The following is a 72,089-nucleotide window of genomic DNA, read 5'->3' on the forward strand; positions in this document are numbered from 1 at the left end:
TGCTAATTACAATAATGCACTTATCACAAGATAATGCATATACATATATACATCACAACAACAGTATAACGGGTAGAAAACTTGCATGAGTGCTCCGAGGTAGACTTAAGCTTAGAGTGGGTCCGGTAACCTATGAACAACAACATAAGAAGGAATTAATCCCCGGTCGCTTAAGAAACTAGACTTTAACCAATTAGACCCCTAACGTTCGCTTTCGCGCTTAACGATTCACTTAAGTCGCTCGAGTACCCTCGGCTCCACCATTTTTAATAAATTAACCATTAAGAGTTTTAAGGCGATTCTTTCGCGAGTACCCTACCAACTGCCTAATCCACTTTACATAATTGTTTCATACTCCAATTAGTCATTTAAGGGCCTTAACCAAGGTTTCAAAGTAAGGCGAGGGGTAATGGTTCGTTCGCGAAATGACGTTACTTAAAACGGTCATTTCTCCTAAACCGTACATCGGAACCAAGTGATCCACATATCAAAACGAAGCTTACGACACGCTCTAGCTAAGCATGGCAATGTTACAGATTCTTTATTGAGTTTTCTATCCTGAACACTAAGAACAAGAAGTTGAATAAAAATGGGCATTACGACGGCTATATTTACGAGTTTTCCAAGTTTCTCACTACACCAAAACCTCACCAAACAACCCACAATCATTAACACATCAAAACCTCAACTAAATAATACTATACCAGTCTTTATTCTTCAGATTCTTCATCTCAACCAACCACAATCAAGTTTTATTAACTATAACAGGATTCATTCACCAAATCACTCCAAATCCAAATCAAACTACTAATAATCAAAGGTCATGCTTCTCATTTAGAAAACCAACCATCAAAATCACTAATAATCAAAGTAAAGGATAGGGTTTGAAGTTTATACCTTCCTTGGGAGGTGTTAAGTTGCTAGGAAGCCTTAGGGAGCCTCCTACAAGCTTGATATTTCCAAAGAAATCAAGAACACAAAGTTAGGCTTTGAAGTTTCTAAAAGTCCAATTGAAAGAACTGTAAAAATGAGAGTCTTAACATGCTTATTTGGATGAGACTTGTGAAAAAGAGTTGTAGGCCATCTCAATACCTTTCCAACGAGCTATAGAACACAACATTTGAGTGAGAAATGAAGGAGATACATCAGTTTTAATGTACTGGTTCTGTTTTGGCCGAGAGCAATAGAAATGGGGGAGGAAGATGAGAGCTTGTGTTGACTTGAACTTGTGGTGGAAATGAAATGATTTTAGGATATTTACTTGACTAGTTGTTTTGTTTAAATTAGTGGAAAGTGACATAAGCCTGGTGATGTCATCAAGCTTACAAAATCCTTGCCACTTGTCTCATCCTTATGGTGGAAGCATCTTTTTAAGTTTAATTCTTATATTAAGATGTTAACTAAGTGCATTAATCTTGCACTGATTGACCCTTCCCCTTGCCTCTTGCATTACTTAGTCGTTTAATTATTTTACGACTCGTTTATTGTTCATTCTCGTTGATCGTTTGAGGGATCATATCCGGGATCTCATTACTTGGGTTCCCCTAAACCTTTCTCAATATTTCATATTCCTTTTATGGTCCTCTCTTATAATCCTTGAATTTAAATCCTTTTAATCATGTTACCTTATACTCAATTCTTTCGGTATCTGGTGGATTTTCGGGAAAAATCAAAGTGTTCGAATTTGGATTCTGACGATCTTTACATACACTTATATACCATATGGAGTACTAATAAGATCTCAGAATATCAATAAAAGAACTCCTACATAGTGTGGTATGAAAAGTTTTCTTAATCAGCATAATCAACAAAATCACTATTCATCAGTGTTTCAAAAATTCCAAAAATTGGGGTTATTACACTTACTGCAGTCCTTTAAATCTTGGCAAGCTTAATAGTAGCATAGTATGACTTACAAAAAACAGAAATATTGTTAGATATATTTGATAATGTCATGTCTAATGTGTTTCATGTTTAGTTTTCAGATCTTAACAAACAGGAAATATCAGTACTTACTAAAATCAGCACTTATTGGAAGTCAGAACTTAAGGATATCAGTACTTAAATTATCAGGAGATAATTATCAGAAGATGGATATCAGAACTTAAGTGCGGGGGGATGAACAGTTAAAGAAAGCTGATTGAAAGGAAAGAAGATCAAGACTAAATAAAAAAGAGATATGCATGGAGAAGAATTCTCTGAAGAATAGAATACTTGGAAGAAAAGATATCTGATTGATATATTTTAGGAAGTAGAATTATATTCCATATCAATTAGAACTTATTTTGTAACTGTGTAGTATATAAAGACAGATATAGGGTTTACACTATATGCGTTATTATTATCGAGAATAATATTCATTGTAACCCTAGCAGCTCTCGTGATAATTTGTTCATCATTAAGAGATGATAGTTCCATATTGTAACAGAGTTTAATAAAGTTTGTTTTCTGTTACTTGTGTTCTTTAATTCGATTTGATTGTGCTAAACACTGTATTCAACCCCCTTCTACAGTGTGTGTGACCTAACAAGTGGTATCAGAGCAGATCTGTTAACACACAAACAGTTTAAGATCCAAAAACAATCATGTCTGAAGCAGAAACTCCAACCAAGCCCACCAAAACTGAAGAACCTCCAAAAACTCAAATCCATAGTTGATATGAGGCTATTAGAGTTCCCATACTGAAACCATCTGAATATCCCATATGAAAGGTGAGGATGACTATGCTTCTGGAAGCTACAGATCCAGAATATCTTGACAGAATCAATGAAGGACCTCACAAGCCAACCAAACTCGCTGTTGTAGTTGCAGGTGAAGCAGCAAAGTCTGTACCAAAGGAGAAGAGTGATTACGCTGCTGAAGATATCGCATCAATTGCCAAGGATGCTAAGGTACGACACTTGCTACATAGTGCCATTGATAATGTAATGTCAAACAGGGTAATTAACTGCAAGACTGTAAAGGAGATATAGAATGCCTTGGAGACAAGATGCCAGGGAACTGATTTAATTAATAAGAACAAGAAGACTATACACTCACTCAAGAGTATGAACACTTTGACTCAAAGTCTAATGAGTCATTGACTGATTTATATGACAGATTTGTCAAACTCTTGAATGATTTGTCACTAGTTGATAAGGAATATGATCTTGAAGATTCAAACCTTAAATTCCTGTTAGCTCTTCCTGAAAGTTGGGATTTGAAGGCCACAATTATAAGAGACAACTATAATCTTGAAGAAACAACTCTTAATGAAATTTATGGGATGCTCAAGACTCATGAACTTGATGGAAAAAAGAAGCAAGAGGAAATGAGGAAAGTCAAGGACAATTGCTCTTAAGGCTGAGGAAGAATCTCCCAAAGCACCTAACTGAATGAAAGGCAAGGGAAAAGCGCTCATCACGAAGTCTGATACTGAGTCATCAAGTTCTGATAGTGATGATGACTCAGAAACTGAAAGCTTGCCTAAGATGGATGCTGATGAAGAGATGATGAAGCTGTGTGCTCTTATGGTGAAAGGAATCATAAGGATTGCATACAGGAAATTCAGGAAGGGAAAGAAGTTTTCCAGGAGAGGAGCAAGTTCTGATAAGAAGAGTTTCAGAAAATCTAAAGGCAAAGGAGGAAAGTCTGACATAGGAGATTACTCAAATGGCAAATGCTACAACCGTGGTGAGAAAGGCTACATATCTCCTGATTTCAAGAAAGTGAAGAGTGACAAAGGCAAGGCACTAGTCACAAAGCAGAAAAATTGGACAGACACTTCAGATTCTGAAGATGAGGAAAACTATGCCTTAATGGCAAATGCTGATAGCAGTTCTGATGCTGCTGAGTTAAAGGTACCTCAAACTACTTATGCCTTTCATACTGATGATATTAATGAGTTGAGAATATATCTTAAAACCATGTTCATTAGCTATAGAGATCAAACTTTAACAAGTGAAAGATTAACTTCTGAAAATCTTGCTTGTAAAAAGAGGAATGATTATTTAGAAAAAGAGTTAGTCATGTTCCATCAAACTCAGAAAGATAGAGATGATGCTTTCTATGTTAGGGATGATGAAGTACTTAAAATGAATGAATCTCTAAAAACTGAGTTAGAAAAGGAAAGAGAGATAATCAGGACTTGGACTAACTCTGGTAGAGCAACTCAGGATATATTAAATAGTGGAAACTGGAAAGAGGGCTTAGGTTATGGAGATGATAAGAATGATAAGGGAACTGTAGAAATTGAGCCTATAGTTGTTAAAGAAAAGCCAAAGATAAAACCTGTTAAGTTTGTAGATGTAAAGTCTGATACTGAGAAATCAGAAGTTAAAGAGGAAATAACTTCTGACAAACTAAAATAGGAAAAGTCAACTGAAGTTAACATAGGCTTAATGACTAAGAATCAGCGTAAGTACAAGCTGAAAGATGTTAAGAATGTAAACAAGGTAAAGTCACCTAGAAAAAATAGGAATGGAAAGGAAGGTGTGAATAAAAACAATGATTATAAGCCTGTTCCTAATGCTCCTAGAAAAACATGTCATAACTATGAAAGTTCTAACCATCTGGCTTCTTTTTGCAGGAAGAATAAGAACATAAACTCCTTACCTTCAAAGTCAGGAGTTAAGAGTCAGTCTGTTAGATATAGGCCACAAAATCCTTGTTTTCATTATGGTAGTTTATGGCATTCCATTTATACTTGTAAGGAATATCATAGTTTGTACAATGATTATTATCAAATAAAACCTTCTTTAAAGAAAGTTAGCATTGTTCCTTCTAGTGTAAGTTCTGATTCAAAGTCTGATAGTGTAAATTCTGATAAGAAAAATATTAACATAAACTCTGATGTAAAATCCACTGCAAATGTTAACAAACTTAATAAGGCCAAAGGATCCAAGCAAGTCTGGGTCCTTAAAACTAATCAATAGTGGTCTTTGTGATTGCAAGGCAACAGGAAAAACATCCTAGTTCTGGACAGTGGATGTTCATGACATATGACTGGAAATAAAGCCCTGCTATCAGACTTTATGGAGAAAGCTGGCCCAGATGTTTCTTATGGAGATGGCAACATGGGAAAAACTCTGGGATATGGCAATATTAATCTGGGGAATGTCATCATTGAAAAAGTAGCTCTAGTCTCAGGACTTAAACACAATTTGCTGAGTGTTAGTCAAATCTGTGACAAAGGTTATTATGTGGATTTCTTTGAAGAACACTGTGAAGTTGTAAGCAAATCTACAGGCAAAGTTGTTCTGAAAGGATACAGGCATGGTAACATTTATGAAGCTAAGCTTTCAACAAGTACTGATGGTTCTGCAATTCGTCTGTTAAGTAGAGCATCAATTGAAGAAAACTGGAATTGGCAAAAGAAACTCACTCATTTAAATTTCAACAATATAAATGAACTAGTCAAGAAAGATCTTGTGAGAGGACTGCCAAAATCAGTATTTGATCCTGATGGACTTTGTGATTCCTGTCAAAAGGCAAAATAAAGAAAATCTTCATTCAAAAGCAAAACTGAATCTTCAATTTTTAAGCCTTATCACCTACTACATGTTGATCTATTTGGTCTAGTAAATGTCATGTCTATTGCAAAGAAGAAATATGCTATGGTCATAGTGGATGAGTTCACCAGATACACATGAGTGTATTTCTTGCACACAAAAAGTGAAACTGCATCTATTTTGATTGATCATCTCAAGCAACTGGATAAATTGGTCAAAGATTCTGTGAAGATTATAAGAAGTGATAATGGCACTGAGTTCAAGAATTTGATCATGGAAGAGTTCTGCAAAGACCATGGAATAAAGCAGGAATTTTCTGCTCCTGGAACTCCACAGTAAAATGGAGTTGTTGAAAGAAAGAATAGAACTCTTATTGAAGTTGCACGAACTATGCTTGATGAAGCAAAGCTACCAACCTATTTTTGGGCTGAAGCTGTGCAGACTGCTTATTTTACTAAGAATGCAACACTCATTAACAAGCATGGAAAGACACCATATGAGATGGTGAAGAAAAAGAAGCCAAATCTGAAGTATTTTCATGTATTTGGATGCAAGTATTTTGTTCTTAAGACTCATCCTGAACAGCTATTCAAATTTGATCTAAAAGCTGATGAAGGAATTTTTGTTGGATATCTACTTTCCATAAAAGCCTTCAGAGTCTACAACTTAAGAATAAGGGTTGTCATGGAATCTATCAATGTCTCCTTTGATGATAAGAAAATTACTGGACTTGAAGATTTCAATGATCATGATCAGCTGAGATTTGAAAACGAAGTTTTAAATTCTGATTCTGTAAATCCTGACAGTCTAAATCCTGATACTGCAAACTCTGATGGATTAAACTCTGATGTTATTGAAACTGTGGTGACTACGGCAAAGGCAGATGCACCTGTGCAAGGGGAGCATACTAAAGATATAACCACATCTCAAGAAGCATCAGAACCTATAACTGGCTCTTCAAGTTCTGATTCATCAAGTTCTGATGAGCCAAGTTCTGATAATTATGGAAACTCGAATTCTGAAGGATCCAACTTAGAGAGCATAATTTCAGGGGGAGCATCAGAAAATGTTGATGAAGACAGCATGGATCATGGGGGAGCATCCAGTTCTAGAGAAAACCTTCCATCTGCAAGGAAGTGGACTAAAGCACATACACCTGACTTAATTATTGAAAATCCTGATGCAGGTGTCAGAACTAGAACAGCTACATCAAATGCATGTCTTTATCATTCTTTTCTCTCTCAGACTGAACCAAAGAAAGTGGAAGACGCTCTTCAAGATGCTGATTGGGTGCAAGCAATGCAGGAAGAGTTAAATGAATTTGAAAGAAATAAAGTATGGACCCTGGTGCCAAGATCAAAGAACAGGTCAGTTATTGGTACAAAATGGGTATTCAGAAACAAAACTGACAGTGATGGCATAATTACAAGGAATAAAGCAAGGCTGGTTGCAAAAGGATATTCTCAACAGGAGGGAGTTGATTATGATAACATTTGCACCAGTTGCTAGATTGGAAGCCATAAGGATATTTTGGCTTATATTGCTCACAAACAGTTTACAGTCTTTCAAATGGATGCAGAAAGTGCTTTTCTCAATGGAGAATTGGAGGAAGAAGTGTATGTTGAACAACCTCCAAGTTTTGTAGACTCAAAATTTCCTAATCATGTCTACAGACTTGACAAAGCACTTTATGGCCTTAAGCAAGCTACAAGAGCATGGTATGAAACTTTAGCTCAGTTTCTTCTGGAAAGTAGATTTAACAGAGGGACTATTGACAAAACATTGTTTTATCTCAACCATGGAAAGGACTTACTTTTGGTGCAGATATATGTTGATGATATCATTTTTGGTTCTACACATGACAAACTTTATAAAAGGTTTGCCAAGCTCATGCAGTCAAGATATCAAATGAGTATGATGGGGGAACTTAGCTATTTTCTGGGCCTTCAAGTCAAACAGAATGAAGAAGGCGCTTTTATTTGTCAATCCAAGTATACCAGAAATCTGTTGAAGAAATTTGGAATGCAAGACTGTTCAAGTGCATCCACTCCCATGGCCACTGCAACAAAATTGGATAAGGATACTGGTAAATTAGTAGATATTACTGATTACAGAGGTATGATTGGCTCAGTACTCTATCTTACTGCAAGTAGACCTGATATCATGAATGCTACCTGTCTTTGTGCAAGATTTCAAGCAGATCCAAGAGAACCTCACTTAACAGCTGTGAAAAGAATTTTCAAGTACCTTAAGGGTACAGCTGATCTGGGATTGTGGTATCCTAGAGAATCAGACTTTAAGCTAATAGGTTACTCAGATGCAGATTTTGCAGGATGCAAAATTGACAGGAAAAGCACAAGTGGAAGCTGCCAATTTCTTGGAGACAGATTGGTTTCTTGGTTTAACAAAAAACAAAAGTCAATTTCGACATCAACTGCAGAAGCAGAATACATTGCTGTAGGAAGCTGTTGTGCACAGATTCTTTGGATGAAGAATCAGTTACTGGATTATGGGTTAACATACTTTAAAATTCCTATTTACTGTGATAACCAAAGTGCTATTGTTATGACAGGTAATCCAGTTCAACACTCAATGACAAAGCACATCAGCATTAGGTACCACTTCATAAGGGAACATGTGGATGAAGGTACAGTGATATTGCACTTTGTTTCAACAGATCAACAACTAACAGATATCTTCACAAAATCACTGTGTGAAGCTACTTTTACAAGATTGGTAAATGAACTTGGAATGGTTTCATGTTCTTTCTCTAAGTCTGCTTAGTTTATGTTCTGTTTCATCAGATTTTATGATCAGTATTTACAGATATTACAATCTTTGTGTATTATGTGCTTAATTTGAAAATTGCTTAAGTGCTGATTGTTATCTGATGTGAATTTCTAAACTCTGATAGTGATATGAATGTTTATGTGACTATTCACTCAAATGAGGATAACTGTGCTAGATGCTGACCTAGTAATCTCTGATATACTAAAGGTCCCATGTATGAAGTAATTATTTATGTGGAAATCTATTAACACAAGCAAATTCTGATATTGAGCTTAGTTAAGATTACTTTGTCTATCTTATTACTAAGTCAAAAACTAGAATAATGCTTCTTATCTGTTAAGTTCTGATGTTAGTAAATCTGGTGGATGTACTAAGTGCTGATAAGCCTCACTTATCAAAAGAAAAAGAAAAGAAATAAAAATCAGGTACTCCTTTGAGATATAGAGTAAAAATGTGGAAGGGAAGACCCAAGTGCATTGATGGTATTAAGTAATATGCATCAGAAAAACAAAATAAATATTTTCTTGGTGACTTTTCACACTCTATGATTACTGGAGAAATACTCTGATAATAGCATAAATTCTGATAAGCAGTCGTGACTCACTTACACTGAGAAGCCACTATAGCAAGGAATTTCAAAAGATGCATAAAATGAGCACAAAACAGTTGAGGTGGACTCATGCATGAACTCATTCTATAGTAGACTTCAGAATAATGACGGATTTTGAGCAAAGTTCTTAGTTATGCCTTATTTCTAAGATGTACTGAAGTGAATCAGACTTTAATCTTTATCTGATATTTAGCTTATTGCACACACATACACTCCATATGAATGATGAAAATTATTGTGGTGATAAATGTTGTTTTAGATGAACAGGTTAAGTGTCAGTTGCATAAATTATGAGGACAAGTTATGATGGAAGTTCTGATGATTAAGTTCCGAAGAAACAAAATCAGAATTTGTGTGAAGAATTACAGGAATAAAACATTCACTTTTCGAGTTAAGGAGTCATGTTCTGATGACTGTTAAGTTCTGATATAATTCTAAGTTCTAATATTAAATCTTGATTCTTTACTTGACTTATTTGTGGTTCAATCTGAAACAGTCATTTCTTTAATCAGAATATGTTTGAGTGAGATATAAACAGTCACATAATTTGGGTTAGTGGTACTCGTATATGCACAGTAATTTTTACTTTTTTCGTGTGCTCATTAGCTCCTGTTTTAAGCTTCCAATGGCTGTTATTATTACTCATCAGTCTAGGGAGATGATGTATAATTACTTTTACCTGTACCTATTCAATATTCCTTGCGTCTCTTGGTATTCTATTGGTTATATAAACCAACACCTCATTCCAGCCAACACATCTTTCATTTTCTCTCAAACTCACTCTTTTTACATACTCATCAAAAACATGGTTCATTTCAACTTGCTCCTGAACTATGATACTTTTAATATCGAGTTGAGCTGTGATGATTGGCGACAGGAGTGGCATGTAACTGTCATTCCTGAGGAAATCTGGGACTCAGTTCCACAAGAGGTTCACACAGACCTCTTATTCTTTTCTATAGACTATCATCTTCATTGTGATCGTCTGAAAGAGAAAAGGAGAGAAGCTCTCCGTCAACAAGAACGGATCATCCGTCTTGCAGTGCTTTTCGTTAGCAGCAGAGGGAGTTAGGCTTCTTAGCTCAGGACTAAGGTTTTGATGTTAAGATTCGTAGCTTAGGACTGTCTTGCAACTTTTTCATGTAATAGCTAAATTTCATCGAATGTATTTGCTTGATATATTAATGAAATTTTATCTGTTTTGCAAGATTTTGTCTCTGAGTTGTTACATATTCTGATGAACTTCTAAATCCTGATACTAACCATATTCTGATGACCTTTTAACTACTGATAATAATCAAGTTCTGATGCTGACGTGGCAGTACTTATTTACTTGGTTTATTTTTGGTCATTATCGCAACAGTCATATTTTTTTAATATTGGTTTTTGAGAGATAAAGCAGTAATAATTCCTTGATTAATGGGATTACTTGGTAAGTGGAACGGTTTTTCTCTTTGAAAAACTGATTGTGATAAGTAATAATTGCTTATTTACCGTGCCCATTACTTTTTGCCTTAACTAATGCATGTCTGACAGGTGTCAAGGTCTGTTCCACTACTTTTAACTGCTGTCACGTGGGGTGTCTAAGCAAAAGAGATAAAAGATTTTCAAATCTTTTATTTTCATTTTTACTCAACTCTCTCTCTTTTCTTATTCTCTCTCACATCTACTGACAGTTTTCTTTACAGACATTTTCTCAAACACCTTACAGGCAACCTTATTTCTCACTTATTTCTCATGGCACCTAAGAATTTAATTGTTGATGGAGCCAAGTTTGTACCTAACAACTATGCTGAAATATTGAACAAGGCTGAAGCTCCATCTGATTTGCACTTTGTGCAAGATTTTTTAGCAAATAGTGAGATTGGGTATGCTTTGACCCAACCTTAAACTATTTCAAGCCAACAAGTTCTGACGTTCTGGAGGATTGGGCATTTTGATGATGGTGGTGCTACTGGTACTCCGAGCATCGTTTTTGAAGTGAATGATGTTGAGCATGTGGTTACTCTTGGAACAGTTCGTAAAGCTCTTCACTTACCAGAAGGCTGTACTTTTTCAACAGTGGAGGACCCTGTTCTAGAGCAGCTCATGGCCAATTTGGGTTATGAGAAAAGTTTGGGCAAGCTTGGACAGTTGAAAATGGCAAATATTAGGAAGGAATGGAGTTTTTTCTTCGATTGTATCACTAAGGCATTCGCCAATAAGTGCTCCAACTTTGATGCCATTCCAATAATGAGTCAGCAAATCAGGTATGCTCTTATTCATCAAACTCACTTTGATTTTACAAGAGTTGTGCTAGGTTTCATAGGGGATAGGATGACAAAAGATAGGAATGTAGTGTACTTTGCTAGATTCTGTCAGCTTATATATAATTTCTGTTGTGCTGATGAACCCCAATCTACCACTGATTTAATTCCACCCTTTAAGCTTGCAAAAAGGGCTTTTAATGATTTGTTAAATACTAACATCAAGAAGCAAGTGGTTAGACCCTTACAGATACCTCAGTCTGTAAAACAGCTTCTTGTAAATACTGATCCTCAAATCTACACCTCTGTTTACCCTGATGTTCAACCCACCAGCACATCCCAGCCACCACAACAATCATCAGGACATACCACTTCTCAACCTCAACCTACTCAACCCTCCATCAGAACATATTTCAAACCATCACAGCCATCAGCACATCCTGTGAGGCCTTCATCTTCCAAATCTAAGAGGACAAAAACTGTACCTCAGACACAACAGAAGAGAAGGAGGATTGTTATGAGGGATGAGTCAGATAGTGAGGAACAGGTTCCAGTGTCAGAATCTGTTGTTGTACAAGCTGAGAAGGTCTCTTCTACGAAGAATACTGGAATTGAGAGTTCTAAGCTTCTCAAAAGGCTTAGAAGGATGTATTCTAATGAAACTCCCAAAGTCTCTCCACCTTCAAAGAGATACAAGAAAGAAAGAGCTCACAGGAACAGGGCTAAGTCAGTTTCATAGGATGAGGAAGCAGCAGCTAAGGAAGGAGATCAGGAATCTTTGATCTCAAAAGAGCCGTTTGTTGAAGCTACTGCATCTACACCTCCATTGTCACCAATTCTGGAAACTGCTAAAGAAGGAGTATCTACACTGCCCGTGTCTCCTGTAAATGATCCAGTACATACTGAAAACCTAGGTACAAGTGCTGAAATTGAACTTGACAACTTGGTCGTGCCTGAGGTTCTGTACTTGGAAGCTCCACAAACTCAAGTCACTCCACCAACAACATTAATTCCTGATGCTGATTTTAATCCAGAAATGCCTACAACACCTTCTCTGCATCTAGATACTGATGATCAGAAGATGTTGATCAGAACTTAGTTGGAGATCAGCACATAGAGGATGATGTTGAAGTCTCAATAGCCTCTCATACTGTTCTTTTATCAGAGGATGCTGACTCTGTAAGTTCTGATGCTGATAATGTTGAACTTACTGGTGACGCTGCTATAAATATAGATACTGATGCAGCTGGTCCATCTGGACATGCACCTCAACAAGCTCCTTCAAAAGCTGTTCTTGTTAAAAAGTTTATTAGAGGAGATACACCAGTACCTTGGAGTGAAACTTCTAGAGGACATGAGTGGACTAAAGAATGGAACTCAGTTAGTTTTGTTCCTTCTGAAAAGATTCTTGCTGATCACTTGGCAAAAGCTGATGAGATGCTAGTCAATGATGATTTCAAGATACAGCTAAGGGTTACTGCACTTAGTACAAGGCACCTTCAAGGTCAACAATCTGTAGCTTAGGCCAAGGTGGACAAGATTCAAGAATCCTTAAATCAGCAAGATACAGTTGTCAAGCTAGACAAGAAAAGATTTTTCCAGCCTAACTTTGATAGAATTGCCAACATTGAGAAAACTCAAGAGAAGCAACAGGTTCAGCTTGATGATATTCTTAAGAATCAAGCTTCTCAGCAATCTCAACTTAATGAGATCCAATCCTCAGTGGAATTGCTTCTCTCTCTTCTTTTACCTGCTGATGCCAAAAAGGGGGAGAAAGTAATTAAGTCCAAATGCAAATCTATTAAGACACTGAAGGGAAAGGATGATGGGAAAGATGACCAGGGAAACTCTGGAATGGGTGGAGGTCATGGTCAAGGTAAAGGTTTTTTCATCAAGTAGAACTGGAACTACAAGTCAAAGAACAAGTTCTGATACTGGGAAAATAATAACTTCTGATACTGGTAAAAGGCTAAGTTCTGATGAACATCTGGAACTTGATGAAGAAATTTCAAGACAGTTATTTCTGAAAGAAAATCCAGGAATGGACTTTGAGAGTCTAAAGGAAGAAGAAGCTAGACTTAAGTTAGAAAAAGTCAACTCTAAATCCGAAGCTTCTGTTGTTGAAAAGAAACTTTCTAAGGCTAAAGGCATTGTGATAAAAGAAAGGACAAATCATGTGGCAATCAAGGCCAAATCACAAATGGAGATAGATCCAAGGTCCAAGGGCAAAGAAAAAGTTGGTGAACCTGTAAAGGTTTATGTGCCTGCTATGGATGAAGAAATATTTGTTGAAGATACTAATTTTACTCTGATTTCAAAGAAGATTTCCCAAACAACCCCTGACATGGCTCAAGTTGTTCAGAGTCAAGATATAGTAAGTTCTGATATGACACTGAAGCAAGCAACCTCTGACATAGCTCAAGTTGGCTTGATATCAGAAGATGAATTAAAAGGTAAATTAACCCCTAACATTGCTCATGTTAAACCTACTACAAGTCTCCTACCAGGATTCACTAAAGCCAAACAAACTCAACCTTTGAAGACTGCAACAAGTGGTTTTGAAGCAAGGGTTGTTACAGGAAAGGAAGCAAGAGACAAATCTGGGTTGGGTAGTTCAAAAGAGAAAAGAGTAAGTAACACTACCAATGATCCAACTTCCTTGAGTGAACCAGGTGTTGGAGCAACTCCTGAGAGATTGAATCAACTTGAATCTGTACAGATGGTTTACCACACATTCTTGAAAGAACACATCTTGTTATACTTTATGACAGATGGAAGGGTATACCATATTAGGCAGAATGCTATACCACTGAAGTATTATGAGGAGCTAGAACATGTTCTATTTTTACTTCAAGTGAAGAACAGATTAACAGATTGTATTGCAAATTATTTGAAGACTCAAATTCAGAGACAGGAGAAGCTTTATTCTGTAAAATCTGACAGCACATACTGTCCCAAGTACAGAGATCATAAGGATGATACTGTCAAGATGGAGCCTAATATTGTAAAGATTAATACATATCTTGGTATATAGGGACATGAATTCAATCCAGAGTCTGATAAAGCCTATGTCATCAGACTAGATCAGAAGATAAGAAAAGCGAAGATAAATAATCTCAGAGCAGCTATTTTTCAAACTGGTGAAGATACAGCTGAATTAAAAGATGCAAAAAGGAGAATGGTTAATGAACTTGAATATGCTGAGAGATGTCTTTTGAAGAACTATCTCAGAACAACTCCTGACATCAGAGAGATCAGAAATTGAAGCCAAGTCAAGATCTACAACTGCATAAATTCTGATGTGTATACAGACTGGAGTTGTTATCAGAAGTTAAAGATGGTAAAGCTTTAAGGACTGTAAGTTGTAGTTATCTAGTCAAATTCTCATGCATTTGTACTTAATATTTTGACATCATCAAATATCTGTTAAACTTGTATATTATGCTAATTTAAAAGTTGGGGGATATTGTTAGATATATTTGATAATGTCATGTCTAATGTGTTTCATGTTTAGTTTTCAGATCTTAACAAACAGGAAATATCAGTACTTACTGAAATCAGCACTTACTGGAAGTCAGAACTTAAGGATATCAGTACTTAAATTATCAGGAGATAATTATCAGAAGATGGATATCAGAACTTAAGTGTGGGATGACGAACAGTTAAGGAAAGGCTGATTGAAAGGAAAGAAGATCAAGACTAAATAAAAAAGAGATATGCATGGAGAAGAATTCTATGAAGAATAGAATACTTGGAAGAAAAGATATCTGATTGATATATTTTAGGAAGCAGAATTATATTCCATATCAATTAGAACTTATCTTGTAACTGTGTAGTATATAAACACGGATATAGGGTTTACACTATATGTGTTATCATTATCGAGAATAATATTCATTGTAACCCTAGCAACTCTCGTGATAATTTGTTCATCATTAAGAGAGGACAGTTCCATATTGTAACAGAGTTTAATAAAGTTTGTTTTTTGTTACTTGTGTTCTTTAATTCGATTTGATTGTGCTAAACACTGTATTCAACCCCCTTCTACAGTGTGTGTGACCTAACAAATACTACACTTAACTCTAGAAACTTAAAAAACCAAACATTACCTAGATTGCTTCAAAACACTAATTCATTTATTTTTGTCATTGCACTTCACAATGACAAATTAATATAAACAGGTTCCACTAGCATGATTACAAAAACTTGACAACCTTATTGCATAAATTCGCTCCCAAATTATTTCCATTTCCTTAGTGTTTATTTTAACTCACAATAAGTTAATACAATGTAATCTCGATTAAAACATACAATCAATCTCTGAACTCCGCAATTTCACATAACAACACTATTCGGTCCAAAATAATTTCCATTTATTCGATTTTTAATAAGTTGATACTAGGTAATCTCGATTCCAACATACAACCAATCTCCAAAATCCGTAATACGTTACATTCTAGTCCATGATCATTAAAAGACAATACAACAAACATATAACACGCAACAAAAACTACTATAGTTTCCGATACATACGTACCAAATTGAGCACCTTTCTCAACAACACAAACAGAGTAATCAACATCATTCTCTCTACACAACTGCTTAAATCGAATCGCAGCGGAAAGTCCAACAGGTCTTGCTCCTACAATAACAACATCATAATTCATACACTCTCGAGCTACACTACAGAAACTCCTGTTATCTTCAATTGCTAATTGTGTATGTTACTCGAGTGAATACGTACCAGTGGCGTGGAACCAATCTCGTCAAAATCAAGGCACATGTTCATCTCTTTGAAGAGCTCATCAACATGTTTATCAAACTCTGATTTTTCTACCGGCTTCTCATTTCTCCTTCCTACTAACGGATTTATGGAACCTTATTCCATTCTTTTCATCCTAGCGGATTTATGAAGCAAGTAGTTATAAATAAGTGACTTGAACACGATTACTGAAACTTGCTCAATTTCTAAAAGAAGTTGACAATTTCACCTTTACAACATTCATTTACAATGAAGTAATCAATCAAGTCAACGTAATTTAATCTTAGCTCAAAAAAATGTTTACCTGTGATAAATTCCTAATTAAAACAATTAAGGTGATATTTGGGAATTTCGAATGATGAAATGGTGTTTGGGAACATGAAATTAATTATAAAATAGGCACTTACGAGCAACAAATGAAGAAGTGTGACACCGAAATATAAACCGCCGGCTTCCGGGACAAACCGCGGTGCGTGGAACACCAAACACAGCTCCACCGCCGATTTTCATATCCTTTCATATCACACTACTGCCACCACAAGTGTGCTTGTGTTTGTTATAATCCTGAATAAATTCAAAAATATTGAATTGGAATTTAAGGGGGTAGGGGGACCCGTATGCAGGATGGGGCACATGTTCATCTCTTTGAAGAGCTCATCACTTGTATTTCGGTTTTTCTTGTTCAAACTTTTTCCAAGTCTCTCCCTTGCCATGCTATGTTGAATCGAACAAGAAGAAAGCCCCAAATTTCATAAGAAAGTGATGGCTAGAACCCTAATTGCAAACTCCAACTGTTGAACTCATTAGAGAAAAAAACCCCAATTTCTACAAATCCTAATTACGAGAACCCTAATTAAAATCCCCAAGACCCCAACTGAGAAGAAAGCTCAATTTCTTCGAGCATTAGAATTAGAATATTTCAGAGCATTTTTTTGACTCCGAGCGTTTTTGCAGAAGTAAGAGTGCCTGGTTGAGTGTATATTTTATTATGCAAAATAAAATGAACGGGTCTTGGGCCGCTTAAAATTTGGTTAAAATTTTGCCAAAATTTGGCCCGCCAATATAATGCCCCCAAAACATTAGTCCTATGGTAACACTAACTATAATATCAATACTAACACTCTATTTTGTGTTACAATATCAGTGTCATAATGTCTATGTTAACATTTCTTATCCTCTGCTGCAACACAAAAATAAAATATTATCGCATATCAAATTTTAGTGCTCTAAGGCAACATTTTTTCTTGTAATACCAAAAAAATATTGGTACAGGTCAAATATGGTGTAGTGATATTTCAACAGTTTGTAATTATTTATAGCAGGTTGTAGCCATATCAATTTCTGATTATATGGAAGGATATAGTGTTTGTAATGAGAATCTCCTCCTTTATTTGTATTTAGAAAATTGAGTATGCCATTTTCAAAGTTTTGAATCCAATATGGAATATTTCGAGGTGATTCCCACCTGGATACAGTGATTTGTAGCATTTCGTGCACTGCCATAACCACTATCATGAGATGAAACTAATAATATATACATGATAGAGAACAACATTAGTATATGATTTGATATGTATAACAAACTAGTAATGATTACATCGATTTAATCTACAGAATTCTCGATGCAAATCTATACACAGAACTGGCTATGGTAGGCGTTTTCGAATAAGCAGCATTGGTGAGAAAGCATGCAATTCACAAGGCATTCAAGTATTCACCAAGGGATTTTTGGAGCCGCCTAATAATCTTTCGAGTACTATCATATAATAGCATTGAGATATTAAGAATCTTGGTCCGTGAGTAGTTATATGCCTCATGGTATGTTTCAATTGAATAAAGCATTTATTTAGTCTTCACGATCTTATATATAGTAATATAATCTAGTAACATAATATATTTTTTTGTTAAAAAACAAATTCCACTTTTAAAGATGTTTGGGACCAAATTTGGTTTAACTTATTTTGGTTTTACAGGTTCGAATCCTTGCAATTACATGATTAAACAAGTTGTATTAATTAGTTTTACTTCTTTTGTAACACCTCAGTCTCACATTGAAAAAAATGGGATTTCTGCTCATTTTAATAAAGCAAAGTATTGTACTAAGTCTGCCAACAAATCATGATATTTTTGGGATATGTGGTAGGCTTTTGGATTATCCAAGTTGGCTGCATTTAGGCCAATAGGTCTCGGCTTATTTCGGACTTGATAAGTGTTTTGAAAAAGGCTAATTGTATAATTTTAAAACTAATATTTTTATATTAATGTTAAAAATAAACTAATAACAAATTTAATGAAATTCAATTATTTGCAAATTTAAACGGGTGATAAGGTGAATAAAGTATTTTTCACTAATAAATCTAATTAATTGGATATTAATTAAGTTGATCTGTAAAATATTAATTATACATATAAGAAAACAATTATTGCGGTGGTAGAATGGTTAAAGATGACATGTTAAAATTCTACACCTACAAGTCGTGTGTTCGATCTCAAACACTTGCAATATTAATAGTTATAAAAATTTTAGGATTTCGGGTTCGGGTTTCGATATCCAATCCACAAAAAATCGGGTTTCGGGTTTACCCGAATCCGATTCGAAATCCGATAGATCGGGTTCGGGTATTCATTTTTGGGTATTTTTCGGGTTCTGGTCGGGTTTGGATAAAAATTTCGGGTTTGGATTTGGATTTTGTCATACCAGATCCGATCTGTTATCATTTATATTTTTTTATTTCACCTAAATATCAAATTCTATAATTTACAAGTACATGATCTCCGGTTCGATTATCTCTAATTACATGATTAAATATGATTTATAGATACATGAACTTTCCAAATCAATCTACTGTACCTATCTTGATTTATTTAAAGGTTACTAATTGTTAACTGTACAATTAGATTTACGGTCCTAGGTATGTTTCAATTGAATAAAACATTTATTTAGTCTCCACGATCTTATATATAGTAATATAATATAGTAACATAATATATTTTTTTGTTAAAAAACAAATTCCACTTTTAATGATGTTTGGGACCAAATTTGGTTTAACTTATTTTGGTTTTACAAGTTCGAATCCGTGCAATTACATGATTTAACAAGTTGTATTAATTAGTTTTATTTCTTTTGTAACACCTCAGTCCCACATTGAAAAAAATGGGATTTCTGTTCATTTTAATAAAGCAAAGTATTGTACAAAGTCTGCCAACAAATCATGATTTTTTTTGGGATATGCGGTAGACTTTTGGATTATCCAAGTTGGCTGCATTTAGGCCAAAGGTTTTGACTTCGTCCCAACCTCAAGTTTAATTCTCTTTAGCTGCAAACTTATATAACATTTTTTAACTTTTTTTATTTAACTCAAATCTCGGGTACGATTATCTGCAAGTTTATGATTAAATAAGTTTTATACATTTTGAGTTATAGCTACATGTCAAGAAAAAAATGACGTAGAGTTAAAATGTGATATATCATATTTCTAGAAATGTATTTATTTTTCAAATTTATTATATTATAATTGTTTTTTCTATCTAGTTTTTCTATTTGTTTATGATATGGTAAGTTTAATTTGAATGAAAAATATTTTTATATGTTAATATGATCAAGACGATATATAAGTAGTTCAGGGAAAAAAGAGTGTCTAAGTAGTTTAGTAAAAAAGAGGTATATAGGTAATTAAGAAATATGTTTAAAAGCCATGTTCAAGATATGTTATTAATGATTTTAACAATTGTATCAAATGTTGTGTTGTGGTTGTGGATGTAAAATAAAAAATTCTTCATCTATGAGGTCATAGATTATAGTGCATTGCAGGTGTTTGAAAATTAGTTCCATTTATGGGGCAAAGCTGAGAATATTCCTATGAGAAATTTGTCTTATACCCTGAATAAGAATAAGAAATGAGCTACATGTTTAATTTCTTGAGGCTTGCAGTGAAATGATAACGTTGATTTTCGACTAGTAGAGTTCAAAAGAGCTTCAACTCGAACATTTGCCTCGTTACGGATTATCAGAAATTCAGTAGCCTATATTCTGACTTTGTCATAGGTAGTTGCATTTCGGTTGAGTGTTATGATTTTAGTTGAATGATGCAGTTATACATTATTCATCGGTTTGTAAACAAAGTCCCATGGATTGCATCATCCTTGGTGGGGAATTTTCATAGCAGATGTTTTGTTAAGTTTAGTCAAATAAGAGTCCTAGTCTTTAGCATTATTGGCTAGTGGACAATAGTTGATTTAGTCAAGTTTGTTTCCTTTATTCTAGCTGCAGTTATAGTAGTGGTTTCCTTATTTCTAGTTATAGGTGGTTGTAGTTCTTCTATATATGTAATGCTTTTCAGGAGTAATAAAGAAGTCATTTGCTTTGAAGTCTTATTGTAGTTTATATTTGGTATCAGATGTGGGACTTGAGAGATCCGAAGAACAGTACGAAACACTTGAGGGAGCACGAAAGATGGGTTCAGAAGCAAATTTTGCAGCAGCCTCTATTCCGAAGTTTGACCCGTGACTACGATCATTGGAGCATGATCATGAAGAATCTCCTTCGTTTTAAGGAGTACTGGGTTGCTGTTGAAAAGGGTTACAATGAGCAAGATAGTCGAGATAAATTGACACCAGCTGAAATAACAAGCCCAGAGGAGATGAAACTGAAGGATTTGAAAGCCAAGAATTACTTGTTTCAATCAATTGACAAGTCAATTCTCAAGACAATCACTCAGAAGGAGATATCTAAACAGCTCTGGGATTCCATGAAGGTTAAGTGTCAAGGCAATGCTCGAGTGAAGAGAGCTCAACTCAATCGTTTACGTCAAGATTTTGAAGTTTTGGCAATGAAGCAAGGATAATCAATCACTGATTACTTTGGAAGAGTAATGACGATTGCCAATGATATGAGGAATTATGGAGAAGACATGCTGATGTCAAGATCGTTGAGAAGATTTTGAAAACTCTTACTGATAAATGGAACTATATTGTTTGTTCCATTGAGGAAGCCAAGGATATAGATCAACTATCTGTGGATGCCTTACAGAGTTCTCTGTTGGTTCATGAGCAGAAGTTCAAAGCAGGTGGAGAAGAAGAGCAGGCCTTGAAGGTGACTCATGAGGATCACTATGGTGGAAGAGGACAACGAAGAATTGGTCTTCGAGGAGGTAGAGGATAAGGCAGAGGCAGGGGTCGTCAACCATGGAGTAAGGCAACCATTGAGTGCTATAAATGTCATAAGCTTGGGCATTTTCAGTACGAGTGTCAAGCAAACTATGCAGGTGTGGAAGAATCTGAGGAGATGGTGCTGATGGCATATATTGAGAAGGCTGAAGATGATAAAGATGTGGTGTGGTACATTGACTCTGGGTGTAGCAACCACATGTGTGGTGATTTATCTCTTTTCTGTGATGTAACGAAGGGAAATAGCAAGGTGGTCAGGTTGGGAAACTCTGCGAGCATGGAGGTGGTCGGAAAGGGCAGTGTTTGTTTAACTATCAAGGGGATCAACTACGTTGTATGAAATGTATACTATGTGCCTGGATTGAAGAATAATCTCCTTAGTGTTGGACAACTGCAAGAAAGAGGCTTGGCTGTGCTAATGAAGAAGAATGAGTGTCGCATTTATCACGACACTAAGGGCCTGGAATTTCAAACCAACATGACAGAAAATTGAATGTTGGTGTTGATATCAAAAGCCAAGCCAAGCAACTAAGATCACAAAGAAGAGGAATGTCTTCAAGTAGTCACTGAAGACATGGCTTATCTCTGGCACAAAAGGTTCAGTCACCTTAGCTATCAAGGATTGAAAACGCTGCTAAACAAGGAGATAGTAAATGATTTGTCGTGCTTCTCAACTGTTGGAGTTGTGTGCACTGATTGTTTGAAAGGAAAGCAACATAGAGATGTAATTCCAAAGAAAAGCACATGGAGGGCATCAGAAAAACTAGCACTGGTTCATGCTGACATTTGTGGTCCGATTTCTCCAATTTCAGAAGGCAAAAAGATGTACTTTCTTTGTTTCATTGATGATTATAGTAGAAAGGCGTGGCTTTACTTTCTCAGTCATAAATCATATGCATTCAATATCTTTAAGCTATACAAGGCCCTTGTTGAAAAAGAAACGGCACAGTCTATCAAATGTTTAAGGACAGATCGCGGGGGTGAATTCACATCTAGAGAGTTCAGAGAATTTTGTGAGAAGCATGGGATCAAGTGACAATTAACTGCTGCTTATACCCCACAGCAGAACGGTGTTGCGGAGCAAAAGAACAGAACCATAATGAATATGGTAAGGATTTTGTTGCTTGAGAAGAATGTTCCAAGGAAATTTTAGGCAGAGGCAGTAAACTGGGCAGTCTACATACTTAATCGATGTCCAACAACAACATTGAAAGAAACAACGCCAGAGGAAGCTTGGTGTGGGGAGAAGCCATCAGTTGGACACTTAAGAGTATTTGGTTGCGTAGCACATGCTCATATACCTGATGTTAGACGCACAAAGCTTGAAGATAAAAGTAGTCGTTGTGTCCTTATTGGTGTTAGTGAGCCAACAAAGGCATACCGATTATTTGATCCAATTTCTAACAAGATTATCATTAGTCGGGATGTTGTCTTTGAAGAAGATAAACAATGGGCTTGGGAACAAAACACTGAAGAAGACAATACTTTCGACTTGGAATGGGGAGATGAAACAAATGACGAAAGGGAGGAAGCCAGTGCTGACTTAGGTGATGAGACTGAAGAAGAAAATGCAGATTTCGAGGGTGGAAATAATGAAGAGAATGTAGAGAACAACTCTCCACCTATGTCACCTCGAAATAGAAGAGCACCAGGATGGATGGATTATTATGTCTCTGGGGAAGGCTTGTCAGAGGAGGAGGAGGAGATTCACTTAGTCTTATTTGCTAATACTGTCAATACTGTACACTCGGATCCTACTATATTTGATAAGGCAGTGATTGACAAGAAGTGGAAGGAAGCCATGGATGTGGAAATGAGATCAATTGAGAAGAACAATATGTGGGATCTCATGGAGCTGCCAAAGGGAGCAAAAAAGATAGGAGTCAAATGGGTTTATAAAATGAAGTTAAATGAGCATGGAGAAGTACAAAAATACAAGGCTCGTTTGGTTGCTAAGTGGTATGCTCAGGAATATGGAGCTGACTATAAAGAGGTTTATGCTTCTGTAGCTCATATGGATACAGTTCGAATGATTCTAGCTCTTGCTGCACAAAGGGGTTGGTGTGTGTTTCAGCTTGACGTAAAATCAGCATTTCCTCATGGCAAAATAGCTGAGAATGTGTATGTGGAGTAGCCAAGGGGTTATGAAAGAAAGAATGAGGAGCAGAAGGTGTATAAGCTTAACAAAGCTTTGTACGGGCTCAAGCAGGCACCGCGAGCGTGGTTCAGTAGGATTGAGGCATAATTTAAAAGGGAAGGCTTCAAGAAGGAGGATAGTGAACAAATGTTGTTTACCAAAGTCGAACAAGGTAAATTCTTGATTATTAGTTTGTATGTTGATGATCTAATATTTATAGAAGATGATGAGATAATGATGCGTGAGTTTAAAGAGTCTATGATGAGAGAATTTGATATGTCTGACTTAGGTAAGATGAGGTTTTTTCTTGGCACAGAGGTAGTTCAGTTTAATGGTGGCATATTTATCAGTCAAACAAAGTATGTAATGGAGGTGTTAAGGAGGTTTGGAATGGAGCATTGTAAATCTGATGAAAATCCAATGGTACCAGGGATTAAGATCTCTAAAGATGAAACTGGTGTAGAGATGGAAGGTCCATTTTACAAGCAGTTGATTGGAAGTTTAATGTATTTAACTGCAACAAGGCCAGATATAATGTATGCAGTTAGTTTACTTAGCAGGTACATGTCAAGACCCACAGCAATTCACTATGATTCTGCAAAACGAATTCTACGTTACTTGCAAGGAATAACCAGGTTTGGTATTTTGTACAAAAAGGGAGGAAACCATGTCTTGATTGGCTTCACTGACAGTGACTATGCTGGTTCGATTGAGGATAGAAGAAGCATGTCAGGTTATGTGTTTATATTGAGTGGGGCTGCAGTGGCTTGGTCGTCTCGAAAGCAACCTATAGTAACTTTAAGCACTACAGAAGCTGAGTTTGTAGCAGTTGCAGGGAGTAGTTGTCAAGCTATTTGGATGCAAAGGGTGCTAAAGAAGATAGGCTACAAAGGCAGTGAAAGCACTCTGATTTTTTGTGACAATAGCTCAACAATCAAGTTATCCAAGAATCCAATGATGCATGGCAAGAGCAAGCACATTGATGTACGCTATCATTTCCTAAGGGAGCTCGTGAATGATGGAGTTGTGCAGCTTCAGTTTTGTGGAACGAGAAATCAGTTGGCAGACATCCTTACTAAACCGCTGAAGTTGGAGATATTTCGAGAGTTGAGGAAGAAGCTTGGAGTGTGTGATCTTTCAGAAGTTAACTAGCTGCCAATGCAGTCTAGTTCAAGGGAGGGAATGTTAAGTTTAGTCAAATAAGAGTCCTAGTCTTTAGCATTATTGGCTAGTGGACAATAGTTGATTTAGTCAAGTTTGTTTCCTTTATTCTAGCTGCAGTTGTAGTAGTGGTTTCCTTATTTCTAGTTATAGGTGGTTGTAGTTCTTTTATATATGTAATGCTTTTCAGGAGTAATAAAGAAGTCATTTGCTTTGAAGTCTTATTGTAGTTTACATGTTTATGTTCTTCATTTCATACGAAAAAATGTTTCACTTCTTCTTCTCGGCCTAAAGATCGTCAGAATTTCAATGATTTTGTGAAGTGGGGTATACTAGGTTCATTTAGGAATTTAAGTTTTGCCACTGGATTTACACCACTTAAAACAAAGTCGTTGGAATCAATTATTGACATTGGGAGGGCAGAGCATCAATCGCCTATGGATCTTGCAGCCATTTGGGTTTCTTAAACCCAAGCGACTCCTAACTTCACAGTTTCCTGTTACACTGAATTTGCAGAGACCAAGGACTTAATTCTTATACGCGGGGATGTTGTATTTGCAAGTAAGCTTACGGACACAGAGGCAAAGTGGCTATTGGAGACAACTCAGTCCTTTTACCTGAATGATAAGAGATACAAGTTGATCGAGAGGTTCAACAAAGAAACACGTGAATTTGAGTTTAAAGATATTCTACAAGCAGGGGCGGATCTAGGATCTAATTTTAGGGGGGGCACCAAATTATTTTCACCAAACTAATCTCTTAAAATGTAGTAGTTTCTTACTAAGTATTGAACCATCAACAAAGCTATTAAGGACATAAAGTCTTTCTCAAATATAAAATACAAAGATGAGAGATTAAATGCACTTGCAGGCTTCAGCATTCAACACTTCAGTCAAGTACCGGCAATCAATTGCAGCAGTTAATTGTATACGATAATCATTTTTCACTTGCTCGGATTGCTGAGAAAGAACTACATCAATGTGTCGTTTAGGATTCATCAACATTTCACAAGCTCTTTGACATTGATTATGAATACTACTGTGATCTCCTATATGTTTCTGAAATCTATCCGGTTTCTTCCAATTCTTAAAACCCTCGCCAACAAATGAGTCATTACTTCCTGTACCACACTTATCTTTAAACAAATAACAACATAGACAAAAAGCAGCATCCTTTTTAATGCTATATTCCAACCAGGTAGGATATTCATTAAACCATGAAAGATTGAATCTCCTATTTTTCTTTCAAAATGGTGTTAACAGAAAGACATGATTTTTTGGTTGAAAAGGTCCTTTTAGGAAGAATGCCCTTCGAGTTCTGTCTCTTTCTTTCTCATTAGGAGCAACAATATTAACATTTTCTCGCAATCCCGGATCAGCTTCAAGTTCATCTACTTCAATTTCTGGGTTTATATTTGGTGGGGAAGATTCAGGAACATCAACAATTGGGGGATCATTTATTATTGGCTGGGGAGGTGTTGGAGATGACGGAGGAGACGTTCGGAGTTTTTTATAAAATTGAAGCGTAATTGATTTATTGTTTAACACATATAAGGTAGCCATTTTAAGTATCAACTATCAATTCTAGATAATAATCAAAGGCTTACAAAGTTAGATTAAGAAAAAAATATACAGAGAATGAGGCAAATGAAATTAACATACCTTAATTTTAAAATCACGGAGTTTTCCCCCCTTTCCTTTCAACTGCTGCTGCAACTGCAAGCTGGAGAATGAATTAGCCAGAGAATGAAGAAAATGTAGCAAAGAAACCCATCACCGATTGATTAGTAGCTGAGGCTTGATATCTATTAGTATTATAGTCTATAGATATATGGATATTAGTTTGTAGGCTTCAATCACACATATATGATTTATGAGAAATTTGCTTGCTTTCGATTGTTAGGTAAAAGAAAGAGAAGCAGTAAGTACAAGTATAGAAGAGAGAACACATAAAAGACCACCGTATGAGTTAAATTGATAAAATAACAATTTGCTTTTATATTATATCTAACTCATATTCTTAATATAATTATATGTGTAAATTACCTTTTAGGGCTTTCTAATTTTAATAAATTGCTGCAACATAAATTAAATTTTGAAGGTTCGTGGGGCACCCTTATTTTTCAAATTTTTAGGGGGGCACTCACAAATATTTTCCGAAATCACGGCGGTAATTTTTTTTTTTTAAATTAGGGGGCACGTGTTCCCCCGTGCCTCTTCCTAGATCCCCTGTCTACAAGCACTGGCTGTGTGATTTGATGCATAGAAAGATAGAGGTTGTACTTGGGAGTGTGATCCATATGGGAGATCTACACTAAAGTTTGTCAAGATCTCAAGTTAGAGACGTTAATGATCCTGTTATTTATGTTGGGTGCATAGAATGTACAAATATGTCCTTCTGGCATTTCTACAATTTAGAGCTTAATAACATTGTTACGTAAAAAGGGTACTGAAAATTAGGGGATCAGAACCGAGCAGACGTAGTTGAAATCTTAATATTTCAACAGTTTGCAATTTTTTGTAGCAGTTTGTAGCCATATCAATTTCTGATGATATGTAAGGATACAGTGTTTGTAATGAGAATCTCTTCCTTTATATGAATTTAGAAAATTGAGTTTGCCATATTCAAAGTTTTGAATCCAATATGGAATATTTCGAGGTGATTTCCACACATGGATACAGTGATTTGTAGCATTTCGTGCACTGCCATAACCACCATCATGAGATGAAACTAATATTATACATGATAGAGAACAACATTAGTATATGATATGATCTGTACAACAAACGTAGTAATAATTACATCGATTTAATCTACAGAATTCTCGATGCAAATCTATACACAGAACTGGCTATGGTAGACTTTCTAATAAGCAGCATTGATGAGAAAGCGTGCAATTCACAGGGCATTCAAGTATTCACCAAGGGATTTTTGGAGCCGCCTAATAATCTCTTGAGTACTATCATATGATAGCATTGAAATATTAAGAATCTTGGTCCGTGAGTAGTTATATGCCTTATGGTAGTGTAACTAGTGTTCATATAACTGAGGCTAAACAAATACCAAATAACAAAGGCTGGAAGTAGGGCTGTTCACGAACCGAGCCGAGTCGAGTTTTGATCGAACAGAGCCGAGCTTTAATTTTTTTTCTGACGAACCGAGCCGAGCCGAGCTTTCTTATCGAACAAAAATAGTGTTCGAGCTCGAGCTCGTTAACTAACGAGCCGAACACGAGCTTGTTCGCGAACATAAACGAGCCGAGCCGAGCCGAGGTGAGCCGAGCCGAGCCAGAAAAAATTATGGTCAACCGATGTTTGACTGTGAAAATAACTTATCAAATAAATTTATTTTTTTTTGAAAATTTGGTTATATCACTAAAATATATATATATCTTGACATCCATACGGTTGGATCGAGGAAAAATATTTTTAAAAAAATCGAAACACCAATTAATGACTAAACACTAGTTAGTGGTAATAGTTAAACTACTACTTGACTGTTAAAATAACAAACCAAATAAAATTATTTTGGTCTGAAAATTTGGTTATATCATTAAAATATATTTATTTTGATATCCATACGGTTGGATCAATTAAAAATAATTTTAAACAAGTCGAGATACTAATACAGGACTAAACACTAGTTACTAGTACTAGTCAAACTAATTTTTGACTGTTAAAATAGCAAACCAAATAAAATTATTTTGATCTGTAACTTTGGTTATATCAATAAAATGTATGTATTATGACATCCATACGGTTGGATCAATATAAAATATTTTTAAAATAATCAAAACAACAAATCAGGACTAACCACTAGTTAACGGTAATAGTCAAACTAATACTTGACTGTTAATATAACAAACCAAATAAAATTATTTTGATCTGAAAATTTGGTTATATCATTAAAATATATTTATTTTGACATCCATACGGTTGGATCAATTAGAAATAATTTTAAATAAATCGAGACACCAATACAAGACTAAACATTAGTTACCAAGACTAGTCAAACTAATGTTTGACTATTAAAATAGCAAACCAAATAAAATTATTTTGATCTAAAACTTTGGTTATATCAGTAAAATATATATTTTATGACATCCATACGGTTGGATCGATATAAAGTATTTTTAAAATAATCGAAACAACAAATCCGGATTAAATACTAGTTAGCGTTAATAGTCAAACTAATGCTTGACCATAAAATAAAAAATCAAATAAAATTGTTTTTGATGTGAAACATTGGTTATATCATTAAAATATATATTTTATGATATCCATACGGTTGGATCGATGAAAAATATTTTTAAAAAAATCTTAACTAAAATATAATTATGAAGCTACATTTTAAAATTAGAAACTAAAATATAAAATTTCTAAATCACGTCAAAATATATCACATATGGTATGCAAAATGATCGTTGGAAGATAAAAAAAATATAGTGAAGTCGGATTTAAAAAAAAAATCATACCTATATAAAAATATTTAGGATATATTCGATTTTTTTTGAATTTTAACGAACGAGTTCGAGCCGAGCCGAGCTCGAGCCGAGCCGAGTTCGAGCCGAGCCGAGCTCGAGCCGAACAACCCAAAGCTCGGCTCGAGCTCGATTTGCTTAACGAACATATTTTTCTGTTCGAGCTCGAGCTCGAGTTCGTTAACGAGCCGAGCCGAACGAGCTCTTAACGAGCCGAGCTCGAGCTTGTTCACGAACAGCTCGGTTCGTGAACAGCCCTAGCTGGAAGTGCCCACTGATAGCAAATAAAGGCCCCAGAAACTGTGTCAAGTCAAACTCTCAGTTTTTTCAATACTCTGGGTGGGTAAACAATCAGAAGTGGGGGCGAACCAATCAATTTCTAATTGTTTAAGCCTGCCATTCTACAATAAGGTAAGGATGGCTTGAGAGGCGTCAGCTGCAATTGGATAGCCTTTCTGGAACACCTGCATTAAAAGCATGATAAAACGCTTAGCCCAGGAGTTCGCCCAGGAAGATGATGAAAGGCCTTACAAAACAACATAATAACAATAATGTTAATCTCAATTTATTCATTAATAACTCCTAAGATATCATTCAATCTTGGTATAATAGATAGAATGTTAAGTAAAAGATGCATATGCGTTCCGTGTGAAAAAATATCTTGCAGAAATCATTACTGAGACACAGATTTCATTCACTAGGTGTCATGAAGTACAATTGTGCTTTTGAACTGCCATAAAAATCATAACAATGTCAACTCCTTGTTTGTTATATTTTAATCTAAGCAAAAAAAAAAACACAAGTTGAAGCACCGTTTTTAATTAGAAGTTAGCTTTTGACACCTTAATCTATAATATAACAAAGGAATTTCTAGTTTATTATCTAAGAATTAGAAAATTGTAAACATGTCGTTAGGGTAATCCACAACACAAATCTGTTGGAAAAAAACTTAGAGAAAAAAGAAGACACCTACATTTTTTTTGCAGAGAACTTGTACTGCTATATTTCTTGTTTTTTTTTCTTCTTTCTTTTTCTTCTAAAACTCAAGGTAAACTAGCCATTATATAGGCTTTACAAACATATTAAAACTAACTATTACTAAAACTAACCACTACTAATTAATGGGTAAATTACATGTCCATAATTTACTCCATAACTCCACTACCCCACTACTAAACAATTCTAAAATAATATTTTTCTCTAATAATTAATCTATTGCTAAATATCTAATAATTAAATAAACAAATAATTAATAACTAAATTTAAGATTATTCCAACATTCACCCCCATAATCTTAAATTTAGTTATTAATTATTTGTTTATTTTATTATTAGATATTTAGCAATAGATTAATTATTAGAGAAAAATATTATTTTAGAATTGTTTAGTAGTGGGGTAGTGGAGTTATGGAGTAAATTATGGACATGTAATTTACCCATTAATTAGTAGTGGTTAGTTTTAGTAATAGTTAGTTTTAATATGTTTGTAAAGCCTATATAATGGCTAGTTTACCTTGAGTTTTAGAAGAAAAAGAAAGAAGAAAAAAAAACAAGAAATATAGCAGTACAAGTTCTCTGCAAAAAAAATGTAGGTGTCTTCTTTTTTCTCTAAGTTTTTTTCCAACAAAATCATGCTGTTTGTATCAATTTTGTTGATGAACTATGCTGTCAACATGCTTTAATTTGTTTCCTAGATTGATCTGCTAAGACTTTATAGAATGATAAATATGTGCACATTTACATGATACCTTACACACTAGATTTCAAAAATATGATTTTGGCCAGTTACAGTATCATCTAGTGTTCATCTCTATATTCAACTTGTTTCCAAAGATTTTGGGGGAGGGCCGGGGGAGGGGGAAGCGAATAAAAAAAAACAACAATTCCAAGAGTACACCGATACAAAAACAGGGAACTACGAACATAATTTGATTATACGGGCCACATTCGTGTACCCAATGCAATTAAAATCATGGCATTATCTCAACAATTTTCCCTAGAAACTAAACGAACACATAGAATTATTCAAAAACCAAACTTGCAAACGTAAAAGCACATATGATTACCTGATTTCCAAATCCGATACCAAAACCAAGCAAAATCCTGCCGACAATAAGCATGGCAATATTTTTAGCAAGGCCATTAATGAGAGCACCACCACAGAACAACAAACCGCCAGCAAGCATAGACAGCCTTCGACCTAGCCTCCGTGGGACCCACGAAGCCAAAAGTGAGGAAACCAGAGCTGCTAGGTACAATGACGACGTGAACATGGTCAGTATCTGACTATCAAATTTACATTACTGATTGGTGGAATCATCAGCCTCTTGTTTTCAATATACAGATGGAAAGAACTGCCCCAAGAACGAATCCATCGAGTTCACCCCACCTAAAGAGTGAAAAGTATTAGCATAAGTAGTGGTAGAAAAAAGACATTACAAGCATGCACAAAAAGTATAAATATTACAAAAGCAATACTTTATATACCTGATATCCCTAAATGCCGCCCATAGCTGCAACGATATATGCTACCACAACACGTGTAGTGAGCTTTCTTGGATAAGCTTTTCCGTTGCAAGAGCTTAGAGCACCACCGCCAGCCATATTGAGCGTCTAATTATAGGTTGAGAAAGAGTTCTTCTTAATATATATTAAGACTGAAAAAAAAAACAAAGTTTGGGACGTGAGGTATTTAGAAAGCAGAGAATGTATCAGAGTAACAATGTACATGACATGTTGACAGACGGGGGTATATATAGAGATTTTGTATGTTTCATCTTCTTTTCCTTCTCGGACATAATATAATATGCATTCTAATTAATTAGTAGAATTTTAGTTGATTAATTTTATTTATGTGGATAGATAATTATGTTTATCTTATCATTATCTGTTGGAAGTGATTTATTGTTAAACTATTTTAATCGACTGTGAAATACTACTAACAACTATAGTCTTGGATTTAAGAGTTCAAATTGGAGTTAAATTAACACCGACATGTTAGAGTCCTATTAGATTTGTAATAGAATATCAGAATATCACTATTTTAAGTCCATGCACAATTTATAGGTCCTGTTACTATTTTATTTAATTGAAGGATTTGTAAACCCTTCAATTCTAAAAGCGTTCTTTTTAAACCCTACTCGCATACCCACCTATGAATTAGAGCTTAGTATCATTGTTACATAGAGACGGTACTGAAAATTACGGGATTCGTTGTGGCTTCCATCAGAGATGTTGTAGTTGAAATCTTAATGTTTAAGCAGTTTGCAATTTTTGATAGCAGGTTGTAGCCGTATCAATTGATAGCAGATGTTGCTTCCATCAGAACCAAGCAGATGTTGTAGTTGAAATCTTAAAATTTCAGCAGTTTGTAATTTTTGACAGCAGGTTTGTAATGAGATTCTCCTCTATATTCAAAGTTATGAATCCAATATGGAATGTTTTGAGGTGATTCCCACCTGGAAACAGTGATTTGTAGCATTTCGTGCACTGCCCATAACCACTGTTTAAATGAAATAATAACATGCATGATAGATAACAGCATTAGTATATGATTTAATCTGTACAACAAACGTAGTGATAATTACGTCGAATTAATTTACAGAATTCTTGATGCAAGCAGCATTGATAAGCACAGCAGGCAATTTACAGGGGATTCAAGTATTCACCAAGAGATTTTTGGAGCTGACTAATAATCTCTCGAGTACTATCATATAATAGCATTGAAACATTAACAATATTGGTCCGTGAGTAGTTATATGCCTCATGGGAGTGTTCATATAACTGAGGCGAAACAAATACCAGATAACAAAGGCTGGAAGTGCCCACTGATAGCAGATAAAGTCCCCAGAAACTGTGCCAAGTCAAACTCTCAGTTTTTTCAATACTCTGGGTGGTTAAACAATCAGAGGTGGGAGCGAACCAATCAATTTCTAATTGTTTAAGCCTGCCATTCTACAATAAGGTAAGGATGGCTTGAGAGGCGTCAGCTGCAATTGGAGAGCCTTTCTGGAACACCTGCATTAAAAGCATGATAAAACGCTTAGCCCAGAAGTTGGCCCAGGAAGATGATGAAAGGCTTTACTAGTGAATAGCCTTAATGGATGCATGAGTGTGTGTATAATCCTAGCATTGTAGCTTAGTGATACACCTTATTCCAACCATGGTCTCAGTGGTGGAGACACGAGTATTTGAAGATTAATCATAAATACGTGCTTGAGATCTAAAAGCCACTCTATAGCAAGAGATTGTTAAAAGTTAAATGACTACTTACAAAGCCGAGTCCTCCAAATCTGTCCCCTCCATATCGGCCAGAGCTTCCAGCAACTGTGTATCCTTGGCAATGGTGGTTAAGAAAAGCTTTTTCATAAGGGACTTCAAGAAAAGCTGCAGTGATACTCCCGCTCTCAAATTCTCCTGGGTAGTTGTATTCACTGGGTATGTTCTTAATGTTTACTGGATTGAAACCAAGCACATTTTCCAGGTATTTTTTAACAAAAGAAGAGCCATCACAGCCAACTACAGCATTGTTCTTCTTTAGCCAACCTATATCTGTGACATTTGGCTCAAGCCTTGGGGCAGTAAGCATTGATGATAAAGTAGCAGTGTAGCTCGAGGACAATGCTAACACAAGAAAAAGCCACACTGAGACTGCAACACGAGCATGATTATTGTAGATCTGTTCCCCTACAAGTTTTTCTATCTTGTTAAACTGTTGATTACAGAACTGAAACTACATATTTATGCAAAAAAAATTAAAAAAATATATGGTGTTCTGTTAAACATCATGGCATATGCTAATCTTAATTAAACAGTGGTACACAGCATCTAACAAGTAATTTGGACATCTTTTTCATATATGAAGATCAAATTCTTAATTTAAGAAAAAAAACAGACAATTGTGAATTCCACAAAGGCACAAATGAGAGGAAACTTACTTTGAGCAAAGAAAAGCGAAGATGATGTGAACCAAAGGGCAGTGCTTAGCTGATAATGCCAGGGGCCATCAAATTCTGGATTCGATTGACGCTCTAACAACCAGACTATCAGAACAGTATACAATAAGATAGCAGCCGTCATTCCCCACATGCCGTTACTGAAAGGCTTCAAGAATATCCATGCCTTCTCGGCTTGAGGCTTTACTGGAACTATCATAGTCAGCCCTGACTCTGCAAATGGTTGTGTGAAATCTACATATTTTGATCGATTTGCTAGTATCGTAACGTCACCAATGACAGCGTCAAATGTCTTCAATCATATATGTAATACACAGATAAGCACTTGGTTTTACAAGAAACAATGAACTTCTATTATGATAAATGTTATTAAAAGATGAAAAAAAAAACTATATCTAAATGATTATGATATCGCGAAAGCATTAACCAGGTTTTCTTTATGTAAAAGCAAAAGCCTTAACCCAAGTGCTGATGCCAGGCACAAAAATAAAGAAGACACTTCAAAACTCATTTAATATGTCCTCATCTCCTACAGACTCTTAGCTCGCTCTTTATAAATGATATAAACTATTGGCTCTTAGTGATCTAATATGTCCACATCTCCGGCAATACTCTTTAAATTGGAACATAATTAAAAGGTACTCCATTTAAGGAAAGTCTGTGTACATAATGTAGGGAAACCTATGTACTTAGCATACACATATTAGGCATATGTAGGTGTTTCTTGAAGAAGAATATTAGAGATGCAGTAGGTACCTTGTCAGCAACAAGATCAACCAGATCGTCATATGTGCCATTGTAAGGTATAAATTCATAGGGTAGTGAATAACTTTTTTCCAAGAGTTTTAGCACCTCCAAGAAAACATCAATGCAGAAACCAGAATAGTTTATCTCCTTTGAACTTTCACTCCACTTGACTTTTACAAATTTCTCAAAGGAAGTTTCACCTGGAACAGCAAATTTCATTGGCTTTGCTTTGGTAGCCATTGACCATCCTTTAGGAGTTCTCTGCAGATCCCCTGGCCAATATACTAAATTCGCCAAAAGTTCCATGCTGCCACCAAAACCTTTATCAGCACTGTCTTTGCTAACCTGGCTGCTTGAGAAACCAAACTTTTCCGACCAAAACCCTAGCTCTTTGTACCTTTTACCAACAACATTTACGATTCTAAATTCGGAGGCCTGTGCCAGCTCTCCATTGTTAAAATGGACATCACCAGTTAAACCAGTAAAATTCCCTTTTAAAATGATTTCAAGGAGTGCCTTTGACGTGTTATTGCTACTGCTTAATTTATTTATTGCCCTCGTGAGAAAAAGAATGCTATCATGTGCCCGTAAAGCATTAACTCCTGCATCAAAGTTGTCTTCTTCAGGGTACTCTGATCTAAATAATTTTCGAAATTGCTTCCTGAATTGAATGGAAGGGCCATTGTCTTGAGGAAGGTAAGTCTTGATTCCAAGAGCACCTTCCATGGTAGAGATGACAGATGTATCAACAGAATCAAGAACACTTGTGATGCCTTCAGTCATTATCCATATTGAATCTTTCGCTACCAGGCCCATTTGTTTTGCTTCTCTGAACAGATCAATCGCCATTGATACTGATGCCTGAAGAACAATAAATACCCTAGACTGTTTGTTCAATAAATTTGCTACCTCTTCTCGGATTAATTTGTTTTCATTAGACAGTGAAGAAAATGGTGGAAGAACTAAATGATGTTCGATATCTACACCAAAACTCTGAAGTGCCTCCGTTAGTGCAGCAAATAGCCCCGAATCGCCACCATACATGTCAGATTCATAGATTGGAATAACTTTGTGCCAGTTGAAGGAGTGAACAATAGCTGCAATGCATCTGATCTGCTCATTGATATTTGTATTCATCTGTATCAAGAAAGGCCAAAGTAGTTGTGCAAAGGGTTTCTTAAGAGCCCCTGATGCAAATGAAACAATTGGCACCTGAGCTCTATTTGAAACATCAGCAACTAAAGCTGCTTGCTCCCATGTTTCCATGCCAACAATTGCTTGAACATTCTCTTTCAAAAGTTCCTCCGCTGTTATTAAATATTCAAATCACCATGAACATAGGTAGACCAAATAATGAACTCTACGAAAAACATTTCATGATGCATGAAACTGTATACGAATCTGAACTTCATTGATAAAAAGCATGTATGTCACTATGTAAGAGTTTTTATCAATTTTCTTTTTTCTCTTTCTGCTGTCAGTGCAATCTTTTTTTTTTTGTTATTATTAGGATTCAAGGCGTAGCCTAGTGGTACCCCTCTCCCACATGCAACGAGGGGTCAACTGTATTTAAATTTATGTATTTGACCGCACTCCAAGAAAAAACTTTATTAAGGATCGTTTGGAGATCCATGGAACCATACTTCTCTTGACAAATAATGTACTAATGAAATAAATAATATTATCCCATACATCAGTCAGCTTATATGTTTTCATTATCACATATCACATTATATGTTTAAAGAGTCTGAGATGCGAAGAACTTACCAGTATAAGCTGCTCTGAGGGGATTACCAAAAGAGTTACGAAAATGAAGATGCAATATTTGATGCATGGAGTTGTTATTAAAGTTATTAGCGGCTACTTTCATTGCTACCACAATTTCTTTGCCAGCGCGAGTGTTAACATTAACAATCGAACCAATACTTATTTCAGTATGAGCTGATATGATGATTCCATCATCGGAAAGAATGAGAAGGAATATAGTGAGAACTGCTGGGAAGAAATGAAAGCCTAGCTTAAGAGGCATAGAGAAAGTAGCAACCAAGACACTCATGTCTTGCTCCATCAGAGTTCATAGAGAAAGTGCCTGTGTATATATAGCGATATCTATGTAGGTATCTTTTACATCCTTCAGAATGTGAATAACTTTAATCTCTAACTAAGATTAGAGATTTGATAAATTGGATGGAAATTACATTATCTTTTCCAGTTCGACAGGAAGATATTAATGTCTCTACTCTAGCAAAAAAGACCATGATGTCCATGTCAGTTCAAACTCTTTTGTCTCCTCAGCTTGCTTGCTTGCTGATGTCAATTTCCACTGTCAATTAGGAAATCAACACATATATCCATTTTGAGGTACACGTGTAGCTAAATTACAACATTGACACTACTCTGATCCTAGTTTGTTTGTTAGTTCTGTTCTTTTTGGTTTGATTAAGATTTACAGTCTCACTTTAAAGTCAAACAAACAGAAGTAAGTTCCATCAGAATTTACAGACACATACTACTTCAAGTATGTGTATGGACAGGACTCAGAAAGTGACCTGTGAAAGGAAAACTGTGTCATCTCGGCACTTACTTCCATTGGGGGATTTGCAACCTCAATTTCCTAAATGCAGTTTATTGACAAAACTCTGCCATAAGTAGTATCCTCAGAATCTTACAAGGAAGACTAGTCAAAAAAAAGACCTGAAGTTACATATGAATCTTGTAATATGATCCGGAAAAGTATAATTCTCAACAGATGCACAATTGTGAATTGTGGTCCATATATGATGACTGATGAGTAAGATAACAAGTTGTCTTACAAAAGTAGTTAGAGCTTGAAAATGCACAAGAAGATTCGTAATGACTGGAACAAATGTAAGAAAGATTTCCCTTCCTGTAAATTTCATAAGTCTGAAATTAGTAAGCAAAATAAATTTTGATTACTTCAAGTTGTTTTGATTGGGACTGTCCAACTTTATCCTGGAGATCGAAAAAAAAAATACCATGCCTCTTTGTGCTTGTCAGATATTCACATTTGAGATCTTCAAAATATAACATTTGAATATTGCATCTCCAACAAAAAAGCCAACAACCAGTTCACATGAACGATAACCACATCCGGTTCAATTCTATGATTTTACCTGGTTCGATTCCCTATAACTATATTCAAAGTGTTGATCCCATTACCAATCATAACTGGCTTTAATCACACAGTAGTTCTTTGGATGTCATCATTGGAAGGCTCTTGCATTACCAAATTATTTGACGAATCTTTAGTCTCATGATCAGCATTATTATTTCCTTGCTGATGGAGTTGATGGGTACGGTTAGCAGCAAACAAAATATAAGAAAGGGTGGAAATGGCAGCTGAGAAGAAGTATAAACCCCAGAAACTTTTCCAGTTCAAGCTATCAGGATCTTCTAGATCAGTTTGCGAAGCTTTGCACTTGGTGGTTGGAGTAAACCGATCCTCATACAATTGCTTAAGACTCCCATTTTCGGATAATATTAATATCGCTTTTGACACATCAAATGTTAATGGAGATTTTTTGGTGAAAACCTGAAACACATAATAAGGACTTCATGAAAAAGGTACCTCAAGGCATTCATCACACATGCATATGTCCTTTTTTATAAATTTGTAGGTTGTTTAGTACATAGGCGTAATAGCACATAAGAAAACAATTATCTAGTACTACATATTAAGCCTCAAACATGTTACGAGAGAGTTGGCAAGCCAGCCTATTTTTACTTGAGATACTTGTACTTTTTTTTAGTAACTTATCAAGGCACTCCCTTATATGTATGGTTATAAAGCTCAAGAATCGGTTCTACTCGGATGCTTTTTCAAAATCCAAGCAATCGGATGATTTTCCGCGTACTCGGTTGAGTTATCACTTAAATCCAAATCGGTTGATCTCCAATTTCCAAGCATTCACCCGAGTAGAACATTCTACAAAAATAAACAAATGCAAAAAAAAAAAAATAATAAGTTCCAATACTTACAAAGCCTAAACCTCCAAATCTGTCTCCAATATATTTCAAATCTTTAGGCACGGTAAAATCTTTGCAATAACGACTGAGGAAAGCTTTCTCATAAGGGAGTTCAAGAAATGCTGCTGAAATGTTGCCTACTGCAAATTCACCTGGATATTCATCTTCACTGCTCACATACCTGATGTTTTCAGCTTTAAATTTAAGAACATCCTGCAAATATTTGCATACATATGAATCAGGAGCGCATCCAATTTTTGCGTTATTAGCCCTTAGCCAGTCTATATCCGTTATGTTTGGTCTAAGCCTCGTGACAGTTAATTGTGAAGATAGACTGGCTGTATATATTGTTGTTAGGGCCAACACAACAAAAAACCATGCAAATGCTACTACGCGGGTGTAGTTGCTACGTCCCTCTTCCCCTGTATTTCATATCAACAGTTCCAATTAGGCAAAGCTCAAGTCTTACTTTACAGTACTATGCAAGATGCTATTGGCGTTGTTTATAGGTTCATTGGAATATGGTTTTAATTCATAATTTAGCAAAACTTACTTTGAGCAAAGAAAATGATAGAGAAGGTAAACCAAACTGCAAGACTAAGCTGATCATGCCAAGTTCCTTGAAACTCTGGATTTGTTTGTCTTTCTAACAGCCAAACTACAAGCACTGTGTAAATCAAGAGAGCAAAAGACAATGCCCACATTTCCCCAGTGAACGGCTTCAAAAATATCCATGACTTGTCGTCTTTTACAGTAACTATCAGGGTCAAACCTGATTCATCAAATGGTTGTGTGAAGTCCACGAGGTCTGATCGGTTTGCTAGAATGGTGATGTCCCCAACAAGACCATCGAAGGTCTTCAATAAATAATAGTACATAGAGTAGTTAGCAAGAAAAACAAGTTTCTTAATATCAAAACAAACAGTTAAGATGGTTTGTCATACCCCATTAGCCACGAATTCAACCAGTTCATTGTAAGTACAATTTTTAGGCCAAAATTCAAAAGGCACCGGATAACTTCTTTCCAATATTTTGACCACCTCGTTGAAAATATCAATGCAATAACCAGATATGGAATGCTGCACTTCGCTAGAACTTGTATTCCAGTCTACTCTCACAAATTTTTCGAAAGAGGCATTACCAGGAACTCCAATACGTAACTTCTTCCCACTGCTGGGCATGGACCATCCTTTTGGAACTCTTGTTATGCCTCCAGGCCATCTAACTGCATCGGCAAGCACCTCCATACTGTCGCTTCCAATTAAAAATTTGCAGCTACTGGCATTGAAAAGACCCTTACTAAATCCAAAGCCTGGAGACCAAAATCCAATATCCGTGTAGTTGTTTGGCACAACATTTACAAGCACATACACAGAGAATTTACACAGCTCCTTGTTGCTTAAATTAATTTTGTTCGTACTTAGACCAGTGAAATGCTCAGCTAAGTGTGTCTTTAGCAGATTATATGAACTTCCATTGTTGTTACTACTTCTAAGCTGAACTAGGGCCCTTGAAACTGCAGTTATACTGTCGTAAGCTCGAAGAGCATGAATGCCAATATTTAAGTTGTCTACATCGGGATATTCTAACCGAAAGGCTTTCAGAAATTGAGATTTTAAGAGTAAAAAGTCAGGGCTTTTCTCAGAAAAATATGGCTTGATTCCTAACACACCTTCCATTGAGGAGATGGAAGTTTTGTTTAGATAATGAAGGAGGCTTGCAATATCGTCCATTACAATCCATACCGAATCAATCCCCATAAGTCCACTTCTTTGTGCCTCTTTAAATATATGAGTAGCCATTGACATGGATGACTTAAGGACTATGAACACCCTAGATTTTTTGCTTGCCAACTCCTTCATGTCATTGTGAACAAAGGTTTGTGGATCAGCCATGATGGAAGCAAATGGTGGAAGTACCAAACGATGCTCAATTTCTACCCCAGAGCCCAAAAGTGCCTCAGACAAGACTGCAGAAGTTCCTGAATCACCACCATTACTATCTAGCTCAATTATTGTTATGATTTTTCGCCAATGGAAGGAACGAATTATGGCTGCAGCACATTGTATTTGTTCTGTGACATTGCTGGACACTTGAACCAAATAAGGCCACTGCAGTGACTTGAATCGTTGTGGAGTTGCATCTGATGCAAATGAAATGACCGGCACCTGAGCTTGGTTTCCAATTTCAGCAACCTGATGAATACTATCCTCTACTGGCTCTGTGTAGACAAGGGCTTGCGCCTCATCTCTTAAAAGTAATGCACCTGCTTTTACAATAACCTTCGTGCTTCAGTAGTATGACCATAAGAACATATCACATTTAAAAAACAAGAGAGACTAATAATGTAACTCATCAAACAAAAGTAATATCATATTCCTACAGCAAATTAACATGTCCAAACAAATATTCTGAAATTCTCACTACACACTATAAACACTGCATACATTACTAGTAACGTCAAAAGTCACAGAATAAAGCAATATTTTTGGTGTACATAACACCATGAACATGTACAGCGATAAGCGAGTAAAGAATGATGACGAACCTGCTTCATGGAGTGGAATTTCTCGGATATCGTGGAACTGAAGAAAGATCTTATCACGCGTAGAAGTGCTGTTGAAGTTTCTGGCAGCAATGTCCATAGCTACCTTAGCTTCTTTACCAATACGGGTATTGCTGTTGATGATCGCAGAAATTTTTATGGCTTCGATTTCTGCAGCAGTTGTGTGGCAGGATACTATGATCATTACAAGAAATACAGTGAGATTTGTTTGATTCGTATATTTTAGCTTACAGGCCATTTTCCACAACGAGAATATGAGATAGTGAAAAAGGTTGCAGCTAATCTTGTATTATATAGCAAAAGTTTGCGTTGATGAAATGTGCTGAGAAATTACTCCTAAAACGCATGAAAATTATTAAATTACTTTCTCTAGTATCAATGATTTGTTTGATGATTCTGAAGTTTATAACAGGGTTGTCTTTATGAGGAAAGTACAGGGAAATATTAAATTTACAGTAGGGGACGACTTGTAAATTTATTCATCTCTCCCAAGGGCGATTTGATTTGTATCCCAGTAGAGAGTTGTACAATGATAGATGATAACAATGTTCAGATAAGTTACTATTCAGTAGAATTTAAAAACCTTTTAGATATATTTGTACGCGGGGAAGGATTTAAACATATAGTGTTCCTTTTGCTACTAAATTTGATATTTTCTGCAACTTATTTGTTGTGTTTACTTTTGTACACAAGGCAAACCGATTATGCTTCCGGTTCCACACATTATTATTGCGGAACCATGGGCTATGATTGTACGAAGATGCTTAATGGGATCAAAGTCAATTGGGTCTGACTAAAGCTTCATGTACAAATTTTCCTAGAGATAACCAACAACAACTAATTATATATAATTATGCTGAATTTCTCATACAAGAGGAAGATCATTTCCTCACTGCGACTTTATAAGAACCACATTTAAGTCATCTAACTTCTGCAATGTAGCACAAACACCACAAACTAGCTTTTTTTAAATGAATACGAGCCATACGAGTTAAATTTAGGTAATAATAACTCTGCATCTCTTAGTATAATAAAGAATTGAACAAATAAACGGTTAAATTTAGGTAATAATACTTTCTTGAAATAGAATTTATTTCATTAATTAATTGTTATTAACGATTAAGCTCCTTTGGACATCAATCGGAAAACAAAATTGAAACTCTAATTTCTACCTTACTATTCTAATATGTGACAAGAACGGTTGAATATGTTAGTTGTGATATCAATTGAGAAGAATATGCTTGCAAGTTGCAAAATCTAATTTTGAAAACTTGATTGATGAGGGGGGTGAATTTAAAGACAACTTAGGCCATCTTGTAACTCCAGGGCAGACCCTGCATCCATCCAAATTGTTTTCTGTTCCGTCCATGGACAACAGCACCACCACCACCACCAAATATACTTCTTTGGGGTTCTCGACATGTTACCAAAGGAATGGTGTGCTGCATGTAATGGCCGCAGTCCGAAACAAGACATTGCAGAGCCACGTTACTGGTGTACAAAATTAACCGATTAAGTCGTCCTAGCCTTGCGGCAGGGTGTTTGATTTCCTCTTTTCTTTTTTAAATTCTACCAAATACTGATTATTTATTTTGGCCCACTATGTCAATAACTATTTATGTAGAAGCTAAGCCCTTACTCAAAATCTTTATTCATTTTTACCACAGAATATATATACTCTCTTCATATATGTTTAATTTGCCTTATATGATACATAATAAACACTAACTTCAATGAATTTGAGTGGTTTTGATTCGTCTTTTATTTATTACTCCCTCCATCCCATTTTACTTGTCACATTTCCTTTTATAAAAATCAAATCGACTATTTTATGACCAAAGATTAAACATTGCTCTTATATTATTTCAAAAAACTAAAAATTATATATTAAAGTAGATTAAATCTACTTTCCGGTGATATAATTTTTTTATTTTGTTTATTTATAAAATATTAATAAACTTCAGTTAAATTTTAATAAATTTGACTGGGTAAAAAACAATTAAAATGAGATTGAGGGAATAATATTAATGGTCACCCATGTATATATATGTACAATAATTTTATCAATAAAAAATATCCAAATTCATGCGAGTTAGTATTAATTGTGTGCCCCGGCCACAAAGACCCAAAAACCAAATATGATTAACAGATCTTAGGGGTTAGCGGTCCATATTTCGGACTGACAACTTGTGGCCCACCTTGCATACTCAAAGTGTTGATCCCATAATGTAAATGTTGCTCTACAACATCATAACAGGCTTTAATCACACAATAGTTCTTTGGATGTCATCGTTAGCAGGCTCTGCCGTAAGCAAATTATTTGACAAATCTGAATTACCCATTTCCAAATCTTGAGTAGTATGATTAGCATTACTATTTCCTTGATTTTGTTGATGGGAACGGTTAGCAGCAAACAAAATATATGAAAGGGTGGAAATAGCAGCTGAGAAGAAGTATAAACCCCAGAAACTTTTCCAGCTCAAGCTATCAGGATCCTGTAGATCATTTTGCGAAGCTTTGCACTTGGGGGTTGGAGTAAACCATTCCTCGTACAAGTGCTTAAGCGTCCCGCTTTCAGATAATATTAATATCGCTTTTGATACATCAAATGTTAATGGAGATCCTTTGGCGAAAACCTGAAACACATAATAAGGACTTCATGAAAAGGTACCTCAAGGCATGCACCATGCAAATATATGTTTTATAAGTTTGTAGAAAATTATTCTCTTCATGAAACATATATATGTTTGTAATTTAAACATATGACTTATTTACTTGGTCGTGAATTATATTTTTCGGAACATATTTAGTTGGGCCAATTTATGAACCTATTTATTTTAAAATATAATTAAATGGGTAAAAATAATACATATAAAATTATAAATTATATAGTAATAAAAAATAGGTAAAAATAATACATGTTGAATCATTAGTCATATGGTAATAAAAAATAATAAAAATCATACACTTAGAAATAGAAATAAAAAAGGGTCACCAAGATGATGAAACTAAAGTATCAATTAAAAAAACGTTTAGTTTATTAATAAAGGTTATTAATGTTATTCAACTTTTAAATGCAAAATGATTATCATTTTATATAAATTTTCTGAAATTGGTTTCACTCGGTTGCATCTTAGAACACCCACAAGCATAATAAATATAAAAAAAAATATAAGGACTAGTTGCAATACTTACAAAGCCTAAGCCTCCAAATCTGTCTCCTATATATTTCAAGTCTTTAGGCACCGTAAAATCTTTGCAATAATGAGCGAGGAAAGCTTTCTCATAAGGGAGTTCAAGAAATGCTGCTGAAATGTTTCCTGCTGCAAATTCACCTGGATATTCATCTTCTCTGTTCAGATACTTGATATTTTCAGCTTTAAATTTAAGAACATCTTGTAAATATCTGCATACAAATGAATTATGAGGGCATCCAATTTTTGCATTATTAGTCCTGAGCCAGTCTATATCCGTTATGCTTGGTCTGAGCCTTGTAACAGTTAATTGTGAAGATAGATTGGCTGTATATATTGTTGTTAGAGCCAACACAACAAAAAACCATGCAAATGCTACCACGCGGGTGTAGTTGCTACGCCCCTCTTCCCCTGTATATCATTTCAACAGGTTCCAGTTAGCCAAGGCTCAAGTATATTTTATTTTATTTATTATAACAAAATGGAACAATTATATCGATATTATTATTTAATTTAGAAATCAAAATGAAGAATTCAGCTGATAGAAATTTAGAGGTGTAATAAAAGAATGTGTTGAACCAAAACAGTTATCTGAATTCATTTAAAAATTAAGTAGCTTGTTAATAAGAATTATATTATTAATTGAAAGTTATTTTAAGAAACTTAAAAAAATATAATATACATGCTTATGAAAAATACATTATTTATGTAAGAATTAAAATAAATAATAGTAATTATAATAGGATTACAACAATTTTTATTCATTAAAAAATATCGTAGAATTATACTGGAAATAGAAATTTAATTAGGGGTGAAACCAAATTTGATGCCGAAGTAATATAAAAAATGAGTTTCTCTTATTAATAAAACTAGATGATAACCTGTTATTCGCACGAGGTCAGAATATTTTTTTTATAATAAGTTAAATAAAATATATTTATTACAGTATATTTGAACAATTACAGCACCATCAGTATCTAATTATAATACAATCAAGATAATGTAATTTATTTATTACATAATTAAAAATTATCAAATATGATAAAAAAGAAGAAGGTAAAAAAAATTATTAGGTACGATTATTTATGCAATTATAATAGCATCATTCCATGACTCTATTATATCATTAAAAAAACAGTTTAGAATTGCATGACAGGGGAATCTAGGCGCTGTTTATAGGTTTAATATTAGAATATGTTTTTACTTGGTGATTTAGCAAACTTACTTTGAGCAAAGAAAATGATAGAGAAGGTAAACCAAACTGCCAGACAAAGCTGATCATGCCAATGACGTTCTTGAAACTCTGCATTTGTTTGTCTTTCTAACAGCCAAATAACAAGCACTGTGTAAATCAAGAGAGCAAAGGACAATGCCCACATTTCCTTAGTGAATGGTTTCAAAAATATCCATGATTTGTCGTCTTTTACGGTAACTATCAGTGTCAAGCCTGATTCTTGATATGGTTGTGTGAAATCTACGAGTTCTGATCGTTTTGCTAGAATGGTGACGTCCCCAACAACAGAATCATAGGTCTTCAACAAAAATATTAGTACATATGTATTAGTTAGCAAGCAAAACAAGTTTCTAATTAATATCAAAACAAACAATTGAGATGGTTTGTCATACCCCGTTAGCCACGAATTCAACCAGTTCATTGTAAGTACAATTTGTAGGCCAAAATTCAAAAGGCACCGGGTAACTTCTTTCCAATATTTTGACCACCTCGTTGAAAATATCAATGCAATAACCAGATATGGAATGCTGCACTTCGCTAGAACTTGTATTCCAGTCTACTCTCACAAATTTTTCGAAAGAGGCATTACCAGGAACTCCAATACGTAACTTCTTCCCACTGCTGGGCATGGACCATCCTTTTGGAACTCTTGTTATGCCTCCAGGCCATCTAACTGCATCGGCAAGCACCTCCATACTGTCGCTTCCAATTAATAATTCGCAGCTACTGGCATTGAAAAGACCCTTACTAAATCCAAAGCCTGGAGACCAAAATCCAATATCCGTGTAGTTGTTTGGCACAACATTCACAAGCATGTACACAGAGAATTTACACAGCTCCTTGTTGCTTAAATTAATTTTGTTCGTACTTAGACCAGTGAAATGCTCGGCTAAGTATGAGTTTAGCAGATTATATGAATTTCCATTGTTGTTGCTACTTCTGAGCTGCACTAGGGCCCTTGAAACTGCAATTATACTGTCGTAAGCTCGCAGAGCATGAATGCCAATATTTAAGTTGTCTGCATCCGGATATTCTAACTGAAAAGCTTTCATGAATTCGGATTTGAAGAGTAAAAACTCAGGGCTTTTCTCAGAAAAATATGGCTTGATTCCTAAAATACCTTCCATAGAGGAGATGGAAGATGTGTTTAAATAGTGAAGGAGGCTTGCAATATCGTCCATTACAATCCATACTGAATCAGTCCCCATAAGTCCACTTCTCCGTGCCTCTTTAAATAGATGAGTAGCCATTGAGATGGATGACTTAAGAACTACGAACACTCTGGAGTTTTTGCTTGCCAACTCCTTCATGTCATTGTGAATAAAGCTTTGTGGATCGGCCTTAATAGAAGCATATGGTGGAAGTACTAAATGATGCTCAATTTCTACACCAGAGCCCAAAAGTGCCTCAGATAAGACTGCAGAAGTTCCAGAATCACCACCAATACCATTGCTGTCTAGCTCAATTATTGTTATGATTTTTCGCCAATAGAAGGAACGAATTATAGCTGCAGCACATTGTATTTGTTCTGTGACATTGCTGGACACTTGAACCAAATAAGGCCACTGTAGTGATTTCAATCGTTGTGGAGTTGCATCTGATGCAAATAAAATGACCGGAACGTGAGCTTGGTTTCCAATTTCAGCAACCTGATGAATACTATCCTCTACTGGATCTGTGTACACAAGGGCTTGGGCCTCGTCTCTTAAAAGTACTGCAGCTGCATTTTATAAAAATCGTCGTGCTTCAATAGTATGGCGATAAAAACACATCGCATTTAAGAAATAGTAGAGGCTAGCTAATAATGTAACTTATCAAACAAAAATAGTAACATATTCCTACCGCAAATTAATATGTCCAAACAAATATTCTGAAATTCTCGCTACACTCTTGCTAGTAACGTCAAAAGGTACATAATAAAACAATATTTTTGGTGTACTTAAGACCATGAACATAGATAGCGGTACGCCAGCAAAGAATGATGACGAACCTGCTTCATGGAGTGGAATTTCTCGGATATCGTGGAACTGAAGAAAGATCTTATCAGGCGTAGAAGTAGTGTTGAAGTTTCTGGCAGCAATTTCCATCGCAACCTTAGCTTCTTTACCAATACGGGTACTGCTGTTGATGATTGCAGAAATTCTTATGGCTTCGGTTTTTATAGCAGTTGTGTGGCAGGATACTATCATCATTGCAAGAAATACAGTGAGATTTGTTTGATTCATATATTTTAGCTTACAGGCCATTTTTAGAATATCAGAGAGTAAAAAAGTTCTAGCTAACCCTTCTATTATATAGCAAAATTTGCTTTAATGGAATGTGCTGAGAAATTACTCCCAACATACATGAAAATTATTAAATTACTGTCTCTAGTATCAATGATTTGGTCGATAATTCTGAAGTTTATAACAGGGTTGTCTTTATGACGAAACTACAAGGAAACAATAGTTACTAGCTCCCCAAGAGTAATTTGATTTTATCCAGTATCCCAGTAGAGACTTGAAGAATGATAGTAGATAATTACAATGTTCAGATACCTATAGTGTCCCTTTTGCTACTTGATATCCTCTAACTTTTTTGTCGTGTTACAATGTACACAAGGCAAACTGATTATGCTTCCGGTTCCGTGCAGTTTCTGAAGATTTCTTTTTCTTTTAAAAGGCAAGTCGTCTCTACCAACTCACTCCGTCGAGGGCTCCCTTACATAGAGAAGGGCTCCCGAGATCAGTAGAGAATTATTATTTAAAAAATATAAATATATAATTTAATTCATTTTTTATCATATATAATTACAAATTATAATTATCAAATTAAAAATGAAGTGACATAATTTTTTTATTTAAAAAATCATTAAAATTTGATGAAATAGTTTAAAGTGGTTCTGTAGTAGAATCACACTAAAATCACACTTATCCAAAATTATTCCACGATATAATCAAATTTAAAATCAATTATTTTTTTTTAAATTTCAATTTTTAAGCATTTTATTATATTTAAATATAATTATTATTCTACATTACCAACAAATTTGATGAAATTTTATAATAGAATCAAGAGTTCTCCATGTGACAGGGTTCTCTCTTGAAAAAAGGCCCCAACTCACTAAGCAAAATTTTAATATGACACCCTTTTTTTGAAGATGACATTTTCTAAAAAAAAAAAAATATATATATATATATATATATATTTATAAACCCTGGTTGTTATAACATACACAAGAAAGAATATAACAAACATAAAGAAAAGAACACGCAGACAAAATATTTTTATTGATTTTGAGAATACAAATTATAGCATACGTAAATTACAGTATACTCAGATTATGTCGATACAGATTGCAGAATACGTTTAGGTTATGCCCTAGAGAGTTTATATAGTGCTCTTTAGGCGATTACAGAAAAGCCAGAAAGCAGGCCCAAAACAGATAATCTCTAATAACATATTCAAGGCATATTCTAACAAATCTCCACCTTGACTTGAATCCTCTCACAAAAAACAGATGCACCATAATAATGCCAGAAGTGCTAGAAAAAACTCTGCTGCCTCGGATTTTGCCCTAAATGGGTAATCAACAACTCCCAGCATTTAGAAAGTTCAAACAATGTTGAAACTTGCCATGTGGAACCGGCTTGGTGAGCATATCTGCTGATTATCAGCAATACCCACTTTGCTCACCTTGATTCTCTTCTCACCTCTCAGAAAATAATATCTTACTTCTATGTTCTTAGTCCGCTCATGACGGACATGATCCTTGGCTAAACAGATTGCACTTAGATTGTCACAATATATTGTAGCCTGATCATAATGTAGACCCAAATCACTGACCAAACCTTTCAACCAGATTCCTTCTTTTGCGGCTTTGGTCAATGCCATGTACTCAGCTTCTGTAGTAGACAAAGTCACCGTATGTTACAGAGTAGCTTTCGAACTGACGATTGAACCACCATAGTGAAATTATAACCAGTCATTGATCTTCTACTGTATATATCTCTGGCATAATCAGAGTCTGAAAACCCTATCACGAAACACTCAGTAATACCTCCATAAATGAGACCAACATCAGACGTACCTTTTAAATACCAAAACACCCTCTTCACAGCTTGCCAATGCTCCTTGCCTGGATCACCCATAAACCTACTAATGTAACATCCCCAAATCCGGGGTCAGGATTGGGTGTCACCAAATAACTTTAAACACTATAAACATGTATATTAAAACAAATATACATATAACCCCTCAATTCCGGATCGTTTACAGGTCGTGGTATGAAACAAGAATCTAACTTTCTAAAATCTACAACAACTAATTACAATTTTATTACCTCCTTACTAACTTTCTTGTCTTATTCATTCTGACATCTTTAACTTCTTGCAGCTGGGATCACTCCAATTTTGCTGTCTATTAAGAGCTATTCACTTTAATCCTCATTAGAAACTGAAAGAAATAAGAATTCACAAAGCATGAGTGAGCCAAAAATGCCCAGCAAGCACATAACTGATTTACAAGTATCAATATTAAAGGAAATTTTCGGACACAATTTTTAAATATTTTTTAAACAATTCTATTTATTTGAAGTCGTTGAGCGAATAAAATAATATTGGCTGTCATTAGCCCTTAATCATAAATCAAAAGTGACGAGAAATTCCCAGAATCATCTCTTGAATCAGGGTTTTGTCTGGTTTTGTAATCATAAAACTTTTCAAGAAGGAATGTCATTAAAGGAGATCAACAATAAATTAGGCTGGGCACTAGATCAACGTTTACACTCATACTCTGCTGATCAGTCAAGATATAGTGTATATCTATACCTACCTGTATAGATCCATTTGGATACCCAGGCACTATGGCCCAATATCAGGGGTCCGGTCTATCCCCGGCCCTTAGGGTGCAGTCCATCCCTGGCCCTATCGTAACCATCCAATCCGTAGAGTATTTTGATATCAAATCATTTTGATTTCAAAATATCTCGATTCAGGGTTCGTAAATAACCCGGAATAATAGGTATTTGCTCAAGAGATCAATCGATGATAAAGGAACAATAATGAAGGATACTTGCATAATTAAGAGTATTTACAGCGAGATATAAATATTTAACTATTATGAACTTAGAATAGGAAAGAAATACTTGAAATATATTATAAGAAAGTTCAGGAATACTTGCCTCAATTGATTCACTTTCTAGCCTTCAATCATCATTTTATGCTCACTTCTATTTTGTATCTACTCGTTCCCTTACCATACACAACCAGACTTTACTTTCACTATCATTGTCTGGCTTTGACTGCCTTGAACTAGGTGTATCTATCATAAATGATACTATTTCAATTGACAATACCAAATTCAATCGACGTAACTATACGTCTCGACGTCTACCCGGTCATTTATACTTAATCGTGATATTGGGAATTGTAAACAGATAGCATATGGGTCACATATCACGTAATCATGTTATTCATATGATACGTGAACACATAATTCATGTAACACATAAGTCTAATCGTAAAAAGGTAGGACTCGGAACTTCTAGAACTGAAATCGGGTCAAAAATGGTATTTATCGATCAATAACCGACTCAGAATGACTAATTAAAAAAACCACCTTTCGATACAAAAGAATTTAGGACTCGAAAGTATTTTTAATAGAAGCAGAATATTTTTCTGAGTCTAGAGATGTTCGTTTCGTATTAAACGGACGAACGGTCTATTTATTACGAATTATTGAATGATTTGCGGAATTAAAACGGGTCGACGAATCGTTTATAATTAAATAATAAGATTCGAACACCCGAATCTGACTTTAAAATCATTTAATAATAATTATCGAGCCTTGAAAATAAATTTAAAATAATGTTCTAAAGCTCGAAACTATTTTTCAGAAAATAAAAAAATAATTAAATCTAATTAAACAATCAATTAAAATTAATTAATAACCAATTAAATCAATTAATCAATTGATATTTAAATTTATTGACTAATTAAATAATTAATTATCAACTAAAATTAAAAATTAAATAATTTAAATTTATTTTTGAATTAAAAATAATTTTCAGGATAAAAAATAATGAATTTTGGAATTTTAAGTAATTAAAAATAATTTCTGAAAATAATTATAAACAGGAATATAATTATTGCATGTTTTTAAAAGATAAATCTAATTTTTATGAGTTTTTAAAATCAAAATCTCAAATTTGAAAATATTGGAAACTACATGGACTTATTTGTAATTATTGAAAACTGGGTGACTAAAGGTCACCATCTCCAAAAGTCAGGGGGCTAAACTGCAATTTTTGCAGTCGCCTCCCTGGATCGCCGGAAAACCACCGTGATTTGCAATCTCTGACCAGAACTTGACCAAAAACTGCAGATCAGGAGTTCTCACAACCAAGAACTTCATCATTGTGTCTAAATTTACAAACAACGTTCCAGTCGACCAGAAAATCGACTGGAACTTTTCCAACTCCGGCGGGCTTCGCAACTCCGGCGAGCTCGATCCGGTTATCCTTTGTCTTCCAAACATATATCATTCGATTCGTTTTTCAATGATCTACAAGCTGGTGTAATCAATTTAAGCTAATAACCCTTGAATCAAAAAAGCCTAAAATCAATTAAGAACATTCAAACCTATAAACCCTAATTTCTGAAATTCAAAAATCAAACTCAATTTTCTACATGTTATTGAACTCCAAATTCAACATATAATATACCAAAATGATCAGGACAAAATTATCTACAAGATTTAGCCATCAAATTACTTAAACAACATCAAAATCAAAAATTTCTATTATAATCATAAATTAATTCAAAATAAAATAATTAAATAGCAAAATAACCTTGATTTCTGCACTAAAAGTGATGATTGATTCTGAAAGAGCTTTTCGAGAGCTTCGATTTGGTATATGGAACGCTTGATTCCGAGTTCGGTAACGCTTTCGTTTTTGGGTTTGATTCTCAAGAACGCGACGGGTTTTCAGGTTTTATTCTGTAAATTCTCGATTTTTACTGTTTGATTATAATTATACGAATAAAATGAAATAATAAAAGGCTATTTATATTTATGAAATATTAATACCTGTTGGATCGTATTGCATTGAAAAATAGGTTACTTAGCTGCTATGTAACTACAAAAACAATCCAATTTGATACATGTTTTGGATAATTATCAAAACCGGACTTCTTATAAAACACTTTATACAAAAATATTGTAATAATATCCCGTCTTTCGAAAATACGGGTTTTATTGATGTATAAAAATGATTATCGTTTCGAAAATTTTGCAGCAGGACTCGTACGGGTCAACCGTATTCCAGATTGAAAAAGTCAAAACACGGAAAATGTCCAGAATAATCAGATTAGGTTAGGAAGGAGTTTTTCGAAGAGTTTCGGGTTATAAAAACGCAAAAACGGTTGAAGTTGGACGATTCCCAATTTTATAAAGTAGTTTTATAATTATCAGAAAATAATTATTAAATCTATAAATCCTTATAAAATCGTATAACAATCCAAAAATTACCAGAAAAATATCATAATTATCTATACTTTATTTTGGACTTATTAAAAATCAAAGTACTTACACTTTATCACATATAAACACTCAAATATCAATAGCAATCATCAGATAATTGACCAAAATTCACATAATAATCAAATAATAATTATTTATTGATAAAAATAATTGCACGATATTTTTCGTATATTACATCATCCCCCCTTAAAAAGATTATGTCCTCAGAATAATACTAAGGAACAGATAATGATGCATTTCAAGTATTGCACTTATACAGGTTAATCTCTTACCCATACAACTTTTCCATAAACTTTAGCTCGCACCATCAATCATTATTCAACAGCCTTTTGCTGATATCATAATCTACCGGTTACTCATACAATCTAACTTTAGTCTCCTCGTTGTAGCTAATTTAGTTTTCCTGGGTATACATATAAACATCCTATCAACTCACTCATAATCTTCCTGCCTATCTTACTGTCTTAAAAGGACCAACTTAATTTATACTAATCTTCTTTCCTTTCTAATTTTAATAATTCGTTCTCATAAACGCTTCCAACTTTCACTGGTTGTTCTACTTGATTTTCCACGTATTCCTTTGTTCAATTAGTCTGACTTGTAATCGTTTCCAATCATATTCGAGACTCTTTAATCGTTCTCATATACTTTTCATCCATCTGCGAATGATATTCTACGATCATGGCGCCTTCGGTTTCTAAATGTCTTAAATCAATTCCAGAAGTTAAAATTAAAGAAAAAATCTTAACAGATGCATTTGACTCACAACTTATTATTATACCTTGATTTCTTTGAATCACAATCGAATATATTCATGGAGCGAAATTTTTTTTTACTATTTAAAAGAAACAGACTAATCTGGAGATATTACCCGCATATTCTAAACCCATATTGACATTTATTTTGATTCCAGGAAGCCCCGATATAAAATTCATTACAAGGCTCTTCTCTAACATTCCGCCACTTATAACATTCATTCTCGTCTTCACGCCATATTATCAGAAAGTTTCCTTTCACATCTATGTTTTGTATTGTATTCTTGGAGTAACCTGAATCTCTTAAGTTAGCGAGGTTTAGCCGACTCTTATATTTTAATCTTACCTTACCTAGTCTTCGCTTATTTACGAATAATATACTTTATTCCGGTTCATCACGGTCCACAGTATTTCCCTTACTTCTTCCAAAATATAAAATTAAATAATAATATCGATCAATTCCAATCCATGCTTGAATCTAATAGAGCACTACAATGTCCTTGTAGCAATATCAACTTATTCCTCGGGTAAAGTATTTATTAATAAAGAATGATTAGGTTCAGTTAACCTATCCTTAATAATTTAAATAATGCTTGCTTCGTCTCTGATTTTAAAGTGATTTTACTATATCATTCCTTAACGAGCTATACTCATTTTTGAGACAGTTACAATATTATGTTTATCCGTTGATGCTGGCTTTGATTCTTCAGTAGGTTTGGCGTTTACTTTCATATCCTTCCATTACCATTCTTATGCCATGCCAATCAATACATTTGTTTAACTCTCCATCTTTAACCGTATTCTCAGAATAAATTTTCTATCTCCAGTTATCGGCGTTCCACTTCGTCCTTACTTCAGTTCTGGCACGTCTGACGTTCACAACTTACTTATATCCTGGACCATCTTATAAAATTTCTTTATCATCCTTTTGATTCCACTTCTCTTCCTAGTTAAGTTTTTCATTCTCATGACTCATTGTCTTCTCTTAACATAAGTGATTCCTTTTTTCTAATAGTACTGATTTGTTCATCATTAGATAAGCCATTTATGTGGCTAACACGGGAATGAAAGTTTTTAATTCATAAATATTCCAATTCTTGCTAACAGAATTGTCAAAATCCATTGACAGTTACGTCCTTAGCCTTACTTAAATAATCACTAATCGTACAACTTTTATTTCTGATCAACTCCAATTATCCCCTGTCACATATTTGGCTTCTTCGCATTGAAGATATGTTTCAGATTATTGAGGTATGTGCTAGCTATATATCTTCTTTCCTGCATAATCAAGACATATCTCTCTTTAGTTCATATGCTAACATTGTCAAATTCTAACATACATCAAATACTTGTACTCGCGAGTTCTTTGGTATTTTGGAATAATTCTTATTATATCATCGTTCTATATTGGTATACCTTCAAGTCCTTTAATAAAACTCTTGCATATGATAAAATCTCTTTAATCGCCTCACAACATCCATCTTGGCATAATTATTAATCTCTTTTCTTTTTTATTCAACTTCTCCTCTTCATTCTCTTCATTCCTCCCCTTTGCTCTTATCTTGATTCTTTAGTTCTTGAAAACATTCTTCTCACTTGCATGTACAATAACTTTTTAATTCTTTTGTCTGTTGAAAAAGGGCATCTTAATCTAGATAAGGTCTCGTACACGTGCAGTAACATTGCGCTCATTCCACTAAATTTCTGAATTCTACGGGTGTCCTTCCTTTTTCCAAATTTCTAATTGCTTTAATTTCAGATATGGAAATCATGTCGGAGTTTGACTTAATCTAATTGGGATCGATTTCCATCTAATTGACCATAAGTTGGTAAAATTAACCAATTAACTCTTTAAATTGATCAATTGAACCAAGTGATGACTAGCTAAATAAAATCAAAACCAATTATATAAAGTCAGTTTGGTCATAACAAACTTTTTCCAGGAACTGAGATCGCAATCATTTGGAGTATCAACGAAAATATCAATAATACACGGAAGTATACTTTCTACCTTTAAAAGTAGGGTATTTTCTAAAATTTGTATAACATCTCCCTTATATTATGGACTATCAGTCGGACTTAAACCGACACCAACAATCAATAACCATATCAATCCACCATCATTCTCTGAATCTCATCATTTCATCATACTTCTGAAGATATCATACTGATAACCACATATACTATAACTGAAATAGCATACATCTTTTATTCGAACTAAAGTCATAAACAACAAATAATTATTGTAGCCATACCTTTCCTCACTTCTTTCAAAATATCACAGAATATTTTTTAATCTTATCCTCTACTGTTGACACTTATATATATATATATACATATATATATACCTTTAAGAAATTATACTGCACCTTTCAACTGATGGAGCAACTCATTTATTCTTGACATGTATTTATTCTCAATAGTTAACTTGTTTATATTCTATCAACCAACACATGGTCTCAACTATCATACTCTTATAAATATGCTATTGATTGTAAAACATTATTTCTTAAAAATAATTTTGCAGTTAGGTCACCACTTCTTTATTCCCACTTAAGCTTTTCCGTACGGACCTTCGTAGCTGGCTCCGTTATGAGCGTCAAATTCACCATAACTAACTTACTTGAGTTGGGAAGCCTAACAGTTCCTTGAAGAACACGCTCGAGATTTATATCTAAAATTTCTTTGATTCTCAAATTCTTATGACAGGTATCTCCCGCATAGCTGGGGTATGCTTCATCTTCTCAGCGTATTAATCGCTTGTCTGAGATTAATAAAATTTCCTTTCTCTACTTCTCTTGTCCATTTGCTTTGTCCGGTATACGCAACTTTCTTTTCTTATTTTATAATTAATTTACTTAACACGGTTCGCCAACCGTTCATTTCACGTCAAATTCTTCTAACTTGAAGTGTATCGATTAATACACTCTAACGTACCGATGAAATCCCCGTATCAAGAACAACAATGTCTAACAGATACCCATTTCTAATTTGATGTTTTTGTAACAACCACGTTATCGGTGTTTCAATTCTTCTTTGCACGTAAATGTCCACCATTTATGGGCTTACAATTATATATATTCTCGACATATAATTCTATCTGCCACACGGGATTATTCCACTCCTATAAAAATCCTCAAAGAATATATCTTACACAAAAAGATAATTTGGATATACGATTTTAATTGGAAAGTTTTGTAAAGAACAAAAGTGCAACAAAATAATTGAAAGAATCCATAAGTCAATAGATCATAATTGAAGAAGGAAGAATGAGTGATGATTTAGATATGAATGAGACAACCATATTTGTACTCAAGTTGGTCAGTCTTTCGTACTATATGGCATATAACACATGATTAGGTGGCGTCTCACCAGACTCTTCGTCATTTCGACAAAGCGTTACACCATAACACTGCTCGTCTCAATTAGAAAGCAATATTTTGAGAAGAGAAATGGTTTGAAAGGGATACAATAATTTTTCTTTCCTTCTTGCCTCACATAATTTATTACTTAGAAAAGCTCATGCGTATTCATGAATCAAGAAGAGTATACGATGTCATTTATAGAAAAAAGTGATTTTGTTGTTCACCATCCACATTCATCACTTTAGTAGTTTGACCATAATCGCGTTCATAAAAAATTTACAGTCATAGCTTCTAATTTCGTCTATGCCGCGTAGAATAGCCATCGATCATGCAACATCTCGACTCCGTCGATAGGAAATGTTATTCTTCTTCAATAGTCTGGAAGATTCCTTCATTTCCTTCAATCATCCTCGGCTTCGTCTGGGTCTACAAACCTTTTTAAACTTTAATAATTTTATAAATTGGATAAATAATGTTTCCGCGCGTTAATTCAATTATTGATATTATTAAACAAATGTTGCACTCTTTTCCGAGAAAATTTCAAACGTCTTCATATTAGTGGGTCTACTTGGCCCTCTGAACTAACAATACTGAGTCCAGATCAACTATTCTTCCCAGTAACCTACTGCTTATAATAACAAGAACTCAAGTAGTAATTTGACAACCAAATTTTGAAAACTTATTTTGGGTAACGATCTTTTGAAAGTTTATTACGAAAATCTTTTCCGAAAACTTGTTTAAAAATTTTGAAAATCGCATACATGGTCGTCATTATCATATGAGTTGTTTTTTATCCTAATAATTTACTGATAGGGTATTTAATTAAAGAAACGACCACATAAAATTCCAATTACCTTGATATGTCTTTTACTCTTCCTCAAGTTCATTTCACACTCGCTAGTCGATGAAAACTTCATTTACCGTTGCATGCCATTTTATTCGTAACTCTATCTCTAATGCTGGCGTCTGGTACTATCTTTGATATTCTCATCGTCACCTTTGATGCCATAGTTACAGCCAATTGATGCCATCCGACGCTATGTCTGTAGATAAGGTCGTATCGTCGTGCTAGTCTTGATTATACCTAATATGGTAGATATCATTCCTTGCGCGGCGCCGATAAGTGATAAGAAACTTCTCGCAATGGTGGTGCCTTTGAAACTGGAAACTTTCGCTCTTCGTTAGCTTCAATCAACTGGTTACCTCCAGCCTGGAGCTTGTCCTACTACATAATTCTAAGTTGGGTCATACTAAAACTCATCTATCTTTCCTTATATGAAGTTCTTACAAAAATAAATATCATTTTTCTTTAAAACCATATGAAAAGCAGGGTGATTTTCCCAGTCTCCGTCGAGCTGTCGACTCTTCACAATCATAGGATCTGAGAACTCAATATATCAATAGCGTCAATATATTCTCCTTACACTTTTCTTAACAATATCCTATCTTACTAATCCCTATCGGATCCGTTAATCCTAATTCGCACTCGATTCAAACTCAAAATGGGTATACTTAGGGTCTTTCCTATCTTATATGGCCTGTTACACCTATCTTACTCCCACCTATTCTTATTTCAGGGACCAATAACTTGTGGCTCTGATACCAACTTTGTAACATCCCCAAATCCGGGGTCAGGATTAGGTGTCACCAAATAACTTTAAACACTATAACCTTGTTAGTCCCTTAACAATATAGCAAGAATTACAGAAGGGGGTTGAATGGAATTCTTGAACCGTTTTCTTGAAATAAAAATGTTCAACTCGATTATGGATATATTTGTTTTGATTAGCACAATGCGGAATGTAAACTTGAATGAATCAAAACATAAGTAATTAAAGACAAGAGGCTTTAAAAACTTTCTGGTGGATTTAAACAATTCCACCAGAGATATATTTAATATATCGAGAGGACTCTGTGTGCAGAAATGCTCACAGCTGCTTACAAAATAGAACTGCTAAAAACACAGGAAATGCTAAAGATAGTGCTTACAAAGATTTCTCTGTTGTTGTTTCTTAGCTATCTCAGTTATTTTTCTATTTGCTACTCTCTTGGTTTATATATTACCAAGATTACAAAGTCAAAAGAACTGAACAAATATAAAATCTAACAGTCTTGATCTTTGCTGCTTTTTGTCCTCTATTACCCAGTTAATGGGCTTCCACAGTGTACTTGTATCCAACTCAACGGTTGTGTGTCAGCTTTCACTGTTCAACTGATGTTTGAATCTTGATATGATCATCCGTCGACTTTCAGATCATCCGTCGATGACTTAATTGATCATCCGTCGACTGCTATGTTAAACATCCGTTGATAGTCATTTGATCACCGGTCGATGCTTTGTTAATCATCCGTTGGTAGCTATTTTGGCACTTGACTTCATTTCACTTATACAGAATTACAGGACATTGCTTATGTACAGTTAATCAACCTATTCTGCATATCTAGTTAAAGTCAACATGACTTATATGCTACTACAGATTCTATACAAAGGTGCATACAACACTGTGCTACAAACTTATTATTACATAAGCTACTGACGATGGATAATAAGTTAATTATCCGTCGGGACTATAATGAGTTATCCGTCGGGACTAAAACTCTTATCCGTCGAGTGCTACATTATTTCACTAAGTAAAATCTACTTAGATGTTTTGTTTAGGTAATCATCAAGTACACAACATATTCATAACAATCTCCCCCAATTTATGTCTACTGGAATTGTAGCCATAAATTAAGAGATACTTGATGATAACAAAACATCCTAAACATATATTTTTAAAGATAAGTAGTTAGAAGTGAAAGTGCTTCAATTTAAACAAAATGTACAAGGTTTGGCTCACAGTCAGTTCAAGATGCTCCTCTAGCCTGAGCAGATTTTTTTAGTTTCTTGAAGATCTGGATCTTCTTCCAAGCTTTCTGTTGTTTTCTTCAATTTGATTCTGGAGCTGTCTGTGGAATTCTAATTCATCAGATTCCGAGAGATCTAAAATTTCTTGCATTTCCAAGAGAGTCTCATTGCTAGAGATACTCAATTGGTCTTCTAATCTGAAGAATCTTCTCACACCCTTGTCATCTATGAATTCCATCAGCCAGTAGGGCCTTAGATGCACTCTTCTCCCTGTGTATGGGATGATAAGAGTTTTGGGTAGTGCATCTTTGGCTCTAACACTCCTTAGCTCTTCAATCTTCTTTAATACTAATCTTCTTGCAGTTACATTGAGCCCAAAGTTTTTCTTGAAGGATGAATAGACTTTGATCAACACAGCTTGGCTTTCTTGAAGTATCCTGTGAAGAGGCCACTGAATCTCCCTTCCCCCTTTGTACTTGAACACCAACCTTTCAGGTAGGTTTCTGTATGCATCAATTGCCCTTACCTCATCCAGCTCCTCCAGATTAAGGTTTAGATCTGAGAATTCTTTAATGTCACACAAGTACAAGTAGTCTCCCCTGTTGACCTTGGGTTGAGTTTTGACTACTGACTTGGATTTGAGAGGTGACAGCTTCACTTTCTTGACTGCCCTTGATTTTGTCCTTCTTGGCTTAGTAAGAATTGGCAAGTTGAAGTCAGGAATTGGTAATTTATCCCACTCTATTGGCTCATCCTTTGGCACAATAGGCTCTCCATGTATGTTCCTGTAGGGGTCCACCACCCTTATGTCTTCAAACACCACAGAGGGCTTTGATGCTTGAGTTTCAGCTTGAGTGGATTCCTTTGGAAATTGATCTTCCAATTCCTTGTCAACAACATCCAACTTTCTTTTTGTTCTTTTAGCCAGTTCTTTCTTTCTTGGGGATTTATTCTATTTTTCAATCTTCTTCTCTGATTCAGTAGCTTGAGATGGTTGAGAGGGAATTTGTTGAGAAGAATTCACAGCCTGTAGTTTGGCCAAGATAGCAAACTGTTCTTTCTTTTGTTTAGACATCTTTGCATCTAGAGCAGCTTGCCTCTTTTCCTGCTTCAATCTGGCTTTTTCTTCTTCCTTTGCATGAGCAAATTGTGGATGTCCAGCTACCACACAAATTTCCTTCCCATTTCTGAATATCTTTGCAATTCTCTTTGTTGAGGCTGAATCAGCCGGATCTTTGTAGAGGAGAATAGATCTTGACAGAAGTTTCTTTTCATCAGGCTTGGGAGTCTCATACACAGAATCCATAGGGTTCTTCAAAGATAACTTTGGATAGTTTGCCCTTGGTTTAAGAATTATCTCAGCCTTTGTAGTCTTGATGCAGGAAGATTGTCCTTTCTCCAGATAGTTCATGCTTATCTCATTCACATTGATTGGCTTGACATGAGAGTGATGGATGGCTGACTGATCTGGTTCCTTGACTAATTAAAACTTTTTCTGTATTTCCTCATCAATCTTTTTCCAGTTGATCAGAGTCAACTCTCCTTTATCAGCATCTTTCAAATTTACTGCTGCTGCATTTATAAGATCTATACCATCTGCAACTGGTGGCTTGGAGATAGTAATTGAAGGTACAATTACTTTGCTGATTTGAACTAAAAGTTTCTCCCCCTCAGTTGGTCCTTTCTCCCCCTTACTTGATTCTCTCTCGCCCTTTTTGTTATCATCAAGTGGAGGAGTTAGGCCTTGTGCTTTAGCCAGTTGCATAAGAAGATTTGTCTGAGTCTGTTTATTTTGAAGAAGTAGAGCCACTGAATTCTCAATAACCTGAACTCTGTTCTCCAGCTTGGCTATCTTCTTGTCAAAATCTGATTCTCTCCTTAATCTTAGTAATAGATCATGCATGGTACCAGATGGCATTATTGAATCCAGCTTCTCAGAGTTATATGTCTTTAAGTCAGCTATATCCTTTTTCATTTCATCCACACTGAGATTCTGTCTTGAGTGTTGGATCTTCATTAAATGTAAGGAGTCTTGGTGAGCTTGAAGAACAGCCTTGGTACCAGCATCTGAAGCTTCCTGAAGGGCCTGCTGAATAGCTATTACTTGTTTTACAAAAGACACCTCAAATTGCCCTGGTGAAAATTCCTTTGCCCATGCCCATTTAGGTAAACTGAAAGCAGAACTTGGGCCTTCAGCTCCCCCTAAGTTCATGCTTCCATCCAAAGAACCAGAGTCATCATCATCAGAATTTACTCCAAATTCTTCAGATGGCTCTCCAGCTTGAGAAGGCATTCTGTTCATAGCAGCTTTATCTCTTTGAAGAGATTCTGTGGTGTGCACTAAATTCAAAGTCTGCTCTGCCTCCACATTGCCCTGAGCAGCCAACAGTTGATAGGCTGAAATAGGGTGAGTAAAAGTGTCAGCATCCAAGGAAATGTTATCAATTACAGCTTTGTAATGTTGCTGAAATTGTCTTTCCTTGTCAGCATCATCCACAATCATTGACTCACTAGCAATGGCTGGTTCCATCCTTATTTCTCCAGTACCTGCCTTTCTCTCATATTCTCTCTTTTATTGCATCAGGGTCTCACCCTGGCTCCCCACCCTCACACCCTCACCTTCACCTACTAAGGTGGGACTCCTCTCACTCACTTTTTCCAATCCTGAATGAATGGATTGCTGAGATTCACTCTTTTCCTCTCCTTTTGCCTGGGAGCAACCCAGCCTCTCACTCAATGCACTCTCCTCTCTCAGTCCTAAGAGTGATTGTATTAAAACCAAATCTTCTGCACTTGAAATTATTGAAGTTTAAAGTTGTGCAGAGACACTCGACGGATAAGTGATATCCGTCGGGTGAGTGGTAAAGCTATCTGACGGATAACTGCTGTTAAGCTTATCCGTCGGGATACAATCACTACTCGACGGATGAGCAATATCCATCGAGAGAGTAGAAATGAATGAGGTGGGAAGAGAAACTATTGTTGACTCTGTGTTGATTGAAGTTATTTGAGGCACAGATGTCACAATAGAATCAGAAAGAATTGGCAAGTGAGCCAACAAATCATCTAAAAGATGATGCTCACTTGCACTAGATTTTGGCTTCCCCAACAGAGTTAAAGAAGGGGAATCAGGAATTGAAGTGTTTATCATGTCCACTTCCAGTGAGTTAGTTGGTGAGTATTGTGTTTCTGTGGCTTCTATTATGAGAGATTTTGGCTGTGACTCCATATTTATTGGAGCCACATCAATCTGAATTTGAGAAGGTGCAGGGACTGTGTCTTTAGCACCAGTTTGCACTAAGTGTATGCCCTGTGCATCCCCATTTGTTTTGGATTTCTTCTTTCTAGTGTAAATTTGGTGTGAGCTTATGTCCCTAACCCTCTTGGCCTGTGCCCTTGGATGAGAGCTTTATTCAATAGCCACATCCTTTTGGGAGGATGCATCTAGAAGTGAGCTTTTGTCCTTTTTAAGCACTACAGTTTGTTGGGAAACTGCAGTGTAGCTAGGCTGGGATTCACTCAACTCTCCAACCTTATCCTTGGGGTTTCTTTGATGTTCACCCCTTCCCTCACCTATCTTACCCTCCTTCACACTCCCCTCTTTGGCTTTGGTAGATTTTTGAACTGGTACCTTTTGAGAGATACCAGAGGGGGTTTTCTTTGATTTGGATTTAGAAATTGCAGTTATTTTGGCAGCTTTGGTAGGCAACTGTTTGGTCATTGTCACAGTTGCCATAGCTATGCCTGAAGTCAAAGAAATAGAAGAGATTGGAATAGTTGAGGGTCTGGATGAACTTACCTCGCTTACCTGAGGTGTCAGCATTACAGGAAAATAGAACATTGGCACATCCTTGTGATGGTTGGCTCTGTTCAAGTCTGCAATGATTCTTCTCTCTTGAACCCAACAAGCTAATTTGTTGTTTGGGTTCTCAAGTTCAATCTCTTGACAAAGATGGTTAAGCAAAAGCATAAAAAATCTAGCATAGTAAATATTTTTTCCTCTTTTGGCTAAGTCACCTAGTTTAAATCCTAACTCATACACAACAAGGTCACTGAAATTGTAATATTTGTCTGTAACTAGCATGAATAGCATGTTAAGCATGGAAATGTTCACAGAATCAAAATTACTGATTTTTCCAGAAAAGACTTTAGTTACTACATCACACAAGTAACTCCATTCCTTCCTAAGACCTAGTCTTCTAATTTCACTTAGTTTTGCAGTAGGAAGTGCATAATGAATGGAATTGAGCATATTGACAATATCAGTGTCAGTGTGTGGTGCAGTTACATTATCATCAGGAATCTTGAAACATGCTTTTATGACATCACTATTGATACATAAATCATTACCTTTGATGGTTAGAGTGATAGTTTTTTCAGTAGAGTTATAGATTGCTGTTGTCCACATCTCCTCAATAACTTCACAATAAATTGGGGGTGATTCCAGCATGACAAAACTTAACTTGCAGTTGTTCACGAAGTCCATCATCTTATGATAGTCTTCAGATTGTTGAATCCCCTTATTGACCAAGGCAGTGAAGTTGTTCTTCTCATAGATGAACTCAGTCTGTGACATGATCTTAACTACGGGTGCCATTGTTAGAGAAGAAAAGCTTGAGGAGAAAGAGGATTTTTGCTTGAGAGAGAATGAAGTAACACAGTTGAATTTGAGAATGATAAAAGAAAATGATTAGAATGAAATAAGCTTTTATACTTTACTCAAAATCAATTGATAAAAATAATAAAGAGAAGTAAATTACCCAATAGAAATTGTCTAAAATAGTCATTTTAAAATAAACTGTAAAAATTCTACCCATTATCCGTCGTGTAATGCTTACAAACTGTAAGTATACTCGATGGATAATGTTCAGGGAATTAACGGTTAAGATTTAGACACTTCGACGGATGAGGATAAGTTGATATCTGTCGAGCTTTAAAATACTCCAGAAAAGTAATTGATTTTTATTTACAATTTGTATATCGACGGATGACTCAACTCGATGGATAATGGTCATCCGTCGAGATGCAAATTTTGACTTAGCCAAAATTTTCATCCAAGACTAAAAATCAGTTAAATTTCTGGCTACTTTACAACTTGCAAAATAATTCAGATAAATTCAAGAGTAATTAAGCATACCTAACTCACTTACCAACCTAGAAAAGGTGGATTCATCCAGTGGTTTGGTAAAAATATCTGCAAGTTGCTTCTCACTTGGAACAAAATGTAACTCTACAGTACCATTCATTACATGTTCCCTTATGAAATGGTACTTGATGTCTATATGCTTTGTCCTTGAATGTTGCACTGGATTTTCAGTGATGGCAATTGCACTTGTGTTGTCACAGAAAATAGGAATCCTTTCAACTTGCAAACCATAGTCTAGCAATTGATTTTTCATCCATAAAATATGTGCACAGCAACTGCCAGCAGCAATATATACAGCTTCAGCTGTAGAAGTAGAAACTGAATTTTGCTTTTTACTGAACCAGGACACAAGCTTGTCTCCTAAAAATTGACAGGTTCCTGTTGTGCTTTTTCTATCAATTTTGCAACCTGCATAATCTGCATCTGAATAACCAGTTAGATCAAAGCCAGAATCTCTAGGATACCAAATGCCAAGGTTTGGTGTTCCTTTGAGATATCTGAAGATTCTCTTAATAGCTATCAAATGAGACTCTCTAGGATCAGCCTGAAATCTAGCACACAAATATGTAGCAAACATTATATCTGGCCTACTAGCTGTTAAGTACAGAAGTGAGCCAACCATGCCTCTATAACTTGAAATATCCACAGACTTTTCAGTAGTATTTAGTTCAAGCTTAGTTGCGGTGGCCATGGGAGTTTTTGCAGATGTGCAATCCATTAGATCAAACTTCTTTAAAAGATCAAAAATATATTTAGTTTGACTAATGAATATTCCATCACTAACTTGCTTAACTTGTAAACCAAGAAAGTAAGTTAGTTCTCCCATCATACTCATTTCATACTTGCTTTGCATCAGTTTGGCAATTTTTTTACAAAGTTTCTCATTTGTAGAGCCAAAAATAATATCATCTACATAAATTTGAACAAGTATGCTAGAGCCATTCACATTTCTAAAAAATAAAGTTTTATCTACAGTACCTCTTGTGAAGTGATTTTCCAAAAGGAACTTTGATAAAGTGTCATACCAGGCTCTAGGTGCTTGCTTCAGTCCATAAAGTGCTTTCAGTAGATAATAGATATACTCTGGGAAATTTGGATCTTCAAAGCCAGGAGGTTGACTTACATACACTTCTTCCTCCAAATCTCCATTCAGAAAGGTACTTTTGACATCCATTTGATAGACCTTGAAATTGGCATGGGCTGCATAGGCTAAGAAGATTCTGATGGCTTCAAGTCTTGCAACAGGAGCAAATGTTTCATCAAAATCTATTCCTTCTTGCTGACAATAGCCTTTAGCAACCAATCTTGATTTGTTCCTTACTACTATGCCATTTTCATCCATCTTATTTCTGAATACCCATTTGGTGTCTATTGGATTCTTTCCTGTAGGCTTGGGTACCAGCTTCCATACTTTATTCCTTTCAAATTGGTTTAGCTCCTCCTGCATAGCTAAAATCCAATCAGGATCTAACAAGGCTTCTTCTACCTTCTTTGGTTCTTCCTTAGACAGGAAGCTGCTGTATAGACATTCTTCTTGAGTTGCTCTTCTGGTTTGAACTCTGGAAGAAACATCACCAATAATCAGTTCAAAGGGGTGATCTTTTGTCCATTTTCTTGGTTGAGGTAGATTAGCCCTAGATGAAGAGACCTCAATGTTGTCTTGATGTGTGATTGAGTTTTGATTGCTAGAAACTCCCCCTGAGTTTGTGGATCTTTGATTTGAGATTGGGGTGCTTTCTATGGGTGATCTGCCTTGACTTCCTACTCCTTTTGATAACCCGACAGATGGTGAATTTTGAGTACCGACGGATGAGACAGGTTGTCTTCCGACGGATAATACAGATTGCCTTCCGACGGATGAAGCATTATGTAACTCGACAGATGTTGAGTTTTGTGCTTCATTTGTAGTAGATTTGTCTGCATTATCCTTAGACACTGTTTCTTGATCACTCTCATCATCACTTTCATCACTGACCATCTCAACATTGTCGAATTTGAGACTCTCATGGTAATCTCCATCTTTTAGTCCTTCAATCTTTTTATCATCAAACACAACATGTATAGATTCAACAACAATGTTGGTTCTTAGATTGTAGACTCTATATGTTTTACCAACAACATATCCAACAAAAAATCCTTCATCTGCTTTAGCATCAAACTTCCCATTTTGATCAGTTTGATTTCTCAGAATATAACATTTACAGCCAAAGACATGAAGAAAGTTCAGAGTTGGCTTCTTGTTCTTGAACAATTGATAAGGTGTCATGCATCTTGCTTGATTAATCAGAGAGATGTTCTGAGTGTAGCATGCAGTGTTTACAGCTTCAGCCCAGAAGTATGTTGGTAGTTTTGATTCTTCAAGCATTGTCCTTGCAGCTTCAATAAGAGATCTATTCTTTCTTTCCACTACTCCATTCTGTTGTGGAGTCCTTACTGCTGAAAACTCATGCAAGATTCCATTTTCCTCACAAAATGCTCTCATGACATAGTTCTTGAACTCAGTTCCATTATCACTCCTGATTCTTCTAACTTTGAAATCAGGATGATTGTTAACTTGCCTTATGTGATTGATGATGATTTCACTAGCTTCATCCTTGGACTTTAGAAAATAGGTCCAAGAGAACTTTGAGAAATCATCTACAATTACTAGGCAAAATCTTTTCTTTGAGATTGACAATATATTGACTGGTCCAAACAAATCCATGTGAAGCAGTTGTAGAGGCTCTTCAATTGCTGAATCAAGTTTCTTCCTGAATGATGCTTTAATCTGCTTCCCTTTTTGGCAGGCATCACACAGTCCATCCTTTGTAAACTCCACCATAGGAATGCCTCTAACTAGCTCTTTCTTTACCAGCTCATTCATGGTCTTGAAGTTCAAATGGGATAGCTTCTTGTGCCATAGCCAACTTTCATCTTGACTTGCTTTATTGAGAAGACAAGTTACAGATTCTGCTTTAGTTGAGTTGAAGTCAGCTAGATACACATTTCCTCTTCTCACACCAGTGAGAACCACTTTGTTGTTTTGATTATTAATCACAACACATGTTTCTTTGTTGAAGGTTACTGAGTTGCCTTTATCACAAAGCTGGCTGATACTCAACAGATTGTGTTTGAGACCATCCACTAAGGCAACCTCTTCAATGATGACATTTTCCTTTGAAATCAAGCCATATCCCACAGTATAACCTTTGCTGTCATCTCCAAAAGTGATACTTGGGCCTGCTCTCTCTTCAAACTCTGTGAGCAGGGTAGAATCACCAGTCATGTGTCTTGAACAACCACTATCCAAGTACCAAAGATTCCTTTTGTTTTCCTGCACACATCAAAATCAAATCAAGTTGATTTTGGTACCCAAGTTTCCTTGGGTCCTGCCTTGTTAGCTTTCTTCTTCTGTTTCTTAGGTCTTAACTCATTTGACTTAGGAATTTCATATTCTTCCTTAGTCATTTGGGTTGGGCCTTTGAAACCACTAGATGCAACAGAATTATCATGCATGTTATGGCTAACAGGAAATGGCATGCTTGGTGCAAACATGTTATTCCAGTAAGGCATGCTAAATGGCATTTGAGGCATATTGTATGCAGCATAATATGGATTAGGTGCAAATGGCATATTAGCAAACTGTGCATTCATGTTCTGTGTAGGCATAGCATTAACAGGCATGGGAGGCATGGCATTCATGTTAGAGAATTGAGGCTGAACAGACATGGGAGTAGGCATGGCAGATTTGCAATTAACAGACAAATGATTTATACTACCACATTTGATACAGATTTTTCTAGGAGCATATTTGTCAGGTGTGTAGTTATTATGTTTGTTAATCCCTACTTTACCATTCCTATTGTTTTTCCTTTTAGTCTCTGTTTTTACCTCTATCTTCTCAAGTCTGTCACTTAACTGTTTGACAGTCATGTGACCAACATTAGCCTTCTTCCCTTTCTTGGCTTGACTTGACTCTCCTGAAACAAAGTTCTTGGAAACAGACCCATACTTTTCATTTAGCTTGGTTAATTTGGCTTTGCTAATGGGTTTGCTCACAGCCGACGGATGAGGATTTTTATCTTTCAACGGATAACACTTTTTGTTATCCGACGGAGTTCTCATCATCCGTCGAGTCTACATCTGTCAGCAATCCATCTACCAAAATAGGTTCTAGTTTCTCCTTATTCTTTTTCCAGGCTTCATCACAAAAAGACTCAATTCCTTGAACCTTGGTGATTTGAGCATGAACATCTCTGGATGTTTTCCATGCTTTAATCACCTCGTGTTCACGATCGAGCTGCTTCTTTAAAATTTCTTCCTTTTTCAAGGACTCGGTTAATTCCTCCTTGGCAATTCTACACTCAATTTTTAGTTTCTCAAACTCAACAAACTGAGACTCAAGCACATTATTCCTCTCACTCAAAAACAAGTTGTTTTCTTTGATTTTAGTATTTTCTTTAGTGAGGGACTTAAGTGTAACACGCAAATGATACAATTCTGTAGACATGTCATTTATTGCATCATTACACTCAGCTTTAGATAAATGTGCAAGGTTTGTAATGATTACCTGATTGCTTGAGGAACTTGTCTCTGTTTCATCAGACTTGGCCATAAGGGCTAGATTGACATAACTGACATCCTCATCTTCATCCAAACCCTCAGCTGCCCAGTCATTCTCTTGTGTAATAAAAGCCCTTTCCTTCTGTTTGAGTAGATCAAAGTATTTTTGCTTATAATCCACAGACTCAAATCTTTTCTTACTGGAATCTGACTTTCTACACTCATTTGCAAAATGCCCTGCCAAGCCATATTTGAAACACTTGAATTTTGATTTATCCACCATGTTTCTATTTGGCTTGGCAGCTCCAAAGTTCTTCTTGAACTTGAGCTTGGCAAATCTTCTTGAAAGGAATGCTAGGTGCTCATCAATGTCCTCCATGTCATCTTAGCTCAATGAATCTTCACTTTCTGCAGCTAGCCCTTTACCCTTGCTTTCACAGGCCTTTGAAGTTGATTCCACGGCTTCCATCTTCACTTCCTTCTCCTTTTCCAGTTCAGCCACTAGTGCAATGGATCCTCCTTTCTTCTTTCCTCTCTCCATTCTTTCATCCTGCTCTATCTCAAGCTCATAGGTCTTCAGAATGCCATACAGTCTCTCCAAAGTAAACTCCTTATAATCTTGTGAGTTTCTCAATGAGACTGTCATTGGTTTCCATTCCTTTGGAAGAGATCTGAGAAATTTCAGATTGGAGTCTTTAGTCTGATAGACTCTTCGATGCAATTTAAGAGCATTTAGTAGCTTTTGGAATCTACTAAAAATGTCAGTGAGTGACACACTTTCTTCATTATGAAAATGCTCATATTGCTGAATCAGGAGCTGCATTTTTTTTTTCTCTTACTTGCTCAGTACCATCACAAATTATCTGTATTGTGTCCCAAACTTTCTTGGCAGTCTTGCAGTTGATGATGTTATCAAACATGTCTGCATCAACACCATTGAACAGAATGTTCATGGCCTTTTTATCTTTCCTGACTTGTTCAATATCAGGATCAGACCATTCATGCCTTGGCTTTGGAACAGATGGTTCATTTCCTGTTGCAGCTCTCATAGGAACATGAAGGCCTCTTTCTATGCAATCCACATAGGCCTCATCTTGAGAAATCATATGAAGATGCATCTTTACCTTCCAATGATGGTAATTATCTTTATCAAGAAAAGGAATCTTGACTCCAACATCTTTCTTGTTCATCTTACTGAATTGTTTTGATCTTTAAACTCTTTGTAGATTAAGAGCTTGCTCTGATACCAATTGTTAGTCCCTTAACAATATAGCAAGAATTACAGAAGGGGGGTTGAATGGAATTCTTGAACCTTTTTCTTGAAATAAAAATGTTCAACTCGATTATGGATATATTTGTTTTGATTAGCACAATACGGAATGTAAACTTGAATGAATCAAAACATAAGTAATTAAAGACAAGAGGCTTTAAAAACTTTCTGGTGCCAGAGATATATTTAATATATCGAGAGGACTCTGTGTGCAGAAATGCTCACAGCTGCTTACAAAATAGAACTTCTAAAAACACAGGAAATGCTAAAGATAGTGCTTACAAAGATTTCTCTGTTGTTGTTTCTTAGCTATCTCAGTTATTTTTTTATTTGCTACTCTCTTGGTTTATATATTACCAAGATTACAAAGTCAAAAGAACTGAACAAATATAAAATCTAACAGTCTTGATCTTTGCTGCTTTTTGTCCTCTATTACCCAGTTAATGGGCTTTCACAGTGTACTTGTATCCAACTCAACGGTTGTGTGTCAGCTTTCACTGTTCAACTGATGTTTGAATCTTGATATGATCATCCGTCGACTTTCAGATCATCCGTCGATGACTTAATTGATCATCCGTCGACTGCTATATTAAACATCCATTGATAGTCATTTGATCATCCGTCGAAGCTTTGTTAATCATCCGTTGGTAGCTATTTTGGCACTTGACTTCATTTCACTTATACAGAATTACAAGACATTGCTTATGTACAGTTAATCAACCTATTTTGCATATCTAGTTAAAGTCAACATGACTTATATGCTACTACAGATTCTATACAAAGGTGCATACAACACTGTGCTACAAACTTATTATTACATAAGCTACTGACGATGGATAATAAGTTAATTATCCGTCGGGACTATAATGAGTTATCCATAGGGACTAAAACTCTTATCCGTCGAGTGCTACATTATTTCACTAAGTAAAATCTACTTAAATGTTTTGTTTAGGTAATCATCAAGTACACAACATATTCATAACAAACCTGTATATTAAAATAAATATACAGATAACCCCTCAATTCCGGATCGTTTACAGGTCATGGTATGAAATAATAATCTAACTTTCTAAAATCTACAACAACTAATTACAGTTTTATTACCTCCTTACTAACTTT

General features: G+C 35.3%; 6 protein-coding genes across 6 annotated transcripts; 1 reads left to right on the top strand and 5 right to left on the bottom strand.

The window, feature by feature from the left end:
• The first annotated feature begins 20,294 nt into the window (after positions 1 to 20,294).
• Positions 20,295 to 21,403, top strand: LOC141664979 (uncharacterized). Its single transcript, XM_074470938.1, has 3 exons — positions 20,295 to 20,723; positions 20,885 to 21,047; positions 21,162 to 21,403. The coding sequence occupies exons 1-3, from the start codon at positions 20,295 to 20,297 to the stop codon at positions 21,401 to 21,403; spliced, it is 834 nt and encodes a 277-aa protein (XP_074327039.1).
• A 3,812-nt stretch (positions 21,404 to 25,215) lies between these two features.
• On the bottom strand, positions 25,216 to 25,923 carry LOC141664980 (uncharacterized). The gene is made up of 2 exons (XM_074470939.1): positions 25,622 to 25,923; positions 25,216 to 25,543 (listed from the first exon to the last, which is right to left on the bottom strand). Exons 1-2 carry the CDS (start codon positions 25,921 to 25,923, stop codon positions 25,216 to 25,218), a joined length of 630 nt encoding a protein of 209 aa, XP_074327040.1.
• A 3,212-nt stretch (positions 25,924 to 29,135) lies between these two features.
• Positions 29,136 to 31,478, bottom strand: LOC141664042 (sugar transport protein 1-like). The gene is made up of 3 exons (XM_074469904.1): positions 31,328 to 31,478; positions 30,907 to 31,229; positions 29,136 to 29,305 (listed from the first exon to the last, which is right to left on the bottom strand). The coding sequence occupies exons 2-3, from the start codon at positions 31,111 to 31,113 to the stop codon at positions 29,243 to 29,245; spliced, it is 270 nt and encodes an 89-aa protein (XP_074326005.1). The 5' UTR covers positions 31,114 to 31,229; positions 31,328 to 31,478; the 3' UTR covers positions 29,136 to 29,242.
• A 1,188-nt stretch (positions 31,479 to 32,666) lies between these two features.
• LOC141664981 (glutamate receptor 2.7-like) lies at positions 32,667 to 36,598 on the bottom strand. The gene is made up of 5 exons (XM_074470940.1): positions 36,310 to 36,598; positions 34,552 to 35,849; positions 33,778 to 34,087; positions 33,114 to 33,526; positions 32,667 to 32,857 (listed from the first exon to the last, which is right to left on the bottom strand). Exons 1-5 carry the CDS (start codon positions 36,596 to 36,598, stop codon positions 32,795 to 32,797), a joined length of 2,373 nt encoding a protein of 790 aa, XP_074327041.1. The 3' UTR covers positions 32,667 to 32,794.
• Positions 36,599 to 37,741: 1,143 nt separating this feature from the next.
• Positions 37,742 to 41,333, bottom strand: LOC141664982 (glutamate receptor 2.5-like). Its single transcript, XM_074470941.1, has 5 exons — positions 41,047 to 41,333; positions 39,474 to 40,818; positions 39,083 to 39,386; positions 38,542 to 38,951; positions 37,742 to 38,095 (listed from the first exon to the last, which is right to left on the bottom strand). The coding sequence occupies exons 1-5, from the start codon at positions 41,331 to 41,333 to the stop codon at positions 37,742 to 37,744; spliced, it is 2,700 nt and encodes an 899-aa protein (XP_074327042.1).
• Positions 41,334 to 43,359: 2,026 nt separating this feature from the next.
• On the bottom strand, positions 43,360 to 47,769 carry LOC141664983 (glutamate receptor 2.5-like). The gene is made up of 5 exons (XM_074470942.1): positions 47,514 to 47,769; positions 45,916 to 47,243; positions 45,515 to 45,821; positions 44,291 to 44,700; positions 43,360 to 43,731 (listed from the first exon to the last, which is right to left on the bottom strand). The coding sequence occupies exons 1-5, from the start codon at positions 47,767 to 47,769 to the stop codon at positions 43,360 to 43,362; spliced, it is 2,673 nt and encodes an 890-aa protein (XP_074327043.1).
• Between the last annotated feature and the right edge of the window lie 24,320 nt (positions 47,770 to 72,089).

The sequence above is a fragment of the Apium graveolens genome, chromosome 6 (genome assembly GCF_009905375.1).
Source record: "Apium graveolens cultivar Ventura chromosome 6, ASM990537v1, whole genome shotgun sequence".
Lineage (NCBI taxonomy): Eukaryota > Viridiplantae > Streptophyta > Magnoliopsida > Apiales > Apiaceae > Apium > Apium graveolens.

Bases quoted from the DNA above. Each gene is read 5' to 3' on its own strand.
- LOC141664981 (XM_074470940.1), bottom strand. From the start codon at position 36,598: ATGAGTGTCTTGGTTGCTACTTTCTCTATGCCTCTTAAGCTAGGCTTT. The intron at 35,850-36,309 runs GTAAGTTCTTCG...ATTTAATAACAG, and splicing joins CCTCAGAGCAGCTTATACTG to CGGAGGAACTTTTGAAAGAG. The intron at 34,088-34,551 runs GTACCTACTGCA...ATATGATTGAAG, and splicing joins TTGATCTTGTTGCTGACAAG to ACATTTGACGCTGTCATTGG.
- LOC141664983 (XM_074470942.1), bottom strand. From the start codon at position 47,769: ATGGCCTGTAAGCTAAAATATATGAATCAAACAAATCTCACTGTATTT. The intron at 44,701-45,514 runs GTAAGTTTGCTA...AATGATATACAG, and splicing joins TATCATTTTCTTTGCTCAAA to GGGAAGAGGGGCGTAGCAAC. The intron at 43,732-44,290 runs GTAAGTATTGCA...TATGTGTTTCAG, and splicing joins GATTTGGAGGCTTAGGCTTT to GTTTTCGCCAAAGGATCTCC.
- LOC141664980 (XM_074470939.1), bottom strand. From the start codon at position 25,923: ATGGCTACCTTATATGTGTTAAACAATAAATCAATTACGCTTCAATTT. The intron at 25,544-25,621 runs GTTAACACCATT...GTTGGAATATAG, and splicing joins CCAAAAAATCATGTCTTTCT to CATTAAAAAGGATGCTGCTT.
- LOC141664042 (XM_074469904.1), bottom strand. From the start codon at position 31,113: ATGTTCACGTCGTCATTGTACCTAGCAGCTCTGGTTTCCTCACTTTTG. The intron at 29,306-30,906 runs GTAATCATATGT...CTTTTAATGCAG, and splicing joins GTATCGGATTTGGAAATCAG to GTGTTCCAGAAAGGCTATCC.
- LOC141664979 (XM_074470938.1), top strand. From the start codon at position 20,295: ATGTGGGACTTGAGAGATCCGAAGAACAGTACGAAACACTTGAGGGAG. The intron at 20,724-20,884 runs GCAATGAAGCAA...TGTTCCATTGAG, and splicing joins GTCAAGATTTTGAAGTTTTG to GAAGCCAAGGATATAGATCA. The intron at 21,048-21,161 runs GTAGAGGATAAG...CAAACTATGCAG, and splicing joins AAGAATTGGTCTTCGAGGAG to GTGTGGAAGAATCTGAGGAG.
- LOC141664982 (XM_074470941.1), bottom strand. From the start codon at position 41,333: ATGGCCTGTAAGCTAAAATATACGAATCAAACAAATCTCACTGTATTT. The intron at 38,952-39,082 runs GTAAGTTTTGCT...TATGAAATACAG, and splicing joins TATCATTTTCTTTGCTCAAA to GGGAAGAGGGACGTAGCAAC. The intron at 38,096-38,541 runs GTAAGTATTGGA...TATGTGTTTCAG, and splicing joins GATTTGGAGGTTTAGGCTTT to GTTTTCACCAAAAAATCTCC.